Here is a 72,089-nt window from a genome sequence, read left to right on the forward strand (position 1 = left end):
TCATGTTCCAGGTTAATGTGATACTAACTTTGTCACGACCCGGATTTCCCACCCTCGAGAGTCGTGATGGCACCTACTGGTGAAAGATAGGCAAGCCAAATTATTCTAATTACTTAACCTTTTCCAGTTTTAAACCGTTATCAGTGATGAGTAGATATCATACAAATAGCAAAAATAATTAGGCGGAAGACAAAATTTGATAATTTGTCTTAATACAAACTGCGGAAGTCTAAATACAACTCTACCCAAAATTTGGTATCACAAGTTCACAGACGGTCTAAGAATACTACATACAAAGTCTGAAAGATAAAAGATACATTGTTTCTGAAATAAGTAAAGGAAGTAGGATAAAGGAAAGATAGAAGGTGACGCCAAGGCCCACGGACGCCTGCAGGACTACCTCGGGTCGCATGTTGGACTGAAGGCAGTAACCTCACTACGGTCCAAAAGCTCTGGTACCAGTATCTGCACACAGTCCAGAGTGTAGTATCAGCACAACCGACCTCATGTGTTGGTAAGTGCCTAGCCTAACCTCGGTGAAGTAGTGACGAGGCTAGGACCAGACTACCAAATAAACTTGTGCAGTTAAATCATATACATCAGAAAAATAAAAGCAGATAATTACACTTAAAGATGGGAGGGGGAAAATATGCTTCGGGGAATAACAGATAACAACAGAATATCAAGAGGAATATAAGGAAACCAAAATCCAATTACTAACAAGGATAAGGAAAACAAATGCAGAATTCACTTTCATTTCACATCTTGTTGCAGGCGTGCAACTCGATCCCATTTCATATATCTCGTTGCAGGCGTGCAACTCACTCCCATTTCATATATCTCGTTGCAGGCGTGCAACCCGATCCCATTTCATATATCTCGTTGCAGGCGTGCAACCCGCTCCCATTTCATATATCTCGTTGCAGTCGTGCAACCCACTCCCATTTCATATATCTTGTTGCAGGCGTGCAACCCGCTCCCATTTTATATATTTTCGTGGCGGCGTGCCACCCGATCCCAGTTACAAATCAATAACAATCACAAAAGAATCCCGGCAAGGGAACAATAATATTTCAACAACATCCCCGCAAGGAAACAATAATATCAAAACAAACATCCCGGCAAGGGAACAATATTATGACAATAACATCCCGTCAAGGGAACAATAATGATAATAATATGTGAAGTGCAATAAACCACAACGGAGTCATAACAATTATAATACAAGACTCACAGGCATGCTTAACACCGACGTATAGATACTCGTCACCATGCATATACGTCGTACTCCACAATTAACATGTAGTAAATAAGACATGACTCTTAATCCCTCGAGCTAAGGTTAGACCAAACACTTACCTCGATGCCACGAACACAATTCAAGTCTCAATTATCGCTTTACCTCTTGATTCCACCACGAATTCGCTCGTATCTAGCCACAAGTTACTTAATTACGTCAATAAATGCTAAATGAATCAATTCTAATGCATAAAAATAAGTTTTCCAAAGTTTTATCCAAAAAGTCAAAAATCGCCCCCGGACCCACATGGTCAAAACCCGAAGAACTAAAACCCGATTACCCATTCCTCCACAAACCCAAATATATAATTTTTTTTAAATCGGACCTCAAATCAAGGTCCAAATCCCCAATTTTTTGAAAACCCTAGGTTCTACCCAAAACACCCAATTTCCCTTATGAAAATCATTGATTTTGAGTTGAAATCATATGAAAAGATGTTAAAGATTGAAGAAAACTAGTTAGAAATCACTTACAATCGATTAGAAAGAGAAGTTGCCCTTGAAAAATCACCCTAGAGAGTTTATGTTTTGAGAAGATGTGAAAAATGGTTGAAAATGCATCTAAGTGTGAATTTACAGGTCTCTGATATCGCAATTGCGACTTGCGAACCCTTCAGAAACTGGGACTTTCGCATTTGCGAAACAAATGTCGCATTTGCGACCCAATCATCTTTCCGGTCATCTTCGCATTTGCGAGAGACCATTCGCAAATGCAAAATCGCATTTTCAAGAAGACAGTCGCATTTGCGACTAAGGCTGCCCTGGTCCATTCTTCGCATTTGCGAGGATTTGTCGCATTTGCGAGCTTGCATTTGCGAGTCAGGCTTCGCATTTGCGAAGCCTGCAGACCTGACCATACCAGCTGAAAACCTGCAATGTTCCCAAGTCCAATTCTATTCCGTGGCCTATCCGAAACTCACCCGAGCCCTCGGGGCTCCAAACCAAACATGCATACCAACCTAAAAACATCATACGGATTTGCTCGTACATTCAAATCATGAAAATAACATCAACAATTATGAATTTAGCATCAAAATCATGAAATTACTTAAGAACTTCAAATTTTTCAAATTTCTCAAATAAGGTCCGATTCACGTCATTTCAAGTCCGTTTCTTACCAATTTTCACAGGCTCGATTCAAATCATATATAAGACCTGTACTGTGCTTCGGAACCAAAATACGGGCCCGATACCAATGGTTTCAAAAATATTTCACTTTCAAAAACTCATAAATATTCCAGAAAAAAAAATTCTTTAAAAATTCATTTCTCGAGCTTAAGACCTCGGAATTCGATTCCGGGCATACGCCCAAGTCCCATATATTTCTACGGACCCTCCGGGACCGTCAAATCACGGGTCTGGGTGCGTTTACCTAAAATATTGACCGAAGTCAACTTAAATTCATTTTAAAGTCAAAATTTATTATTTTTCACAGATTTTCACATATTGACTTTCCAGCTACGTGCCCGGACTGCGCACACAAATTGAGGTGATACAGAAAGTGGTTTTTAAGGCCTCAGAATGCAGAATTTATTTTTAAAATAAGTGATGAATGCAGATGTTAGATGCAGATGACAAGTGAACCGGGTTCGTAGCAGATCAAGAGAGAATGATGATCAAACGTGGAATATCAGAATATTCACATAAGTTGAATTCCTCAGAAAGTCCTGCCCATACACTAAAAGAAATATGTAAATCGAAGGGGTTTATGGTCAAAAAGGATTTTGTAACTAAGAGAATACTTGCGTGGAAAGAGAAGGTTAAAGAGTTGGAAACAAATAAGGAAACTGAATCAAAATGGGAGAGGTTCTTCTTAAACAAAATATTCTAGATTTGGAGCATTAATTAAAGAAGATTTTCGGCCAACTTTGCAACTAAAAAAGGAGACTTTTTGCCGCATCAAGACTACTACTATTAAGAGAAATCACATAGAATTATTTCTGACACTAGCAATCACAGCAAAAAGATACTTATGGAGCTCAAGCTGATCAACTAAAGAACCAGTTCCCAAAAGACAAAATTGTTAAAGTTCTTTAGTTGTTAGATTAAGTCAAGTATTCAAAATTATAACCAATTTGCTTTGAGAAGTGTAATAGTAGGTTAGTGCAAAAACTTTGATTTTGTAAGCTTCTTGAATTGATTATAGGACTTAGGGTACTTGAGTTAGCCCCACTGGTTATAGAGTTGTAACCTAAAACTGCTCTTTGAATTTTAGTAGAGTTTTCAGAAAACTCCTACTAGGTAGATCGTAGTTTTTACTCACTTGAGTTAGAGATATTCCACGTAAAATTCTCTATGTTGGTTAAATTTTCGCAATCATTTCAGTTTTTATCTGTTTTCATAGTTTAAAGAATCAGGTTCTTTAAAATCACAAAATTCGGGTAAGACATAATTCACTCCCCTCCCCTTCTTATGTCGAGTGTATCCTAAAATAGCAGATTTATTATTTGGATTTGATTCCAATAGCTTTATTTGACGATATTGAGTTATTTTTTACTAGATTTGAGTCATTTTGAGTTGGATTTAAAGAAAAGGTGATTGTTGATTGATTAAAGATTATTGGGTAGGGGTAAGCCTCTCGTCTATCCTTGAACGAGAAAATTTTCTCCATAGACGATCTATTTGCTACTTATTGCTTGATTTAGGAGCTACATATATGCGAGGTGACAAGCGTATATGTGTAGGTAGACTTTAACTACCTCCAGTGGTATTTGACGTGCATTATGCTTGGTCTGGATTATGTGAAAGTATTATCATGTTTCAATTGATTATAAGACTACATGATGATTCATAATTATGATTTAGAAGCATGCTTAAAGTTATGACTTGTTGAATTGGGCATAAGAATTAGTTAGTTTTCCATGTTGAAATTTATTATTAATCCGTAGGCACTTGCCTTATTTGCTTCATGATTTGGTGGCTATATGGCTTAGTTTACTTATGTTAAATAATATGATTATATTTATGCATGTTGAAATAACTTATTGAGTCGTTGTAATAAGCTGAATTATATGATTATCCATAGCCATCTTTTAGTCATATGAGCTTTTATTCGTATTTTTTCATTGTTATGTCTGGTGCTTCTTTATTATACTTATTTCATAATATATGCATGAGCGAAGAGTTGGTTATTGCGGAAAATTGAGGATTTTGGCACTACGGATATTGGTTATTGAATAATAATCATTGATTGTAAATTAATCAACGCGTGGATATGGATTTATCCCTCCGGAGTCAGGCAATTACTCATGTTACTTTGGACCCAGTAAGCATAGGCGTCCGAATTTTTTGTGCTTGGTTTGGACATGTGGCTTGTGTCAGGCACAACAATTTGGTGCTATGAAATATAGAGACACGATCTTGAGCATGCATATAAATAACTTTGACTCATGCAGTAGTCTTGTATAAATATTTTTGACATGTATCATGTCTTGATGTGAGGATTGAGGTGTTAATATCTTATTTGATCTCCTTTATCGGTAAAGCATGGCTAAATTCCGTATGAACTGTGTTTTGAGCTTTAATACTCATCTCATGATGCCATGCCTTATTTTGTATCGTATTTATGTTCTCACCTTATTATTGTATTTTTAATAAGTATCGATGTCGATCCCTCGCTACTACTTCTTCGATCCTAGACTTGATACTTATTGAGTACTGTGATTTTGTACTCATACCACACTTTCACACATTTTTGTGCAGGTTTTGAGATGTTTTACTTGATCCGATCCATAGCACATGTTGTCCCCTCCTTACTTGTCTATTTATGTCTATCTTTTCCCCTTTTCAGATAGATTTTGTTGTTTAGGTTATACTATTTACTCTTATTAGATGCTCGTGATAATGTGACATTGTGTTTAGAGCGTTGTTAGACAATTGTGGTCGTGTTTAGACCCTATCTTAGGTATTTGTATTATGATATTGGTTGTTGAAACTTATTCTGTTTATATACATATCATAACTCCGTTAAAGACTCAATAATCTACTTTTATTATTTTTGATTGAATATAGCTTGCCTAGCGAGCGAGTGAGCTAGGCGCAATGACGACCTTTAATGTGAATTTGGGTCGTGACAGTATTATGGAATTTCACAAGTTCAACTTTTATAACTCAAAATTCCAGAATAGTAATCCTAGAGTTCGAAGCTTAAGAACAAACTATTCTTCTATTTGCTCTTCCTCTTTTTGCTTATTGTGCGCTTGTTCTAGCTACTACTTCCATGAAGCAACAAATATAATACTAATCTAATACTAAAGCTTTTGTCGGTGAAAATGTAAACAGAGAAAGAAACCATAGCAACTATTGAGGACAGCAGGAAAAAGAAAAAGAGAAAGGGATTTAGAAAGCTAACTATGATTTGGAACTGATACCAATTATGCAAGAAACTGAAAAACTAACACCTGGGTTGAAACACATGATTCCCCTTCAATAGCTAAAATGAGAACCATAAAATTTTCAAAACATACCAAAAAATCCAATCAGCTCACATCGTCATTACTGAAGTAGCTAAGTAACGCCTAATTACCAAGGATGAAAATCCAACGGCAAAGAGGAACCGCGTAATTTAAAAGAGAATAGCTTGAGAAAAATTTGAACTTCTTCACAGTAAGAATTGATCTGCATTTTCACATCCGCGGGGTTTTGAACTCCAGCATATCATGTAGAGTCTCACTAGTAAGAATTTCCCACTCCAACACAACGTGTTTAAGGGTATCTTTGTCCAAGTTTTATTTTAGCATTAAAATGTGCCAATTTTTCAACTACTTGCAAATGTTGGCTATTTTTTAAATTACAGGTTCAAAGAGTGTTCAACCCCCGCTATTATTACAAAAAGTTTTTCAACCTCCCGCGCCCATTGCCATTGCCATCCCTACATACTCCTCCAATGTGTTGGAGTTAGCCATGTAAAAAGCAGCGTAACTATGGACATTACTTAGATTCAATACTATGTAGCATCAAAGTCGTTCATAGCAAAATTCACAACATTGCAAGCTATTTTCCAGTTGCTTCACACATACTAGGCAGAAATATTAAATGTAGACATCTGCCACTGTATTGCTCTTGCTTCTTAGGGATTTAATTTCAACATTGTATACCAACACTCAGATACACAGAATTGTTACAACATGGATACGGGATTCATATGACAGAAAGTTTTCGTGCAAGAGGAAAATTTACAGGTGGTCTGTAGATGCTGAAAGTTGTAAAAGGATGGTAAACCTTGGAAGATGAATATGCTCTTCTTTGTTTTCCTTCTCTTTATTGTCGAACAATCCTTGATCTTTCCTGCCCTTTTCTGTCTATCAGGACCCTGCTTCATTCCAACGTACTGTGTATCTCACAAACCAGCTCACTGGCCTCAAGAGAATGAAATGAAGGCTTTTTTTGCTGCAAAGACTAAGAAGAAAAATATGGTAACAGAAGAGTGGATGCTCATTCTTAATGACTAACATTCTAGAACTTTCTTAATTTGTTCCCAATTTCTGTCATTTTCAACATCTCAACAGGCAGCCACCATTAAGTGTATGTGTATGTGTATATGCATGTGTAAGAGACAGCAGGAATGGGAGGGAAGAGATTTTCTTTTCAAAGAGGAAAGTGGAGAGAGTAGGATCTACGTGGCTAGCGGAATAAGGGCAATATACCCCACTGGTGCAGGAAGCCTTCTCCAGTTGTTACTTCTAGCACCAGCAGCACAAGAACTGCCAACATAGCTGCTCTTCCGTTCCACGTTTCTGCACTTTTTGTCCAACCCCATTCCCAGACTGTTACAGGAGGTGGTAGCTCCCTGCGCTGTGAATCATATGCTGCCAATAGCTCTTCCACGCTGCCAAGAGGAACCAATGACTGCAAATAAACACCAACAGCTTAAATTAGATTCAGTTTAGCCACTGATCTTTGAAAGCACTGAACTTTTAGTTCAAACTCTTATCCACATAAAAATGAAACAAGGGAGGAAAGTTTTCCCTTTATTTCAATCACATATTGCAGTTACAGCATAAAAGCCAGGTGCCCATGGATTTGCTGCAGTTATGCAATGAAAGGCTTGGAAACATGCAAATTGACTAGGAAGGTGGTGGAAGTGTTACAGAACCTTGAACACAGCTGAACACTCACCTCTGTCCCAACAAGTCAATGGAATGTGTTAGTTGATCAATGTCCTACGGCTGAGTAAGATGTTCAAATCCTTCACTTGGTACATAGAAGTGTAAAAGATCTGGTTGCTGATCTCATAATGAAACCAATGTGCTTGACAAGTAGAGCCTCACTTTGTACCGATCAACTAAGAAGAAATGAAGTCTAGCCATTTGGGAAGTAATACCAATAAATCGCAAGTAAATAAATATTAGCTCAAAATGAGACTAGCAGTCGACCATATAATTCACATTACTTAATATAATTCACAGTCGACCATATTTTAGACTAGCAGAATAATAGAAGTTGTTTTAACTCAAAATGAGAATGAATTGAACTTTGACAAGACTGAAGAAACAGAATTGTCAAATCAGGGACGATCTATGAAATAAAGGACTCAGAAGTGTAGATGCTGCCTGACAAAGCTGGAAAATCAATGATACCTTGGGCAAGAAGAAAAAGTTCTGCCATAACTCAAAATGAGAATGAATTATACTTTGCTCAGACTGAAGATATGGTCTAAATCAGTCTCCTCGAGCCTGGTTTGGTAAGTTCAGCACAGTTATTCAGAAGTTTGGCATGACTCGAAGTGAAGCTGATCACTCCGTGTTTTATCGGCATTCTACTTCAAGTCTCGGTATTTATCTGGCAGTCTATGTTGACAATATTGTTATTACCGGCAATGTCAGGATGGTATTATTAAATTGAAGCAACATCTCTTTCAACACTTTCAGAATAAGGATCTGGGCAAATTAAAGTATTTTTTGGGTATTGAGGTCACTCAGTCTAGCTCAAGTATTGTGATCTCACAACGGAAGTAAGCCTTAGACATTCTTGAGGAGACAAGAATGACAGATTGTAGACCTGTTGACACTCCGATGGATCCGAATTCTAAACTTCTGCCAAGACAGGGTGAGCCGCTTACTGGTTGATAAATTAAATTATCTTACATTGACTAGACCTGGCATTTCCTTTCATGTGAGTGTTGTAAGTCAGTTTTTGGATTCTCCCTGTGATAGTCATTGGAATGTAGTCGTCCGCATTCTTCGGTATATAAAATCGGCTCCAGGAAAAGGGTTATTGTTTGAGGATCGAGGCCATGAGCAGATTGTTGGATACTCAGATCCTGATTGGGCAGGATCACCTTCTGATGTTCTACGGATATTGTGTTTTAGTAGGAGGCAATTTGGTGTCTTGGAAAAGCAAGAAACAGAATGTAATTGCTCGGTCTAGCGCAGAAGCAGAATATCGAGCAATGGCTACGACAATATGTGAGCTAGTTTAGATCAAACAATTGCTCAAGGAGTTGAAATTTGGTGAAATAAGCCAGATGGAACTTGTGTGCGATAATCAAGATGCCCTTCATATTGCATCAAATCCAGTGTTCCATGAGAGAACTAAACACATTGAGATTGACTGTCACTTCGTCAGAGAAAAGATACTCTCAGGAGATATTGCTACAAAGTTTATGAAGTTGAATGATTAGATTGCAGATATTTTCACCAAGCCTTTCACTAGTCCTCGTATTAGTTATATATGTAATAAGCTCGGTATATATGATTTGTATGCACCGGCTTGAGGGGAGAGTGTTAGTTACTCCCTCGGTTTCAATTTAGATGAGGTAGTTTGACTTGGCACAGAGTTTAAGAAAAGAAAAGAAGACTTTTGAAACTTCTGGTCTTAAAAGCTTAAGGGGTAAAAACTTTGTGGGTCCGTGACATTTCTGTGGTTATAAAAGCTTCTCATTAAGTTGAATTATTTTCAAGTGTAAAAATGTGTCATTCTTTTAGGAACAGACTAATAAGAAAAGTGTATCATCTAAATTGAAACAGAGGGAGTAATTATTATGTAAATAAGCATAGTCCTACATGGAATAGGAGTAGTGTAGGTATTGTGTATTGTTATAAATAGGGGAACATGGAATAGTAGTGTAGGTATTGTGTATTGTTATAAATACGGGTACTTGAATTATAGTTAGAGTACATCAATAATAGAATATTTTCCGTATATTATTTCTCACGAACACTAGGTGATCTCTTCCGATCTGCCTAAGCATTAGTGGACAAAGTTACCTGGTAACTAAGTTGGTGGGAAGTAGCAAGTACCCGGTGAAATAGTCAAGGTGCATGCAAGCTGAATCGGACACCATATCAAAAAATAGAAAAGCAATGATGTCAAAAATATACATCATAAGGGGGAAATAAAGTGTGAAACCACCATTGCTCCTACCCAAAAGAAAAGCTACACCCAAAAAAAAAAAACTACACTGAAGTACAAATTCTCAGAAAATATTTAATGAATAAAACATATGTAGCTTATCCAAAAGAGGACAATAACTGGTAAGAGCAGCAGAAAATAAGAAATCATTTTTCCCTTCATGTCTTTTAGCTCAAGTAGAAAGAAACGGCAAAGTGGGAAATGTATGGCAGAGTAAAAAATTGTGGATTTGCTGCGAGACTGGGATGGACCTTTTCACATTCCATCAGACTAAGTTACACTGCTTAGTGTCTATGTCGTTGATAGATGATCAGATGTTTGGAAGAGCCCTTCCTTCACTTTAGATAAAGAATTGGACCAATAAACAATAGGGCGCAAGTAGCTTCAAATCAACAAGGGTGAAATCAGGGGCTAATCTACCTTTCCCCTTTTATTATTAAAAGTTATATAATAATATAATTTTGATAAAGGGCGGCTTCTCCTATGTCGTGTCAAATTCACATCGGGCTTCCATATTTCAGCCCACTGGCTCCATCTACAATAACAGAAATTGATAGCATCCAAGGAAGCCAATCAACACTCGAAACCAAAGACCAGTCCTTGGAACTCCTAGAAGACTAATGACAAGGTCACAAACAAGAAAACATCAAGAGAAGCTCCAAGGCTTTGAAGTGAAGATCAAGAAATGCCTAGTAATGGGGAAAGAGTTGAAGGATTTAGAGGGATTTCACAAGCATTCAACAAATTTAATGTCCAACTTGTGGAGTTAGAAGAGAGGAAGACAAGAAACAACACTTAACAGCTCGGAGAAGCCCCCTTTACAAGTTGCACGGCTAGCCTAGTTGATGCTGGATCATCAGCATGACAAACATACCTAGTTGATGCTGGACCATCAGCAAGACAAACATTATCTTATTTGGATGTTTTTATACTTGGTTTTATTTATTACACTTAATTAATAAGTGGCACATGCAGTTTATTTTAAATTTTGTTGGCTGATTTCACTAGTTTAGGCATGTGGGCCAAATTCAGAAGGGCCTAGGCTTGTCCTATGTTATAAGTAGCCTCTAAAACGTGAAGAGCAGATTATGAAGTTTTTGAATGACTAAAGGTGTTCCCTTTGATGAGACTTAAGAAACCCTAATGGTTCCTGAAAAACTCTATAGATTATCCATTCAAGTGAGTGATTATCCCTGAGGTAATCTGGTTTCCTTCTTGTTTCTTGATATCTTAGGTTCTTAATTGGTAATTTATTGGAGTCGTCGTGTTTTTATACACTTCATTGCCATTAATTTCTCAATTTAAGGTCAAGATCCCTTTTCTTGATGTTTCTTGCTAGATCTTGAAATATCTCGGAATTTGATTTCGTGTTTCTTGTGTACTTTATTCATTGTTCTCTGGGTCTTGTGTTTCTTCCTTTGGTTCTTTATCTTGATTTCTTCTTGTTCTTTATTTCATTCACTGTTCCTGTTCTTGTTCAAGTATTGGATTCCATCTTGGTTTAGGAATTGAGTTTTATAAAATTAAAAAAATAAAAAAATAAAAAAATAATCCGTGCGGTACCAGAAACCTTAATAATTTCTTAATCACAGCTTTGGAGTTAAAAAGCACCTGACGAGCTTCAAGATTTGAGACTGCCATTGCTCCAACATATGGAAGACTTTCAATCACTGCATCTGCCAAATCTGAGATGAAAGTGGGTTCAACACCTAGGGCAGGAACACGTGCCCAATTCTGTATTCCAGACTCCAACGCTAGCTCCTTGTATTCAACATCAATTTCCTCTAATGTCTCAATATGCTCACTTACAAAACTGTGATAGCATTTAAAATTAGAAAACACAAGCAATTAACATGAAAATCAAGAGACTAAGCATCATCAATTATACTGCCTAAAAAGCCAACTTTGCTTACCTTATTGGCACGGCAAGAATACTCTTAACCCCTTTCTTCCCAAGCTCAATTATTGTCTCATCAGTATATGGTTTCAGCCATTCAACAGGTCCAACCCTACTCTGCATCAGAGCAAAATAACTTCATGGAATGGCCAACTAAACGGTATATACAAAACTCAATCATGGCAGTCTAAGTGGGGGGAAAAAAGGTGCATCTCGATATACAGAATCACAGTAAAGCATATCAGTCAGGAAGCCATGTATTTGAAATGCCACCAGTGAAGATTTTCTTTGTGTTCCTCCAAGAAGATAACTTATCAGTGGCAGATAGGATGAACATTACTTGACCACGGACTCCATCGCCAAGCAAGTAGGAGAAACAATGTTATAAAAGCTATATGTTATGTGCTAGCAAATGAGCATATGAGCCTCACCTATCTGTCTAATCTAATAGTGTATCACTTGACAATAGCATCATAAACAAGCACCATCTTACCCTTTAAAAGGTATTAATCAAGTAATAAGAGAAGCACCAAATAATCTTTTTTTTCCAATGGGGACAGATAACACCACATATATTAGAGCCCCTCCAAGTTCACAAAACTGACATCAATGAAAGGCTACAGTACCTTTCATACATAGAGGTGTTATGCTTATAACATGAAAGTGTTCAGTACTCGTGTCTCACGCTCCATATTAGCTAACAATATTTGTAATGCAATTATTCTGATTATTAAACTTGCTTTTTACCTTGTCAGCAACTAGTAAGTTCATGTGGTACATTGTAATACTTCACTAGATAGCAATTAGTCCCCTCACCTATTGTTGAAAAGCGTGGACAAAAGAAAAAAAGCTCTTTCACCTTCCTAACAATAGTTATGCACGTACCACCTTTTCAAAGTAAGCTGGAGTGCTTTAATATGTTAGCCTCGAGTTTACCATATAATTTAGCTGTCTTATGAACTTTCAATATTGAAGAGTGCAATGAAGAAATATTTGCAAACCGTGCTTGTAATGCAGTGATACATTATCACTTCCGTTTTTTGAAAAGCAAATAGGGTTGGGGAACTGGTACATGGGAATCTTGCTCATAGAAAACACCACATTCAAGTAGTGGGGGAGAGGGATGGAATAGCTGTCTTTAATTGTGCACCAACTGAACTCAGAGCTTTCTTATACATGATTGAATAATGAGCCCAAAAACAAAATGTGCAATCAACTAGAGTCTTCATTTCAAGAATGATTTAATGCATAAACATAGACAATGTTGCCTATGCAAGTAAGTTTTAATATTATTAATCATAAAATTTAAGTATGCTAATAGATCTGCAAACGTACCTGATAGGCCAAAGTATATGCGTTATGTACCCTTCTCTTCTCAAGTTCTTCCATTATTAAGTCCACACATTCCTCCATTTCAGCCTTATATGGATCACCTGCTTCCTCTACATATGCAAGTGGTACCCCATGAGCACTGAAGAATATCATCACCTGTGTATATGAAGCTAGTTAATAAGGAAGGAAAGAAGTAAGCATAGAGGGATATCATACTACTTTAGAAGACCCTGCTTTTATTTTATTATAAGATATCAGACATTATTTCATAAATAAGACATGTCGGGAAGCAGGAACAGAATGCCGCCAAATCTAGAGAAATATTTGGTCTAGAGTGCCACCATTTTTCTTTTTGTTTTTTATCCTTAATCTCTTCAACCGCACAGAGATTTTTCCATGACACTTTTTTTCTGCCATAACCAACTCTATATAGCTTCAAGAGAAGATCTCCAAGCAAAAGACTTCAGGGACAATGATACACTAAATCAAGAGTATCACAGTATCATGGCAAAAATCTGTAAACATTTATTACAGAAGAAAGCAAAACTGGTAAGGCAGCCAGATGTAGTTATAAACAAAACACTTTGCAAGAATTTTTCGATTTTTAAGTTATCAAAGCAAAAATACAAATACACAAATACTTTGCTGCCTCGCGTATAAGGAAAGATGGGGACTGTTTAAGGAAAATGAACACTCTTTTCGCGAGGTAACTATAGCATGAGCCAGTGAAAAATAGAGATGATACTACCTCCCCAGGACGTTCAAAACTTTTCAGCTCTTTTTCCATCAAATCTGCCATCGCTTTGATATATCCTTCCCGTTGATACCATGAGGGTATTACTGTGTGTTGCATGTTAACAAGATACTCATCCTCCCTAAAGAAAATACTCATTGCTACATATATTATTATGACAATTGCAAATGGAATGTATTCCCCGAGCGAGAATATAGGTATGTTTATTACCGAAATATACTCTCTAAAAGGCGAAGGCTTGAACCACTCGTAGATATTGAAAACTGTGGATAAAGAGGGAGCACAACAAGCTTTGTGATTCCATCCCTTTTAATCTGCAAAAAGAACAGAAAAGGGAAAAGGATAAAAAACCAATAGCTCAACTTCAATTCTATCCTAGGTATCTCTATTGTGCTTCAAGGAAAAACTGGAAATAAAGAAAAATTATAACATAGCTTCATCATTTTAAAAAGGGGTACCCATACATCTTGAAGAAATCAGGAAAAAATTTCGAATTTGGATAAAGGATCGATATAGGACTTCGTAAGACAAAGATATCATTAATCCACAATTATGGCTGTCCAACGGGACGGGCCATCCCGTCCCGTCCCGCGTCCAGTCCTGTCCTGTTCCGCTTCAAGTTAAATGGGATGGGCCAATGTTAAATGGGACACGGGACGGCCATTTCGTCCCGTTTGTCCCGTCCCGTTTCGTCCCGTCCTGTCCCGCATCCCGCGTCCCATCCCGTCCTGCCGGATTTTTTTTTTTAAAACTAGCCGTTGGGCAACGGCTTAAATTGCAAAAATAGTCGTTGCCAACGGTCCAAACAGCCCCTACCCCCTCCACCCCCCCTCTACCCCCTCCCCCCCTCCCCCAACTTTTAATATAACCCCTAAGTTTATTAAATTACACTTTGGCCCTATTTTCTACTATAAATACCCCCCATTCTTCTTCATTTTTTCCCACAAAAAATCAATCTTCTCTCTCAAATCTCTTACATTCTAATATTCTATCTATATTTTATATTATTCTCTCAAATTTGTTACTATCAAGTATCAACTATCAACTATCAAGTATCAAGTGATAACTTTCAAGTTTCAACTTTCAAGTATTTGGGCAAATTTTTTGGAGCAACTTTCAAGCTTCAAATTAATTCGTCAAGTATTTGGAGCAATATTTTGGGCAATTTCTTCAAGTTTCAATATTTAATCACGGTGTACTTGTTCCATCTCCTAATTTTAATATATAATTTTTGCGTATCATTTTAGTGCTTAATTTTTGTGTTTACTTTACATGTTATATTTTCGTATTTCATTTGTGTGTTTAATAATTGTGTTAGCTTTTTTAATTTAATTTCGTATTTAAATTATGGCACCTAAAAATGTATTTGGTATTTTTAATAAAAGCAGTAAAAAAATAGTAAAGGTGAAAGTAGTAGTAATCCTAATCCTAACCCTTCTCCTAGACCTAGAATTAGAAAGCATATTGATGAAATGACTCATGTTTCATGTTGATGAAACTTCATTTTCCCAACCCCCCACATTTTATGATGTTCATGTCGGAGAACAATTAGATCATGAAACTTTACAAAGACAATTTGGCAATGATATTTTTTTTGAGGATGAAGAAAATGAGGATGAAGAAAATGAGGAAGAAGAATTAGATGAAACACCCACTAGTCCCGCAACACAAGCTCCAACTCAGAGTCAATCTCAATCTGGAGCTTTACCCCCTGTAAGGGGTAAGCCTAAGGCTGAACGTCCCAAAACATCACTTGTATGGAAATTTTTTAAACATGATAAAGTCAATCATCGTGCTATATGTAAAAAATGTAAGCAAGTATTTGCACACACAACAAGTGGTGGGAGGGGGGGTTTAAGTAGACACTTAATAAGGGATCATAAATCTTTACGGATACAAGCTAACATAGAAGCCGGAAAAATTATAGATCGTACAATCAGTACTGACACTCCTAGTGGATCTGGTTCTAATCAAATTCAACAACAACTTGACCCTACTTCTGGTCATGTTTTACGCAAATATAACAAAGATAGAGATCGTGAGAACTTAGCAAAAATGGTGGTTGTGTGTGGCTTACCTTTTACTTTCCCTTCTCACCCTGCTTTTGTACAACATGCTTGTGGCTATATTTTTCGTGCTCATAAACAAAGTAGAATTCGTGAATTTGCTCAACAATGTGCTAGTGCTAACCTTCCATTTAGAAAAGTTCCAAAAGATGTTTGTACTAGGTGGAATTCTACTTATGAAATGCTTAAAGTTGCTTATGATTATCGGGTGCCTATCCAAAAGGTATTTAATATGCATAATGCTCACCATGTTGATTAAATTGTTGATTCTGATTGGGATGAGATCAGAGATCTTACTAAATTTTTAGAAAAATCTTATTATGCTACAAAACAATTTTCTGGTATATATTATCCTACTGTTACACAAATATTACGGTATATTTGTGGAATTTCTGTTGTATTTGGTAAGTATAAAACAAATCCAACTTATGCACCGGCCATTAAAGAAATGATTTTAAAATTTAAAAAGTATTTTTTCCCTATTCCCGAAGTTTATTTAATTTCTACTCTACTTAACTCATCTTTAAAACTAAGAGGTGCAGAGGAACTTGTTCGTAAAATTTATGAGAATTTAGAAATTCAAGAAAATGAACAACCATCTCTCGAAAACTGCCAAGCTAGCATATATTCTTATGCTAGATCAATGTTTGATAAATATAAATCTATGGATACAACTGGTTGTGAAACTGCTCCTTCTACTTCTAAGTCTAGAGCAGAAGTTTTATGGAGAGATATGGATGATATAACAGGTTTTGATTCCTCTATTGATGATGAACTTGATTCTTATCTTAATCAAGGATTGGAAAATATTAAAGACGAAGAAGGCAAGGAACAACTTTTGTCATGGTGGAGGGAGCGTGGCAAGGCTTTTCCAACACTTTCAATTATGGCCCGAGATATCCTGGATATTCAAGCATCATCAGTAGCATCGGAGAGTGCTTTTAGCGCGGCAAGATTTCAAATTGGAGATCATAGACATTCATTAGCAGAGGACAGTCTAGAGATTTCCGTATTATTCAGAGATTGGATTAATTCAGAAAGAAGAAATCTTGGTTTTGAAAAATTAACCACTAGGGAAGAAGAAGAATACAATGAGATACTAACCACTGGGAGCGATGACGGCATGGAGCTCATGGAACATCAATCAACATTGCCAATTCCAGCAGAATGTCCGAGAGATATTATTGATAAGTTACAAAAAAGCTATATAGGAGCTTACAAATATTAGTATGATAGTTTGTAATTGGCTACTAAGAGGCCTAGTTCAAACAGAACCCTTCCTACAAGGTGGCTGCGTAGATTAGGTGCTCTTCAAAAGAATTATATTTGTATTTGAGATTTGAAAGTTCTATTAATAAAATAAAAGGCTCCAAGCGTTGAATTTTATTTATGAATTGTCTTAGTTACTTAATAGTTAACACTTTGAAATTATATTAAATAAATTATAACTCTATTATAAATTTATAATTACTAGAATATTTCATTACAAGTCTTTTGTTTTAATATTTTATAGTTCTTTGCTTAGTTTTCTAATTTTCATTTTAACATAGTAACATTTAAGTTTATTAAATAAGTCAAAAATCTAGCCGTTGCAAACTTTAAAAACATAGTAATTTACAAAAAACTAGACGTTTTTTTAAAAAAAAATACACTTAAGGCCCACGAACCCGTCCTGTTCCGTCCCGTCCCATCCCATTTGTTAGCGGGACGGGATGGGACAGAACGTTTCGTCCCGTTTGTCCCGTCCCGTTTCGTCCCGTCCCGCCATCATCCCGCTTAAATGTCGTCCCGTCCCGTCCCGTTGCACAGCCATAATCCACATTGATTTTATTCATGGACAACTTCTTAAACCAGTCTCAGTACTGATATTTCAGAAACAACTGCCTTACTTTCCTTTTACACCTGAAACCACTGCCTTCAATTCCTATATAGTTCTTCTGCCATAGCAAATCAGCAAGATTTAAGACCCTCAACATTCATATCATCCTTCTACGTGCTTTAGTTATTAATTCTTTTCATTAGGGTAAAGAAAAGATAGCAGAATATTCTCCATCGAGTCAATTACTGCGACGAGGTTGTTGAAGATGGACTTAACCCCACTAGTCACAATCTACGAGAGAGAAAGACATATGAGAAGCAATTCAGTTGAATGCTTCTGAGGATATTTTGCACTAATTCTAGAAAAAATTTGACTTCCCTAATTTGCCTTTCCAGTCCCATGGACCACACACCAACCAATGATCAAATTAGCAGAGGAAAACAGGAGCTTTCTTCCGGTCAGAGGTTTTATTAGCACAATGATTTTGTTCAGCTAAAAGTATTAACTTCCCCTTATCCCCCGAGAACAGCCTTTGACTCTACCTACAAACCCAAGATGGATAAATCTTGGGCAAAATTGACAAAGTAAGGATGCCCTATGCTTGGCCATTACATAGTTTCTATTAATGAGAGTCAAAAACAAATGTATAACCATAATTAATCAGGGAAAGTGCTTCACAAACATCATGAAGCTTGATGATGAAGCAATAAAGACCATTGCTTCAAAAACGAACAGATGAAATCACGGATTAGGGCTCTGAGAACAAATTACCTATTATGAGGACAAGAAAGATGGATCAAAAACTAGTGTATACAGAGAAGATATTGTAAAAGATTTCTCCTGTTGCATAATCTTCAAAGGAATTTCAGTTTTGCTTCTAGATAATCTACAGTTCATTTGTCTGACACTTAAACTAGTAAAGTACTCTAGTTTCTGTCTGCGACCTGCCAACATAAACTTATGAACTACAGGCAAGTTTTCTTTTCTGTTTCTCTCATTTCAAGAGATTTTCCCAAGGTCCCAGTATATAGTATCTGTTAAAATGCTTTATTGGATGCATTTAACTTGATTTGATCTGCCTTATAACTCAATATTTCAAGGACCTGCAACCTCATTGTCACCTTTTGTCTGTGTGAGCCAGCAACCTATATTCATCTACAAAGTCTTCCAGTAGCAGACAATCACTAAAGGGAATTCCTGGGACGTGACTTGACAACCTACTGGTTTAATGTTTCAAAGATCATACTTAAGTATTGAGACAACATTTTCCAATCATAGAGCCAGTTATATGTCAATCATAGTTTTACTTTTATTTTTCAATTTTTAATAAATAAGAAACCATCTCATTGATGACCACCAAGATAGTGCCAAAAGTTGCAGTGTTTTTTTACAATGAATATCAAGAAAATCTAATAAACTAACTATACAAAATAGAATATTTAGTTAAATCAAATATATAACTAAATAAAAGAGAGCTCCTGATCTTGACATTGGTTTTGTAGCTTCTTCGAGATTATGATATTCCCTCTCCCAATCATCAAATATTAAACACATGGCTGCTAGCTCCCCAACATCTTTCTCTGTCTACCCAACATTGTTCAACCTTCACGTTGCTAGGTTTCCAGCTCTCAGCCACTGTGGGCAAGCTGTTAACCAGACAATAGACAAAGTGCCATAATTCAGTTGCAAACTCACAATAAAGGATCAGAGTATTAGTCTCTTCCCCGCCCTTCTTTCACATGCAACCCCAGCTTAACATTACACGTCCCCGGTTTCTCAAATTATGTGCTATGAGGATGGCATCCCAATGCTGCACTCTATGCAAATGAAACTATGGTTTTGGAGTCCAGTCATCCAAATACCCTTTTGAATAAGTTCTGCTGCTAAACTGTCAACTGGTACATATATTATGATCTCACTGAGAAGCTTGTCTCCCCCGGAGATCACACGGCTATAAATGATGTGAAGAAGGTGCTCCAATTCTTCCCACTCCCAATCCTAGGTAGGTTTCCAAAAGATATGTCCAAAGATGTTTTGCATGTATTCTTGCTACGTAAATCCTCACTGGTGCCTCCTCCTTCATCACTATCAATTAATAAGCAAGGAAACATATCCTTTAAACAGCAGAGAAGGCCTAAAATGCCCCGAAACTTTGGGATTTGGTACAATATTACCTTTCGTCCACCTATCGGGCTAAAAATGCTCCCGACGTTAACCTTTCGGCTCAAGTTTGCCTTTATTTCTAACGGTCTCCTTATACTCAGGGGTATCTTTAGCCCGATAGATAGATGGAGGGTAATACTGTACCAAATTCCATAGTCAGGGGCATTTTAGGCCCTTCTTCGTTTTATATATGACCACATTATTTGGCATTTGCTTGAAATTTGTCTTCTTTATATTTTGTGGGCCTCTCTTGTATAATGCAACAATATCCAATATTCATGTGAAATCGTTGTAGAAGAATTAGAGGAAAACATTACCGACTGTAAATCTTCATGAGCTTTTAGTTGGTAAATATGGAATTGCATTGAGAGTTTTTTTTTCTTGGCAGTAATACGTAATTCTTCTAGCAGAAAACCAATCTCAATTATTGCTTCCCCTTCCCCATAATTAATGTTTATTAATAGGTATTTTAACATTAAGGTATTAATGTCACACTGCTTGGAATTCTTGTATTCAACAAAATCTTAGAGGCTTAGCCACAAGGCTCCCACAGCTTCTCCACTAAGCTTGGTGAAAAACTCATGACGTTATATTCCATCATGTAATTTAAAATTCTCGTTACTAGATAATTCTATTAACAAATTATCTTGCATGAATCAAAGTCATATTGTTGAGCTCAAGTCCTGCAAATATTATCTTCCCAAGCAAAACCCTTAAAATGTGAATGATCCACTGATGCTAATTTGTTTCTAAGCTTTTGTAGAATTTTTGTGAAGTGTAGATTTTGATATAAAAAAAGTGACTGTGCACCTCTCTTTGGCCAAGAAATTTACTCTTTTTTTAAAATCTTTTTTTGGCTTTTTTTTATTTGTTCATTCTACAAAGTCTATAAATATTTAATGTTTTGATACTTTTTTGTTTCCATCCTTTACATATTCCATGTAAATCAAAGGAAGGTAGAAACTCTTTACCTCCCCCACGTTAGATTACTCCTCCGGTTAAATGCTTAAAATGATTATGTAGCTGATGTGTGGCTAAAATGCTATACCTTATACCATTATTTACATTAAATGATTACGTTTTGTATGTAATCTTGATGATGCATGTAACATTTGAGCTTAGTTGAGTTTATTTTATGTGTAGGAATATTTGGACATGAAATATAGAGAAGACTGCGCGAAGTGGCACCAAAACAATGAAGTAGAGCAAGATATGGAGCTGGTGCCTTACACGTCGCAAGGCCTAGTGAAATTGGCACCTTACACGGCGCTAGCCGAGGAAAGTTCAGTGCCTTACATGGAGCAAGGCGAGAACTTGGCGCCTCGGATGCCGCGAGGCACAGTCTGGCGCAGAAAGTGCGCCGCCTCCTATAGCGTCTCACAACAATACCCCTTTGTCCGGGAAAAGTTGGTCTCCTTGTTAGTTTTGGGCTGGGACACTTCGACCCTAACGTATAAATACTCCCTACGCTGGTTGTTGAGTGGGTGAGACATTATTGAAGAGAGAAAAGACCGCTGGAACATATGCAAGCAACGGATCACACTAATTCTTCCTCCAATTCTTTCTCATTTATAGATTAATGCTTTCAATTATTAATATTGTTAGCATGACTATGAATAGCTAATTTCTATGTAGAGTTTCATTGAACCTATTGAAAGATGAATTCTCGTTACATGTTAATATAATTTTGCCTTTGAATTTATCTACGTATTCAACTACGTGCTTATTTTAGTTAATTGAAGAGCTCTGAATTAACGGTCTATTTAGTGTGTATTGCTTGAGAAAGTATGTATATTTAAGTTGTTGAACAACGTTACTTCCAAGGTATATGAGAGAACAATACGGAGGATTCAAAAGCGGTATTAGAGATAACGAATCTTTGACGTGATCATAGTGAGTGCAAGCTAGCGTAATTAAAAAGAATATGACTAGTACATTATTGTAGTTTTTCGAGAGAGAATTACGATAAGTCGAGTGCTCACGATCAGTAGAGAATACTTAGGTAAAATTATAGGAACACAGCGGGAAGGATTCCAATAATTGGGGAAATTATAACTCTAGGATTTTCCAATCTTGTCTCCGACCTTTAGTATCTTTAGTTGATAATTTTACTGCTTTAATATTTGTTAGTTAATTAGTTAGAAATAAAAATCTTAATCTTTATGAATCAAAAGATTGTTCGAACCTGTCTTCTTAGCTAAACCTTGTTCTCTGCGGAATTCGACTTCAAACTCTTACAACGAATTATATTTGCAACGACCGTTTAGTCCTTTTTATAAAGCATAGTTGGTCAGCAGCGTTAAGCTCTTTCTTCTTTCATCAATGATTTAAAATATTTTTGGAATTTATTAAATTTTTTTGTTCATATTAATTTCCTCCCATTGATCTCTTCATTTTCTTTAATTTGCATGTGGTGATAGACATGGAGTAACGTAAATAACATGGACAAATGCAAGTAAACTCATCAGTACAAGGGATTAACAACCCACTAGAACCAAAGAGGAAAAACTTTTATGGAGGATAAGCATATAAAAGTATTGTCTCACTTCTCCTCCTAATTAGTTCTCTTAAGTGTATTTTTTTAATCATTTTATTACGATGTTAATTGAATTTTTTGCAACTATAGTTAAATAAATATTGATTTATTTCATGTATATTTAGTTGAAATTTTGTAAATTTTACAAAATACGGAGAAGGGCCTAAAACGCCCCTGGACTATAAAATTTGGTATACTATTGCCCTCCATCTACCTATCGCGCTAAAAATACCCCCGACTATAAGTGGACCGTTAAAAATAAGGGCAAACTTGAGCCGAAAGGTTCACGACGGGGGCATTTTTAGCCCGATAAGTGGACGGAGTGTAATATTATACCAAATCTCATAGTTCAGGAGCATTTTAGGCCCTTCTCCGTTAAAACAAACTTTCGCCCACTTTCAAAAACTTATAATTTTCATTCTCAACCATGAAAATATGTGTATCGTGAGAAGTCATTTACTCTATCATGATTCCAATCGATTAAGAAAACCCATAGTCATTTTGCACCTGTCATCTCTTTAACTTCTTTTGTTTTGAAGCAATTGACATATTCGGGAGTAAAGACATGTAAAAGATCTTGGAAAGGGTGATTTTATTATTTTGCAACACTTTACTAACTCCTACATATTACTCTCCACCTATTAAAGTCCAAACAAAATTAGCATTTTCCACGAGACATAGATTAACGCGCATGAAGTTAACCTACAATTCTCAAAAGTTGTTTACTTTGCAACAACAAACAGGATAAAAAGAAATAAATTGTCCTTAGGTTGATTCCTTTTTCGTAGTCTAATTAGATAGGGACTAAAAGGCCCTGTTTGTTTCTACTTAATGGAGGTCTAAATCTAATCATTCAAATCTCAATCCATTTCTTCCCTTCTACAACCACGTAATTGCTCTTAATAAAGCTAAATCATTCCGATCTTGTACTGTTGTACATAGTTTTAAAATCATTAAGACTTTGCGTACTTATAGAGTCATGTAAAGGTTTTTTAACTACAGTTATCCATTACAACCACCACCACCAACCACTTCTATGGTCAGCCACCAACGCACAACCACTATTGCCAACTACTTGTACCATCGGCGCCTTCACCCCCGAGCTACATCGCACAACAACCACCACAATTGCCGGTCATCACCACCAACCACGCTACCACTAGCCACAGCACTACCAACTACCTCCACCACCATCCACCCAACCTTCACTGCCAACTACCATGACCAAACACATCCACCATCAACCACCAACAACAACCACCTCCATCGCAAGATACCACGACCAACCACTTCCATCATCAACTGGCCTTTGAACAACCACTACCACAATCACTTCTAAGATTAGCCACCACTGCAAAAATACCATCACTGACCACATGTATCACTAGCCACCTTCATCCCCAAGCTACACTGCTCAACTACCAACAACAACCACCCATCGTGTGTCATTACCACCAATCACATTTACCACTAACCACTGCACCGCCAACTACCTCCACTACCATCCACCCAACCTCCATGGCTAGCTAGTAGCTACCACGACCAACCACCTCCACCATCAGCCACCTTACCACCACGACCAACCACCTCCACCGCCAACTACCACAGCCAACCACCTCCACCGCTAGCTACCACAATAAACCACCTCCACTGCTAGCCTTCCCCACCAATCACTTATACCACATCACCAGCTGCCAGCCTCTACTGCCAACCACCACTAGCAACTACGATATGATCGCTGCAAAAACACCACTGCTAGTCACCTGCACCAATGACAACCACCACTAGCCACCACCTCAAAATTGACATCGTTGAAGGCCACCACAACTAGGGGTGTTCATAAAAACCCGAAAAACCGAACTAAACCAAACTGACCAAAAAAACCGATACTTTTTGGTTTGGTTTGGTTTTGGTTTTGAATGTTAAAAAACAATCAAATTTGGTTTGGTTTTAGTTTTAATCACAAAATAACCGAAAAAACCGAACCAAACCGACTATAGGAGTAGCTATTTCAAATTTATTATTACACCTATATATATGTATATTTTTATACAAAGTTTCAAAAAATTTATGGTGAATGTTAATCGTTTGCACTTTTAGTACAGTTCTTTACCTTTACATTATAGTTTGATTGGTAATTTTCTTTTGTTAAGTGTAAGAATCCATTTCATGTTAAAAAAAATATATTTTTAATTGAGTCCTTAAATTATTCATCACTATTTGATTCAATTATCATCAATATATCTTAATAAATAATAGATTTTTCAAAGGGCAATTGATTTGATAGTGTTACATTGAAAATGTGATCGCCGGAATATGTGTTTGGTAGTGTATGTCTTATATTTAAGAAAAAACCGACAAATAACCGAAAAAACCGAAAAACCGACAAAACCCGACATAAACCGAATCGAGAAAAAACCGACTTAATTGGTTTGGTTTGGTTCTAATATTTGAAAAACCGACTTACTTGGTTGGATTTCTTTTTAGGGAAAAACCGATCCAAACCGAACCACGAACACCCCTAACCACAACTAACAATTAGAGTGTGATTTATCAAACAATAGTTTCTACAACACCATATCAATCATAAGTTTCTCTAATATTTTGTTGATATAACATTTAACTATGATTATTGTTTTTAAATTCTCTATTAATTAATTTTTGAATAAAGATAATATATGCACACATTCAGATGCCGGAAAAAAAAAACAATCATAATTATACAGTATCCAGATTAGACACAATTTGTAAATAATCAATATGTAACTAGATTCACATTATCTTTATCTTAACAAAAGCAAATGGGTCTAAGTAGCTTCCTCACTCGGCTTAGCTTCAACTCGGGACTGTTACACAGCAAGATAGAGAGATAAGGCTAACTCGTCTAATCCCTTCTCGAAAGATAAAAGCCTCTTCTCCCAGCCATATTACTCCCTCCACCATCCCTTTCCACTTCTGTGCCACTCCCACTTCTCAGTACTACATATGCTCCGGTCAAAAATTTTGTTTTAGATTTCTTTTTATACTTAATCATGAATGCATGCCTGGCTAATACCAGCTTATTAGTTAGCTGTTAAATTATTATTTCTTCGATATAGCTGTAGTAAATTTGATCACTATCACAGTCTAGCCCAAATTATGTGATATGATTCTGCAGTAGTGTAATCCAGTCTGAACCTGGCTCGTACTAACTGCTTCAAACCATAAAACACATAAACAACTACAAAAGGAAAAGGAAAAGTTTACAAAAGAAAATCAAAGAAACAATACCAGCTCAATGGCTTCCTCCGTGAATGGATGCCAGTAGCGCATACCAACATACACCTTTGCAGGCACATTCCTTTCCCACAGTGCTTTTCTCAAGGCTTCAGCCTAAAAATAAAAATATTATTAAACAGGCAGAATTGAATAGAGGAGCGACAGAAAATAATGCACAAAAACATTGTAATGCTCATATACAAATCCACCACAGTAAACAGCAGCAAACAGTAAAAGAGATCTCTCGGTAGAAAATAAGAGGTACAAATCATACTAAAAATAGCCTTAGCAAGTGTTTCCACCATAAATCACTGGAATTCAGCATGGTCCAAAAAATTTCACCACTATGGTAAAACGCTCTCACTTAACAAAGAAAATCTAGAGATCCACTACCATAACCACACGTAAAATACCATTCATTCTTCTTTTAGCCGTCGTTGGACCAACATTTCTTCTTCACTTATTCTTAGTTCTTAGAAACTTACTCATTAATCAGCAATCATGAATAATTATCAAACCATATAAATTCATGCCTGAGCATCAGTTATCCGTCGAAGAGGAGAGCCACCACCAATTGAAGCATAACCTTCTTTGCTCTTAGGTGCTCTAGCAACAGATATGAATTGCGCAAGCGGCCTTTGCAAAAACCGAAACAGCCTTGGCAATCGAATAATATCCTATTCAAACCAAACAATCCAAGTTAAAACCCATCAAACAAAAGAGTGAAACACAATAGCGTCCAAGAAACCGACATATAACTTACAGGATCAGCAAAAAGATTGAATAAAAATGGCTGCACATCTTCAAGAGACTCAGGGCCACCAAGATTAAGCAACAAAACACCAATTTTTCCGTCACAAACAACATTAACAGGATCTGTGGACACTTGTTGGGGCCTAGAAGTGACCAATGCTGAAGGCATCATAGATGGTTTCAAGGAGCATCTAGCAGCTACTAGTGAACAATTTTTGGGTACCCTTAAACAAGAAGCTGCGAAGGGTACACTGCTTTGACCATCCACTTGATGGAATGGTGAATAGGATGTGCAATTCGCCGGCGACGCGGATATTTCACGGCAGAAAATCACCGGCTGCGCCATTGCTGACTTGACTGCAAAGGGGAAGACTGATCTGGGATAATGCTTTTTGTGGGGACTAAAATGAGGAGAGAAAAAATTTGACAAATCAGTAAGTGATGACTTTGATATTTTGGTCAGTGAATTTGTTGGGAAATTATTGTGGAAAAGCTTTTTGGCGTGTAGTTGGTCTCCTCCACAAGTTCCGGATAATAACGGCACAGCAAATGGACGTATAAGCCCCGTTTGTATTGGGTACTTTTAAGCCATAATAGCCTTTAAGCCATTTTGTAGCGTTTGGATAAAATAAAAAAATATTTTTAAGCACTTGTTTTTAAGCTAAAATGACAAAAACAAACCAAAAGTCAAAAGTTAGAATTCCTAACTTATGACTTAAAAGCTATTTTGGCTTAAAAATCACTTAAAACAAGTTCATTCAAACGGGCTCTAAGTCCCCTTTTAGCTTGTTTTGGTGTTCGGCAAGTTCAAAAGAGTTCTTTTAAGCCAAAACAAGCTTCATATTCGATTAAATATTTTATTTTCCTATCCCTTAATAATTTTTATAATTCCAAAATTAACCTTCAAAATAAAAGCTCCTTTCTTCTCTGTTCTCCGTCCTTGCTGTGTCATTCCTCCATCACGCATCTGCCTTCCCTATGTGTAATGACCCGACCGGTTATTTTATGTATTTGAGTCCTGTTTCCCCTTTTGAAGTTTTATGACTTGAGTGGATGATTGGTTTCGTTTCGGGGAGGTTTTGCAATAATTTGGAACAATTGGTTCCTAGTTTAGAAACTTAAGTTAAAAAGGTTTGACTTTTGTGAAAACGCTCTCGGAACGGTATTTTGATGGTTCTAATAGGTTCATATGATGATTTTGGACTTAGACGTATGCTCGAAATTGGATTCGGGGGTTCCTAGGTTGATTTGGCTTGTTTTGCCTAAAGTTGGCAATTTCAAGGTTTAGAAATGTCCAAGTTTGACAGTAGGTTGACTTCATAGCTATCGGGTTCAGATTTTGGTTCAGGACTTCAAATAAGTCTGTTTATCATTTGGAACTTTTCTACAAAGCTTGGCGTCATTCCGAGTTGGTTAGATAGGAATCGGACGCTTGGTTGTGATTTTGGCAATCATTGAATTTCATTGTGAATCCTATGTGTTTTGATGTCTGATTCGTGGTTTCGAATATTATTTTGGTGTTTCATTCGTATGATATTTTAGACTTGTGTGGATGTTGGTGCTAGGCAGATATTGCAGGTCTCGCAAATGCGAGATCTTATTCGCATTTGCGAGGTGGGATGGGGGCTGAGATGTTCGCATTTGTGATTGGGGGACCTTGGCGAGGGTGATCTCTTTTGCAATCACAGGATCGTTTTTGCGAAGGAGCCTGACTTCGCAAATGCAAAGTCAGGGTCACATTTGCAACATTTTCACGGATCCACAGGCGTCGCATTTGCGATGGTTCTTCCGCATTTGTAGGGGTTCGCAAATGCGAACCCCAGGTTGCATTTGCGACTTCTGCACCTAAACAAAAGTTTGAAATTTCGGGACTTAGTCTCATTTATCACATTCTTTAGCCCTAGACTCGGTGGGAGGCGATTCTAGGAGGAGATTTTCATATAAAGTCTTTGGGCAAGTGATCTTGACTCAATTTTGATTATATAACATGATTATTTATGAGATTTAACATCTAATCCATGTAATTTGAAAAGTAATTTTGGAGATTTCTGACTATGTTTTGAAAAATAAAAATTTGAGATTTGAGAGTCCAATTGGACTCGAATTTGAAAACCAAACGCACATATGGACTCGTGGGTTTATGAGTAGTCTAGATCTACCCTTCGACTCGGATTTTGACTGGGTGGACCAAGGATTAACTTTTGAAGAATTGTGTAAAGACCTTAACTATAGTAATCGAAATTTGTTCGATATTATTAATTCATATTTTGCTAGATTTGAGTCGTGCGGAGGTGAATTTTACGAAAAAAGCTATTTTTGAGTGTTGAATTGGCATAATTGAGGTAAGTATCTTGCTTAACTTTGTGTGCGGGAGTTACCCCTTAGGATTTGGTCTAATTGCATTAAATGTACTATGTAAAAAAACATGTACATGAGGTGATGAGTGTGACACTGGCTTATGTGTGGTAATGACTGGATTAGACTTGTAGATATTAATATGCCTTGAATTAAAGTTGTTGTTATATGGAATACATTTCATTGTTGAGTTACTCCCCGTTTCCTTGTATTGTTGTTGAAATTATTCTATTCATTATTGTAGAGCCATGTGCTGTGTATTATTGTGATATTGGTATTGTTGTTTGGGAAATGTTGTAGCATATGAGCACTTGTTGTGCGAGTTAATTTGTTGTGTTGTGATGAGATGTGCATACAACTACATAAAGGTGGTGAGAATTGATGCGGAAGCGGTGAGATAAGGGGGCTTATGTGCCTATTGCTAGTAAGAGAAAATACTTTATTGTGAGGCACACGCGGCGAGATAGGGGGTTTGTGCGTGTGAAGCTATTTCGGAAAAATATTTTTTTTAAATGTGAAGCTCACACGGCATCATAATGGTGACTTGTGATTTGTGATTATGAGGTGTGGTACCTCGGGTGATTCTTGTTGTAAATCTTGTGTTGGAACGACTTGATGATTCGATCTGCCATTGTTTTCCTTTATTTATTTCACTTGTATTTTAACTGAGTTTTGGTTAATTTGTTGTGTTATCACATGTTTACACTTTGTTGCCATTTATTGATTTTACTTTGCGTTGTTAGCTTTATATTTATATTCTGTACATGTTTTATGTCTAGTTAGTGTCTTGACTTGAACCTCATCACAACGTTAGTCTTGATTCTTACCGGGTACCATTTGTGGTATACTCATACTTCTGCATATTTTTGTGCAGCTTCAGGTATCTCGGATCATGCCAGACGATAAAGAGTTGAGATGAGCTAGAGTTGCAAAGACTTCAAGGTATACCTATTGTTCCCGCTCGTAGGCCTCGTAGTCACCTTCTGTTATTTTCCTATTACTGTTATTTGTATTCCAAAACAATAATGTATTTGAGATTTCTAGTGTACACTCAGTAAAGCTTATGACTTGGTACTACCGCTTTTAGGATTTATGTGACTTTCGTATTTCCTTTTCGGTTATGTTATAGCATTAATCAGTTCTTATTTAAGTAATTAAGTTGTTTTATTATGTTGATCTTGCCTTGTGATAGGCTTACCTAATCCTAGGAACTAGGTTCCATCACGATCCTAAAAGTGGGATTTTGGGGTCGTGACAAGTTAGTATCAAAGCTCTAGGTTCATAGGTTCGACGAGTCATAAACAAGTTTAGTAGAGTCTTGCGGATAGGTATGGAGACGTCTGTACTTACCTTCGAGAGGCTATGGAACTATTAGAAAATTCTACTTCTTTCATTCCTTATCGTGTGGATTTATTGATTTCGGAATTTGAATCTTTGTCTTTCTATTCTTTCACATATACTGAGGACACGAGCTTCAGTTACTGATGATGCTGCCCCCGTATCGGTATTGCTAGAGGTCTGGGCAGAGGCTGAGGTAGAGGCGAAGCACGTGCTATAGCTAGAGCGCCGTGCTAAGGCCGTGATTGAGAAGCCACTAGTGGCTCCAGTTGGGGAGCAAGCACTCGAAGCGCCTATTGCTACCCCTAGACTTCAGGAGACTTTAGTGCATTTTCTAAGCATGTTCGGTACCTTGGCTCAGGAGGGATTGATCCCAGTTGCACTAGCTACTTCTCAGGCTGGGGGAGGAGATCAGACTCTAACCGCCTGTGCTGCAAAGCAGTGATAACTAGGGATTATAGTTCATTTTATACTCCTTTTTACTTGAGTTTTGATTAAAAATGTATACAAATTAGTCCCAAAGGATTACATGTTGTACTTGTTTGCAAGGTTTGGTAAAAAAGGTGACAATTAGTCAAAACCAGCTCAAAAAAGAGTGAAACATGCACAAATACCAAGAACAAGTCAAAGCACAGCTACAACGGACCCACCGCGGCCGCAATCCATTTAGTGCGGTCCGCGGTGAGGAGATTCAGAGAGGTGCTGATTTTAGAGGATCAAGCACTGCGGACACAACCCATTTTGTTCGGACCTCAGTCCTCTTCACGGCCGCAATCCATTTTGTGCGGTCCGTGGAGAGGAGGATTCAAAGAGTTGGTAATTCGGACGAATGAAGCCAGTGCGGTCCGCGGAGCATTTTATGCGGACTGCAATGAAGCCGCCGCGATTGCGGTGCATTTTGTTCGACCCGCGGTGGCCAGATTCAGAGAATGATTAATCAAGCCAAGAAGCCTCATCGCGATCCGCAATGCATTTTATGCAAACCGTAGTACCTCGTCAGGGGTATTTTTGTCCAAAAAATTCGGGTTAGTATAAATACTTTCTTTTCATATTTTTAGGGTATCTTTTGTAATCTGTTAGAGACCAGAGCACATGAACGGTGTTTTATGTCCATTTTGAGTAATTTGTAGCTAGATTAACACTGAATCTTCTTTATCTTAGTTTGTAATTAAATCATATTGGTTATTCTTCATCTATTTCTCTGTTTTTTTTTCATTATTATGAGTAGCTAGACCCATTATCTAGGATTGTGGCTCAACCCTAGTGTGGGTATTTGATGGGTCTTTTGATTTAAGGCTTAGATGTTTATGGGTAGTTGATATTTGGACTGATTTGTGTTTTCCATGTTGAATTAGTGGTTGCAAACATTAATTTGTGCCTATTTGACTTGGGCTCTTCTTGAGAAAGAGAGCTTGAGTCTAGGAAAATCAGACCAACAAGGAATTGGTAGTGTAATCAAGAGATTGATATCCCCAATTAAAGGGTTAAACCTAGAGATAGTCAATACCCGACTTGAGCCTATATTGCTTGCACAATTTTGACACCCAATTGGTCTTGAGAAAGTCAATTAGGGCAAAGTCATTCAAGCTATCGAGAGGTATAGAGTGAGTAACTCCGTGCATTGGCTATATCACAATCTCCAACATAACGTCTTTGCCTTAAGCTTTAGATCCCTTCAAGTATTCACCTAGGAGAAAGTCATTTCCCTAGTTCCTCTTTAACTATTTAGAAAACCTTACAATCAATCATTCTTAGTTTAATTTAGCTTATCATTAGCATAAATATTAGAAGTAACAACCAACCAGAAGATGATTGGAAGAGTAATTAAGAGCACTACACATTTCTAGTTTAGATAGGGATCCAATTCCCAATTCTAGCTCCCTGTGGATTCGATCTCGACCATCTCGGGTAAAATCTGCTTCAACCGCTCTCGCACTTTGTAGTGGTGTAGGGTTGGCTCTGATCATTTTTTGGCGTCGTTGCCAGGGAGCTAACAGTTTTGGCTATCTATCTAAATAGTTTTGTGTATTGTTCTTCTTTCCTTCTGCGTTACTAATTTGTGTGTGTCACAAATTCAGGTACAAAATGGCAGCAAACAATGCACCTCTTGGAGATCTTCCGCCGGGGGAGGAGGCAGATGACAATATTGACGATGAGGTTCCTATTATACCTCAAGGTCAAAGGAGAGGCCGCCAGGCTAATGATAATGTTCCAGACCCTTCCCCCTCCAAGAGTGGCTCCTCGTGCTTCCCAACCAAGGATATGCTAGTGCAATTGTCCCACCCCGAATTCGGGCCGGCGATTTTCAAATTACAAATGTGATGCTGACATTGTTGGAGCAGCGAGGGTATTTCACGAGTGCTCCCAATCAGAATGCTTACAAACATCTCAAGGGTTTCGTGAATACTTGTTGGGGGAGCAAGAAAACTAATGTGTCAGAAGATGCATTTCGGTTGAGATTATTCCCTTTCTCACTTAGAGGGAAGGCATTGGATTAGCTTGAACGACTTCCCAACCATTCCATCACTATTTGGGATGAGTTGGAGGATAAATTAATTGCAAAGTTTTTCTCGCCGGGGCACATGGAAACATTAAGGGATGAGATCTTAGCTTTCAAGTAGGAGCCCACCGAACCATTACATGAGATATGGGAGAGATACCGAACCATGGTAAAAGAATGTCCCAACAATGATATGACTGAGGCAATGATACAATAAACGTTCTACCGGGGCATTAACACAACAAATCAGTGCATAATAAACCAACTTGCTAGGGGTAATTTCATGAAGCTGTCTTATGATGAGGCTTGTGACATTCTTGATGAGATGGCTGACACGTCCTCCGCTTGGCAAAGTAGAACCAATGTGCCACAAGGTGACACCACGGTCAATCACTTGCACAAAGAGCTTCATGATCATGGGCAGGCAATAGTAGAGCTGACAATAACAATGAACCATCTAGCAAAGGCACAGTTACAACATGTTCAAAATTCACGCCAAGTAAATGCTATGGAGGGTGTCAACATGCTAGTGAACAAAAGAAGACAAAGAGGTCAACAGAACCAAGGGAGTTCGGATCAATATGACAATGATAGTGGTGGATTCCAAGATGATGGTTATGAGGGACAAAATGAAGAAGTGCAATATGTGAACAATTATCAGGGCCAAAGGGGCAATTCTTCCAACCAACAACAATGGAGACCCCAAGACAATTGGGGCAATCAACAACAACAAGGGAATAGTAATTGGGGGAACAACAACCAAAATTCCAACTGGGGCAATAAGAACAATAATCAGAACAATCAAGGTAATTGGAATGGCAACAACAACAATTGGGGTTGTAACAATAATCAGGGTGGTTGGAACAATGAAAATCAAGAAAATCGGGGGCAAGGCTTTCAAAGTCCCCCAATGTATCAAAAACCGAACAATCCACCCTCATTTCCATACCAAGGTCCTAGTTCTTCCAACAATGAAATGGGGAGAATTGAAATGGTGTTTGAACAGATGATGAAAAAGAATGCGGACTCTGATGCTCAATTGGCTTCCCACAATACTTCAATCAGAAACTTGAAGGTTCAATTAGGCCAAATCTCATAATCCTTGAATACTCGCCCTAAGGGGGCTCTACCAAGTGATACGGTTGTAAACCCGAAGGGTGGGAACAATTCTGGGCATGTAATGGCGGTAACTACAAGAAGTGGACGAGGCGGTGATGTGAATGCCTCCAAACAAAAAGAAATTTTGAGTGATGAAGTTGAGTTGCAAGAAGATGAGATTTCTTTGGTGGTTGAAAATGTGATTGATGAGAACATGAATGAGGAAGTGAGGATTGATATCCAAGATTCCGAGGTGGAAACTCAGAATGACGTGAACCCGTCTAAGGAACACGTAATAGACATGCCGGAAATGGTTGTGCCTAAAGCCAAGGTTCCTTTGCCAAGGCCACCTCCACCTTATCCTCAAAAGCTCGCGAAGCAGAAAAATGAGAATCAGTTTAAGAAGTTTATTGACATGATGAAGAGCTTATCCATTAATGTGCCTTTGGTGGAGGCTCTAGAGCAAATACCGGGTTATGCTAAATTCATGAACGACTTGGTGACAAAGAAAAGATCCATGGATTGTGAAACTATCAAGATGACCCACCAAGTTAGTGCAATAGTGCACTCAATGGCCCCGAAGCTAGAAGATCCTGGTGCTTTCACCATTCCTTGCACCATTGAGAGTGCTGTTACATCTTGCGTTTTTCGTACATTTAAATTTCGTCTTCAGTTAATTGACGTAGACTCGGGGGTGAGATCATCTTGACGTTAATATATTTACTCTATTTATAACAAGCGATAAATAAGTGTTATGAAAGATAAAGGGATACACAGATTAAAGGAAATGAGTTACGTTGAAAGTGGTCAATTTGGAATAAAATATGGGTCGAGCAAAAATGCCCGATAATTATAAACTAATACCATGAAAGGTACCATATGACCACGGTAGTATAATACATAAAGTATGTATGAAGTATTTTAAAAATAAATAGAATTTTAAGTAATTTGTTATAATTTTTAAATTATGTGGGTAATTGGTTAATTATCGGGTAACGGGACATTACCCGGTTAACTAATAAGTGGATTAAAAATTAATTAAATAACTCACCCCTACTCCCCATGTGGCAGTATGCCACATCCAAGCATATGACTCATAGTCATATATGCTTGTAACGTGTAAAGTTATTTTATGACTCATAAAAATGAGTCACTTAAAAGACTTGTTTTAACGTCTAACATGTAATGACTTGAATTTCAAAGAGTCACTTTGAATGAGTCAATTTTCTGATTCTTGACAATGAATCAAAGGAATTCAAAAAACATTTCCTTCCAAAACTTGAAAGAACCAGAAACATTTTCCTTTCAAATTCTCAAAGAAACCAAATTTGCTTCATTTCGTATCTTTGGGCTTGAAACCAAGAGTTGAGGTTTGAAACCAAAAAGCTGTTATTTAGCCAAGAACTATTAAAACAGAATACTTTTCGTCCAAAAAGAAAATTTCAAGAACCAAGCCAAATTTTGTTCCTCAAGTTCAAAAACGTAGAATCTTAAATCTGATTTTTTTAGGTCTAAGTTCAATCCACGAAGGTTTCCAACGGGATAATTATACAGAGTTGTTCCTACTCCAGGTATGTTAAGGCTAATATTTTCCTTCATTTTTGCATGATATCGTAACTACACAAGTTTGATAACGATGCATAAAGAAAAATTCATATCCCGAAATTTACGTATATTTTGCTAGTTTCGCAAATTACATATATTTTCCTAGTTTTGTAAGTTACCATATTCTTCTTATCGGGACTGCATATTCAGTTGAGTATTTCCTTCTTCTGGTCAAAAGAGCAGAGAGTTCGCATATATACAGTATTAAAAGTATTTTCATTACCTTCGAGAAGGCCTCTATTGGGCAACCTCTGATCAGATGGTAAGTTATATACCGAGCCTGCTGTGGCCGAGCGCCTATGAGCGAGCCCAGTTGGTCGAGATACAGAGCCTAGTATGGCCGAGCGCTTATGAGCGAGCCTACTATGGCAGAGCAGATATATATGTATACCGAGCCTTATAGGGTCGGACAGCTATTTTACTCACTATATTAAGAGAGTTGAGTCATTATCAGCAGATGAGCATATCTTCATATTTTCTTGACTCCTAGTTGTTTTCAGTTATTATATTATCAGTTCAGTTTCAGCTTCAGTATATTGCCTTACATACTCGGTACATTATTTCATACTGACGTCCCTTTCTGGGGGTGCTGCATTTCATGTATGTAGGTTCAGACAGACAGACGGGTAGACCTCCTCAGTAGGTGTTGCCCGAGTTCAGCTTTAATGGTAAGCTCCCCTTATGTCGAAGTTGCCGGTTCTAGCAGTGTGGTATATATCTGGTGTATATAGGTCGATAGGTTATGGGTAGGTCGGGGCCCTGTTCCGATCACAGTACATCTATCATTAGAGGCTTGTAGACATATCCTATCGGTTAGTGCAGTATGTTGGGCTTGTAGGCCCTGTACGTATATTTTGTTGGCTTTTTAGTTGTAGTAATTATGACGGCCTTGCCTGCCCAGCTTTATGTTGATGTTTAGTCAGCGTTAGTCTCTATTCATTTTTATATTTTGAATCGCACATTATCTTGCAATGTGGCCCATGGCTAAAATATGACATTACATGTTCAGAGTCTCTTAGTCGCTAGTGGTATGCAAGGATAGGTGAGGCACTGGATGCCGGTCTCGCCCCTAGGCTTGGGGCGTGACAAAAGTGGTATCAGAGTTGTTCTGCCCTAGGGAGTCTACAAGCCGTGTCTAGTAGGGTCTTGATTATAGATGTGTGGCGCACCACATTATATAAGCAGGGGACTACAAGGCATTTAGGAGTTGGTTACCCTTCTTTTAAATCTAAATCGTGTTGTAGAACTGAGTTATAGGAAATTTGAGTTAAACTTATGTGTTGGCATTTGCATGCACAAATGACGGTAACTAGAAAGACTACAGCTAGCCAGAGGAGAGAAATAACTGTAGGTGAGGGGACCAGCATATATAAGTATGTCCAAATATTTTATTATTTTTCCATAATTTTTAAAGGTTTTTAAATCAATTTAATTCCCTCTTATCCATAAAAACCCAATAATTATTTTCAAAATTATTATTTTTGGTGATTCATTTACTGTATTTTTATATTTATGTTAAAATATAGCTTTTGTAATTTTTTGCATATTTTTACAAATTTATTTGTATTTTTAAGCTAAATTACATATAATTACAACATTAGCCTTTTTAAGATTTAATTGTGTTTTATATTCATAAAATTAAGTCCTGTATTTTTAAATTGTTAATTATATGTTATAAATCATTTTAGTACTTTCAATTTGTTTTCAGAAATGTATTTACTATTTTTTATAAATTAAAAAGTGAAAAGTGGCTATTTAAATTTTAGCCCAAATTGGCCTTCAATTTGACCCCAAATTAAACCCAATTTCCCCCGGCCCAATTTCAATTTAAACCCGACCCCTAACCCAATTTAACCAGCCCAACCCGGATTCCCCACCTAACCATTTTAATCCTGGCCGTTGATCATTCAAATCAACGGCCACTGTTACCCTTACCTAAAATAAACCTAAACGACCCCTTTCCCTAATTCATTATTCACCAAACGCCGCCCTTGAATCCCTTCCCTCTCAATTCTCTCTGCAACCTCTCATGAACCCTAGCCTCCGCCATCTAATTTCACCTTAATCTACCTCAACCCCTGCTTAATCCATGGCATCTCATGGCCATTTGAGATGTGTATCGGACTCCTATGGCTCCTGGGTATTTGTTTCCGTGATTTCATGGCCAGATCTCAAAGAGATCTGGTCCAGTCCTTGCTCAACCTTTATCTCTGGTCTTTCTCCGGCCAGCAATAGTTGTTCAAGTCAGATCCTTGACTTTTTTGGTTAGATCGGTAACTTTCAAAGCTTTTCTCACCTTTTTTGGGTTCTCTGAAACCCTAAGCTTTAAGGTCTTTTGGTTTTCTTTCAGATCTATTTTAGATCTATGTTTACTACAAACTTCTTAAGTGTTTTTCTCAAAGGTTCTCTGATTTTCTTTCAAAGTGACTCTTCATTTTTCAACGATTAGGGTTTTCCTTTAAGTTTTTCAAAAGTGCTCTTCTCTGATTTTAATGTTGTTTGTGATTTTGCTATGTTTAAAACGATTTGCTCATGTTGTTCTTCTATCTATTTCAGCATGCTAAAAACCCTAGTTCCCTTTTGGTCTTATCCGAGTTCTAAAATTGTTTACTTAAATGTGTGCTTATTTTAAGTTCTTCGTCTATGACTCTCTTCTTCTTGTTTGACTTATCTGATTTGAGTTCTTATCACCTCTTAAACTCGACTACTGTTGAAGCCCTAATTTCTTAGAAGTTTTGTCTCACTTGTTACTGTGAGACCTTTACTTGTTTCTGACTCTCTTTACCTGTTACTATGTTCTTCTTCACTGTTGATTCTATGCGGCAACTTGACCTACTTGGCTACTGTGCTTCGAACATTTTCTTGCTACTGAACCCTAGCTTACCCCTATTGCTACTGTATGTTTGTGGTTCTTCTTTTTGTCAACATGTTTAACTCTGCATGCTTGTTCGTCCCTTGTTATTTATATGGTGAAGTACAGAATCATGTTTCTTTCTTGATTGATTTTGATTTCCTCGATCTTCCGACTAATTGTAAAAGGTTTTCTTACAAACCCTAATTTTTACTCATCTGTTTAAAATTAATTGATTCTTTTCCTTTACTGTGATGTTTTACCTTGATGAATCCCTTCCCAAAACTAAGCACTTCGTACTTAGACTTGATTATTTACTTCATACTTTTACTTCCCCTTATATGGCAAGAATCAATCTGTTTCAAACTGATTTCTTTCCTTAATTAAAGGGAATCACTTGTGTTAAGATTGATTGTGATTATTTCCATGTTTGTGTTTAAGAGTTTACCTCTTCTTCACTCGTTTTCAAAACTATAAATACTCACCCCTTCTTCTCTCAAAAACACAAACAATTGGAGTTCAAGAACACACGCTTACACTTAGAACTTTCTCTCTTTTCTCTACTACTACTTGTGCTACTGCTTTGTCTAGCCGGCTGAAAGCCAAGGCTAGACTGTGGAATTTTGCTTACTTTTCCTTTCTGCACTTTGCTTCTCTACTGGTATGTCCTAGTTAATTTTCAAGCATCAACAACAACGTATTTCTTTAATTGTTCCAACTTCTCTCATTCTTGTCTACTTCTGCTCATGTCTGCAGTCAAGTTACATTACTAGCATGCTGAAATATGTTCCCTTCCCCTTTTAAATTAATGCTCTCCTATGTGTATAAATCCCAAACCCCATATCCCCTCTATGTGTTTGTGTTCCTTTGGTTGGTTTATAGTCATGCCAGTATCACCTATTGATGTGCATGACCAAACCAGACCCCTGCTGAGTCATGTGCTTACAAACAAGGTATTCCCAAAACCCCTTGACCCCTTTTATGACTATTAATTCTGTGTTTTGATCATTACCCCAACTGATTTTAAACACTTCTGCTACTGATTACCTTCAAAAATGGACTTACCAGTCCAGTTTTAAACAAACTCTTTTTTTAAAAACTGTATGTTCTGCACTTCCACTATATTCTTAGAACCTAGGTTTTGCCCCTCTTGTGTGAGCCTTGCCTTGGGACCCTTGAGCTCCCTCTGAACTTTGACACATAAGGGCTGGCCCTTCCACACTGCACTCATTTCTGTCTGGTTATGCAAACCTGGGTGTAAGCACTGCTTGGGGTCCCTTAAGGCCCTTAGGGAACTTTGACACACCCAGGTCTGAGAAAGGCTTTGAACAACATTGGCATTTGAGGTAGTTTATTCCATAGCTTAGAGAGGAAGTCAAGAATCAGGCTTCATATGGTTGTAACTTCTTATTTTTTGCACTTTTCTGATGTAATTCAGTCATTTTGGTCTGTAATAATTTGTAACAAATATATTGGTTGGCTAGTGAAAAGGGATGGGGTGATTATGCATGCTTTAGCTATTAGAAGGGTAGATAACATGGATATAGGATCTATTTAATAAATTTTGCATTTTTTACTTCCACACTTAGACACCATGCCTATAGGGTCTAAAATGGCTATAATCAGACATTATGCCTACAAGGTTAAAATTAGCTTTGAAATTAGATGTCATGCCTATAAGATCAAAATTGATTTTTTTATAGAAATCATGCCTATAGGAATTTCGCTATGATCAAATGAAACCTGCCTACTCCATTTCATCTTCAATTAGATATCATGCCTCTAGGACTAAAATCAGCTTTTAATACTTAGATGTCATGTCTGTAAGAATTAAAATCAGTTATAATAGAGATCATGCCTATAGGATCTAAAACCAGTTTAGCTAAAATCAGTTCTGAATCAATTTAAATAACTTACTCATTTAAATTAAATACGGTTAGAAAGCATGTCTATAGGATCCAGATCGCTTGTTTCAAATTGTTTACTGTTTTTACTACACCCCTAATCAGTAATAGATATCATGCTCACTACTGCGCCTAGGCAGGCCTTAAGTAATAATGATAAAACTGAACTCGCCTTGTTTAATTAGCACTGCTACGACCAGCAGGCAGGCCTGATTCGGATTTCTTATCTGAGTTATGTAATAAATTGGTCTGCTTCAACAATCAAAACGCCCTGCCTTAGTACTTTAAATTCTGACCCCAACTGTGTTTAAGTTATGCTATTTATATGCATTGTTTGCGGAGGTATATATGAGCCTCTTAATTGTTTATGTGTTTCCCCTTTAAATGCAGTCCTACATGTTTTTGTTTGTCGCCTTAGTCTTTTACCTTTAAAACCTAAGAGTCAGCCTAAAATCCTCCCTCTTATAGGAATAGTAGTCCTAAATTCCTCCGGAACTGGTAGGAATGGGACGAGTAATAGCATGCAATAGAGGTCGAGACCAATCCACGCTTTAATACCTTAACGGGGTGGGAAAGGTAGATGTGGATATGATGACTGGTGCGCTAATACCACGTGTATCTCCTCTTCTGAGGAGTGTCATACCGGGTATCACATTGATGTGATCCATATTATAAACAAACCTAGGACCCCCCTCCTTTTATATTCTCAAGTATTTGTAAAATTGTAACTCCTTTTTAAAATTCGCCTTTTAATTATTGTTTTCAAACTCTTATGTGTTTAAACTTAAATCCCCTTCTATTTGAGCCTATACTTGTCTATTTGCTAATTGTACAAATTCACAAAACTATCTGGCTGGGAACCACACTAGTGGATCCTGAGGGGTGCCTAACACCTTCCCCTTAGGATAATTTCAAGCCCTTACCCTATCTTTGGTTATCAAACCAAACTTAGAAATGAGCCCTATAGATGTCCTAATGCATCTTAAATCATTAGGTGGCGACTCTTCAAAAAATGCAAACCATGTTCCCAAAAGGAATGAGTTGCCTTATATCCAAAAATGTCATAAACAAGATTTTCCGATGTGAAGAGGGAAAAAAGGGGGCGCGATAGATGTTTGCATGCATAGATGACGGTAACTAGGAAGACTATGGCTAGCCAGAGGAGAGAAATAACAGTAGGTGAGGGGACTAGCAGGGTAACCCCAGCAGATGGGGCTCAATCGGAGTCACAGGGAGAGACCCCTACCTAGCGATTACCAGCTCCTCCACCACCTGATGAGATTCCTAGGGAGACCGCACATCCAGTTCCCCCTCCGCTTCCATCAAATCAGGATTTGAGGAGTGCAATGCATTTGTTGGCATAGTTGGTAGCTACCCAGCAACAGGCTAGGGCATCCGCTAGTGTAGGACCTTCTGAGGGATCTAGGAGTTCAAGGGTCCGAGAGTTTATTGCTTTGAATCCCCCAGAGTTCACGAGGACAGATCAGAGGGAAGACCCGCAGGATTTCATAGATCAGCTTCATAGGATCTTTCGGGTTATACATGCCATGGAGAAAGAGGCAGTTGAGTTAGCAGTTTTTCGACTCCAAGATATAGCCATCCTTTGGTATGAGGGATGGGAAAGGTCTAGGGGACGTGATGCACCTCCTGCTATTTGGGAGAATTTTTCAGATGTCTTTCTTGACCAGTACCGCGAGAGATCCGACAGGCCTGACTCGATCAGTTTCTAGCCCTCAAGCAGGGCAATATGAGTGTTCGAGAGTATAGTCTCCGTTTTGACTCATTGGCCAGATATGCACCATCCATAGTTGCTACTTTGCGGGATAGAATCCATAGGTTTATAGCAAGGTTGGCCCCAGAGTTGACCGAGGTGTATGCCACCGCTGCATTATAGGATAGTATGGATATCTCACGGATTCAGGCATTTGCCCAAAATATAGAGAGGGGTAGGCATCGACAACAGAGTACGAAGAGGACTAAGTTAGGGAAACGTAAGAGGATGAGATTTGCTAGGTCTTATGAGCAGTCTCAGGGTAGTTATAGGCCCCAGTACTTCGAACGACCACCTAGACCAATGCCACCTCAGCTACAGGGTTATAGGTATGACCGATATACTCAGTCAGGACTAGGTGAGAGCTCCCAGGCACCAAGTTTGCAGCAATAACGAGGTTCGAGACAAATAGGGCCGTTTCCGCCGCGATGTGACATCTACGGTCGAGGACACTTGGGCCAATGCCGAGCCGGTTCCGATGCTTGTTATACATGTAGACGTCCAGGGCATATGATGCGAGATTGCCCAAATAGAGATTCTGGGGGTATGGCGCAACCAGCGAATTCAGTGATAGGATCAGCTGTGTCCGTGCATCCTTCAAGGCACGAGTCTCAGTCTTCGGCTGGTAGAGGTCGAGGCAAGGGTAGAGGGTCCAGTTCAGGTGGTAACCAGATTCATATCTATGCGCTAGCAGGTCGACAGGACCAAGAGTCCTCACCAGACGTTGTGACAGGTATGTTGACTATTTGTTCTCACGATGTTTATGCTTTGATAGACCCAGGATCTACTTTATCATGTATTACCCCATTTGTCGCGAGGAAATTTGGTATAGTGCCTGAAACACAAAGTGATCCTTTTGCGATATCTACATCGGTTAGAGAATCGATTATTTCTAGATGCGTTTACCGAGGTTGAACGGTATCAGTTTGTGGTCGTCAGACCTCAACCGACCTAGTTAAACTAGAGATGTTGGATTTCGATGCTATCATGGGCATGGATTGGTTGGTAACTTGTTATGCCACAGTTGATTGTTGAGCAAAGACAACTAGATTTCATTTTTCGGGTGAGCCAATCCTTGAATGGGTAGGTAATACAAAGACACCCAGAGGCAGGTTTATTTCTTATCTGAAGGCGAGGAAAATGATCGCAAGAGGGTATATTTATCATATTGTGCGAGTTAAAGATGCGAATGCTGAGATACCTACACTTCAGTCTATTCCAGTAGTCAAAGAGTACGCGGATGTATTTCCAGATGAACTTCTAGGTATTCCTCCAGAGCGAGATATTGATTTTGGCATCGATTTGCTTCCAGGAACGCAACCAATATCCATCCCTCCGTATAGAATGGCACCTGCCGAATTGAAGGAGTTGAAGGAGCAGTTAAAAGATTTGTTGGAGAAAGGATTCATCAGGCCCAGTACTTCACCTTGGGGTGCACCAGTACTGTTTGTGCGGAAGAAAGACGGCTCGCTAAGGATGTGTATTGATTATAGGCAACTAAACAAGGTAACTATTAAGAATAAGTATCCCCTTCCAAGGATAGATGACTTGTTTGATCAATTGTAGAGAGCTAGATGCTTTTCAAAGATAGATTTGAGGTTGGGGTACCACCAAGTCAGAGTTCGGGAGAAAGATATTCCCAAGACAGCCTTCAGGACCCGATATAGACACTTTGAGTTCCTTGTTATGTCATTCGGGTTGACAAATGCACCTGCCATATTTATGGACTTGATGAATAGCTTATTCCGGCCATATTTGGATCTATTCGTGATAGTCTTTATTGATATATTCTGGTTTATTCACGTTCAGAGGATGAGCATATGGATCACCTGCGAGCGGTATTCCAAACCCTCTGTGATAATAAATTATATGCTAAGTTTTCGAAATGTGAGTTCTGGTTGAACTCCGTAGCATTCTTGGGGCACATTGTATCCGACGGAGGTATAAAGGTAGACACTCAAAAGATTGAGGCTGTAAAATCCTGGCCTAGACCTACCACTCCAATAGAGATTTGCAGCTTTCTAGGCTTAGCAGGATATTACCGCAGGTTCGTAGAGGGGTTTTCTTCTCTTTCAGCACCATTAACAAAGCTGACGTAGAAAGCGACTAAGTTTTAGTGGACAGAGGCCTGTGAGTAGAGTTTCCAAGAGCTTAAGAATAGGTTGACCTCAGCACTAGTTCTAGCACTTCCAGAGGTCCAAATGGTTATGCCATGTATTGCGATGCCTCAGGTGTCGGGTTAGGATGTGCCCTGATGCAACATGGGAAAGTAATTGCATATGCTTCAAGGCAGTTAAGGAAGCATGAGCGGAATTATCCGACCCACGACCTCGAGTTATCTGCGGTTGTCCATGCACTTAAGATATGGTGACATTATTTATATGGTGTGCATGTTGATATATTCACAGATAATAAGAGCCTACAATATATCTTCAAGCAAAAAGAGTTGAATTTGCGACAGAGGCGGTGGCTTGAGTTATTAAAAGACTACGATGTTAACATTCTCTACCATCCAGGGAAAGCTAATGTTGTAGCAGATGCCTTAAGTCATCAATCTATGGGTAGCTTAGCACATGTAGAAGCCGATAAAAGACAATTAAAAAGAGAGATTCATCAATTGGCTTGTTTGGGGGTTTGGTTAGTAGACTCTGGCAATGGAGAAGTTGTACTCCAAAATACTGCAAAATCATCTCTCATAGCTGAAGTAAAGAAGAGGCAGTACGAGGATCCAGAGTTAGTCAAGTTGAGAGAGCGGGTTTCACAACAGAAGAAACCGTTGTTAGAACTTAAAGGAGATGGGTTTCTCAGATACAGGGGTCGTTTGTGTGTTCCAGATGTAGCAGGGCTACAATGCAGGATTATGTTAGAGGCACATTATTCATGGTATTCTATTCACCCTGGGTCGACAAAGATGTATCATGATATTAAGGATGTGTATTGGTGGAACGATATGAAGAAGAACATTGCTAAGTATGTCGCTCAATGCCCTAGTTGCCATCAGGTGAAAATAGAGCACCAGAAGCCTGGAGGGCTAATGCAGACTATAGAGATCCCGACATGGAAATGGGAGGCGATAAACATGGACTTTATCACGGGTTTACCTCGTTCCCATCATGAGTTTGATTCCATATGGTTGATAGTCGACAATCTCACGAAATCAGCTCATTTCCTACCGGTTAGATCTACATATACAACAGAGGATTATGCAAAATTATATATTAAGGAGATAATGTGACTACACGGAGTACCCGTATCTATTATATCTGACCGTGGGGCCCAGTTTACAGCACATTTTTGGAGGTCATTTCAGAAAGGTCTAGGAACTCAGGTGAATCTCAGCACAACTTTTCATATACAAATGGATGGACAAGCCGAGCGCACGATTCAGACGCTCGAGGATATGTTGAGAGCATGTGTGCTGGATTTTAAAAGAAGTTGGGATGAACATTTACCTCTTATCAAGTTTTCATATAATAACAGTTACCATTCCAGTATCCGGATGGTTCCGTACGAGGCTTTGTATGGGCGCAGGTGCAGATCTCCCATAAGGTGGTTCGATGTTGGAGAATCTGGGTTACATGGGCCAGACCTGGTTTAGCAGGCCATAGAAAAAAGTAAAGCTTATCCGGGAGCGACTATTGACAACTCAGAGTCGTCAGAAGTCATATTCTGACGTGCGACAACGAAATTTAGAATTCGGGGTTAATGACTGGGTATTCTTAAAGGTGTCACCTATGAAAGGTGTGATGAGGTTTGGCAAGAAAGGCAAGCTTAGCCCACGGTATATTGGACCTTATAGGATCATTCGGAGAGTGGGACAAGTAGCTTATGAGTTAGAATTGCCCTCGGAATTTGAGTCTGTTCATCCGGTTTTTCACGTATCTATGTTACGGAAGTGCATTGGCGATCCTACCCAAGTAGTGCCCATGGATGATGTACAGATTACAGAGAACTTATCATACGAGAAAGTTCCGATTGCCATCCTAGACCGACAAATCTGCACGTTGCGAAATAAGGAGGTAGCCTTCGTGAAAGACTTTGGAGAAACAACAATGTAGAAGAATGACTTGGGAGGCCGAGGAAAACATGAAGTCTAGATATCCCTACCTATTTCCTCCTCTAGAGAAGGGTTCGACTGAGACGTCATAATCATAAGGTACGTGTATAAATTCTTGTGTTGGTTACTATCGTTGGTCATGTGAGGCCATTGTCGTTATTGATAATTGTGGTCCGGTATGGCGTTGGATTATTAAGCTTCTACAGGGAGAGTTGGTAGTAGTGTTGTTATAGAGGCAACCCTGCCAAAGTTATATGGATCACGGGGAGTTGAATATTCGAGGATGAATGTTTCTAAGGGGGAAGGATGTTACATCTCGCGTTTTTCGTACGTTAAAATTTTGTCTTCAGTTAATTGACGTAGACTCGGGGGTGAGATCATCTTGACGTAAATATATTTATGTTATTTATAACAAGCGATAAATAAGTATTATGAAGGATAAAGGGATACACAGATTAAAGGAAACGAGTTACGTTGAAAGTGGTCAAATTGGAATAAAATACGGGTCGAGCGATAATATCTGATAATTATAAATTATTACCATGCAAGGTACCATATGACCACGGTAGTATAATACATAAAGTATATATGAAGTATTTTAAAAATAAATAGAATTTTAAGTAATGTGTTATAATTCTTAAATTATGCGGGTAATTGGTTTATTATCGGGTAACGAGACATTACCCGGTTAACTAATAAGTGGATAAAAAAATTAATTAAATAACTCATCCCTACTCCTCATGTGGCAGTATGCCACATCCAAGCATATGACTCATAGTCATATATGTTTGTAACGTGTAAAGTTATTTTATGACTCATAAAAATGAGTCACTTAAAAGACTTGTTTTAACGTCTAACATGTAATGACTTGAATTTCAAAGAGTCACTTTGAATGAGTCTATTTTCTGATTCTTGACAATGAATCAAAGGAATTCAAAAAACATTTCCTTCCAAAACTTGAAAGAACCAGAAACATTTTCCTTTCAAATTCTCAAAGAAACCAAATTTGCTTCATTTCGTATCTTTGGGCTTGAAACCAAGAGTTGAGGTTTGAAACCAAAAAGCTGTTATTTAGCCAAGAACTATTAAAACAGAATACTTTTCGTCCAAAAAGAAAATTTCAAGAACCAAGCCAAATTTTGTTCCTCAAGTTCAAAAACGTAGAATCTTAAATCTGATTTTTTTAGGTCTAAGTTCAATCCACGAAGGTTTCCAACGGGATAATTATACAGAGTTGTTCCTACTCCAGGTATGTTAAGGCTAATATTTTCCTTCATTTTTGCATGATATCGTAACTACACAAGTTTGATAACGAGGCATAAAGAAAAATTCATATCCCGAAATTTACGTATATTTTGCTAGTTTCGCAAATTACATATATTTTCCTAGTTTTGTAAGTTACCATATTCTTCTTATCGGGACTGCATATTCAGTTGAGTATTTTCTTCTTCCGTTCAAAAGAGCAGAGATTTCGTATATATACAGTATTAAAAGTATTTTCATTATCATCGAGCTATAATCGATGGGCAGGCCTCTATTGGACAACCTCTTATTAGATGGTAAGTTATATACCAAGCCTGCTGTGGCCGAGCACTTATGAGCGAGCCTAGTTGGTCGAGATACAAAGCCTAGTATAGCCGAGCGCTTATGAGCGAGCCTACTACAACAGAGCAGATATATATGTATACCGAGCCTTATAGGGCCGGATAGCTATTTTACTCGCTATATTGAGAGAGTTGAGTCAATATTAGCAGATGAGCATATCTTCATATTTTCTTGACTCCCAGTTGTTTTTAGTTATTGTATTATCTATTCAGTTTCAGCTTCAGTATATTACCTTACATACTCGATACATTATTTCGTACTGATGTCCCTTTATGGGGGTACTGCATTTCATGCGTGCAGGTTCAGATAGACAGACTGGTAGACCTCCTCAGTAGGTGTTTCTCAAGTTCAGCTTTATCGGTAAGCTCCCTTTCTATCAAAGTTGTCGGGTCTAGCAGTGTGGTGTATATAGGTAGATATGTTATGGGTAGGTCAGGGCCCTGTTCTGATCACAGTACATCTATCATTAGAGGCTTGTAGACATATCCAGTCGGTTAGTGCAGTATGTTGGGCTTGTAGGCCCTATACGTATATATTGTTGGCTTGTTAGTTGTAGTAATTATGACGGCCTTGCCGGCCCAACTTTATGTTGAAGTTTAGTCAGCGTTAGTCTCTATTCAGTTTTATATTTTGCATCGCACATTATCTTACAATGTGGCCCATGGCCAAAATATGACATTACATGTTCAGAGTCTCTTAGTCGCCAGTGGTATGCAAGGATAGGTGAGGCACTGGGTGCCGGTCTCGCCCCTAGGCTTGGGGCGTGACAAGTGCGGACTTTGCAAAAGCTCTATGTGATTTGGGGGTAAGTATCAAGTTGATGCCCTACTCAGTTTTCAAGATGTTGGGTATTGGGTAATCGAGGCCGACTTCCATGAGATTGCAAATGGCGGATAGAACTATGAAAAGACCATTGGGTATTATTGATGATGTTCTTGTCCGGGTGGACAAATTTATCTTGCCAACTGATTTTGTGATCTTGGATTGTGAGATAGATTATGAGGTTCCAATCATATTGGGAGGACCTTTCCTTGCTACTGGGAAGGCTTTAGTTGATGTGGAAGTAGGGGAACTCACCTTCCGGGTGGGTAATGAGAAAGTGTTCTTTCATGTGTGCAAGTCAATGAAGTAGCCCAATAGTTCTGATTGTGCTCTTTTGTGGACCTTGTTATGGCTGTGATAGTTGATTATACTAGTGCAATGATCAATGTGGAGGACCATCTAGAGGCAGTATTGTTGAGTCTTGATGTAAATGAGGATGAAGGCCGAGAGGAGTGTGTGAATGCTTTGCATGGAATAGGCTCTTACTCTTATGAGCCTAGGAAACACTCTTTGGATCTTGAGAATCGAAAGATTCCACCAACAAAACCTTCAATCGAGGAGCCTCTGGTGTTGGGTTGAAGCCACTGCCTCCACACCTCAGGTATAAATTCTTAGGCCCTAGTTCAACTTTGCCAGTTATTCTTTCCTTTTGTCTTACTAACATGCAAGTTGATGCCACATTGGCGGTGCTTCAAAAGCGGAAGAAGGCAATTGGATGGACCTTAGCTGATATTTGAGGGATAAACCCCGCATTTTGTATGCACAAGATTATTCTGGAAGATGATGCAAAGCCCTCCTTGGAACATCAAAGGAGGTTGAATGAGGCAATGCAAGAAGTTGTGAAAAGTGATCAAGTGGTTGGATGCCGGGGTTGTGTACCCCATCTCTGATAGCTCTTGGACTTCACCGGTGCAATGTGTACCGAAGAAGGGTGGTATGACCGTGGTTGCCAATTCACAGAATGAGTTGATTCCAACAAGGACTGTCACCTGGTGGAGGGTGTGCATGGATTACCGCAAGTTGAATACAGTGGCCCGCAAGGATCACTTTCCATTTCCTTTTCTTGATCAGATGTTAAACCGACTTGCTGGGCGTGCCTTCTACTATTTCTTAGATGGGTATTCTAGGTACAATCAAATCTTAGTTGCTCCGGAAGATCAGAAGAAGACCACCTTCGCTTGTCCATATGGCACATTTGCCTTTTCTAGGATGCCTTTTGGGTTGTGTAATGCACCAGCTACATTTCAGCAGTGTATGATGGCTATTTTCACCGATATGGTGGAAAATATTTTGGAGGTGTTCATGGACGACTTTAGTGTTGTGGATGACTCGTTTGATGAATGTTTGAAAAATCTTGATAGAGTGTTGGCCCGTTATGAAGAAACCAATCTTATTCTTAATTGGAAGAAATGCCACTTCATTGTTGAGGAGGGCGTAGTTCTTAGGCATAAAATTTCAAAGCATGGTATAGAGGTGGACAAAGCAAAAATTGATGTGATTTCAAGGCTCCCTCCCCCTACTTCTGTCAAGGGAGTTAGAAGTTTTCTTGGGCATGCGGGGTTCTACCGGAGATTTATCAAAGACTTTTCGAAGGTAGTGAATCCCTTGTGTAAGTTATTGGAAAAAGTTGCCAAGTTCATATTCAATGAGGGATGTATGAAAGCTTTTGATCTTCTCAAGCACAAGTTGACCACCACTCCTATTATTACCGCACCCAATTAGAGCTTGCCTTTCGAGCTTATGTGTGATGCGAGTGATGTTGCGGTTGGGGCGGTCTTGGGTCAAAGAGTGAACAAAATGTTTCATCCGGTGTACTATGAGAGCAAGACAATGAATGATGCTCAAGTGAACTACACAAGGACTGAGAAAGAGCTTTTGGCTATTGTGTTCGCAATGGAGAAATTTCGGCCGTATCTTATAGGTGCAAAGGTCATAGTTCATACCGATCATGCCGCACTCCGGTACTTGACGACAAAGAAGGATTCCAAAGCTAGGCTGATGCGATGGGTCTTGTTACTTCAAGAGTTTGATTTGGAGATTATGGACCGGAAAGGTAGTGAAAACCAAGTGGCGGACCACTTGTCCCGCTTGGAATAGAAGGGGAGGCCTCGTGATGGCCTAGAGATCAATGATTCATTTCCTGATAAGCAACTCCTTTTGGTATCGGTGAATGGTATGCCATGGTTTGCGGACGTTGCTAATTTTCTTGTGACTGGTATAATCCTGTGTGAGATCTCTTCTAACCAAAGGAAGAAGCTCAAACAGTATAGTTTGGACTTCTATTGGGATGAGCCGTACTTGTTGAAGATCTGTAAGGATGGTGTTATCCAAAGGTGTGTCTCGAAGGAGGAGCAATTGAGTATCTTAGAGGCTTGTCATTCCTCTCCCTATGGTGGTCATGATGGTGGGGTGAGGACCCTTTGAATGTTCTTAGTTGTGGGTTTTTTTGGCCAACTTTATACAAAGATGCAAGTGAACTTGTGAAAAGGTGCAACGGATATCAAAGAGCGGGTGAAATTTCGAAGAAAGATGAGATGCCTCTCAATACCATTCTTGAAGTTGATATTTTTGATGTATGGGGCATTGATTTTATGGGCCCGTTTGTTAGCTCGTGTGGGAACACATACATTCTTGTGGCGGTTGACTATGTTTCAAAGTGGGTTGAAGTCGTGGCTTTACCCAACAATGAGGCCCGGAGTGTTATTGCGTTTCTCAAGAAGAGCATTTTTACTAGGTTTGGCACTCCTCATGCAATCATAAGTGATGGGGGGTCTCATTTTTGTAATAGAGCTTTTGACACTTTGCTTGCAAAGTATGGTATCAATCATAAAGTTTCTACTCCTTATCATCCTCAGGCGAGTGGCCAAGTTGAAGTCTCAAACAGGAAATCAAGAGTATATTGTCAAAGACGGTCAATGCAAATAGGACCGATTGGTCAAAGAAGTTGGATGATGCACTATGGGCTTATAGGATTGCTTACAAGACTCTGATTGGTATGTCTCCGTATTGGTTGGTGTTTGGGAAAGCTTGCCATCTACCGGTTGAGTTAGAGCACAAGGCCATGTGGTCTTTGAGGAAGCTGAATCTTGAATGGGATGTGGCAGCAAATCTTTGTATGGAACAACTTAATAAACTTGATGAATTCCAATTCCTTGCCTACTCCAGTTCGTCCTTGTATAACAACAAGATGAAGTACCTTCATGATAAGTATGCTCGTGGTAAGGAGTTCAAAGTGGGTGATTCGGCTCTCTTGTTCAATTCTCGGTTACGTCTGTTTCCGGGAAAGCTTAAGTCGAAATGGAGTGACCTTTTGAAGTGGTGTTTGTGACTCTGTTTGGTGCACTTGACTTGAAAAACAAAAATGGAGAGGTTTTCAGAGTTAATGGGCACAAGGTCAAGCACTACCTGGGATAAATTGATGATAGCCACGTGATGGCACTGCTCCATCTAAAGTGATTTGATGGTAACCTGCATCATGCCGAGACATTAAATCGGGCGCTTCTTGGGAGGCAACCCATGTGTCTTTCTTTTTGTTTTTCTTTGATTTTATTTTTAGTATATGATTTGCTTTTGGACTAACTGGTTGTGGGATGTGTGTAGGATTGTTTTGATGCAGTGCAGGACCAAAGTGGGAAAAATGTGCACTCTCTGAAGTTTGCACTGCGGCCACAAAGGACTTAATGCGGGCGTAACATTTCAATGCGGTCCGTAAAGTTGTTTGGTAAAGAATGGGGGTTCTCTGAAGTTTGCCACCACGGCCGCAATGCAATTTATGCGGTCCGCGGTGGACCACTACGACCGCAAAACATTTCTTGCAGTCCGCAGTGGATTTCTCCCCAGTACTTCATGTTTCTGAGTACCGCGGACCGCGGTGCCATTTTGTGCGGTCCATGGTGGGTAGGTATAGTGGGTCCTAGGGTCATTTTCTATAAATAGGACCTCAGGGCTCCATTTACCCTTTTCGCTCTTTGCTCACTCAATAGTAAAAAAATCATTGTTCATCAAACCTAGCTGTGCAAATTCAATCTCTAATCTTCATTCATCTTTACTGCATCTCATAACTGGTACTTTTAATTTTTCCCTAGTTTTTTAACTTTGTTATTTTCTTTTAATTAGTTAGTTTTTCTTCTTTTTCTTTCCTGTTCTTTAAATTGTAGCGTAGGTTTGCTTAATAACGCTTAGGTTAGGGTTAGTTAGTGAAGAATGTGGATTAAACACCTAGTGGATCAATAATATGTGATTTTAGGCTAAAAATGAGACGAAAAATTGAAACCCTAGGTTGGTATTATTGCTTGTGTCTTACCGCGCTCCGTGGTGCTTCTCCACGGTCCACAATGCCATTTTGTGCGGACCGTGGTGGTGAAACTTCAGCAAGTTGAAAATTGAGGACCGCGGCCGCAGTAGATTTTCTGTGATCCACGGTGTCTTAAAGCGGACCACGGTACCATTTTGTGTGGTCTACGGTGGCCTTTATCAGAGAGTGGGTAGTCTGACCCCCACCTCAATGCATACCGTGGTGCCATTTTGTGTGGTCCGCGGTGGTCCCTTTGCGGCCGCACTGCATTTTATGCGGTCCACAGTCTGCTATCTGCAACTATTTTCTTCTGTTTCCTGCAATTATGGCATTCATTGATTCTTCTGATACTAAGAAGTTTCAACTGAATTCCACTTGCAGAAAATGGTTAAATTACGAGGCGGTGGTGGAAAACAAAAGGGAAAAGGAGATTCCTCCCGGGGTAGGGGACAAGGCATGGTCAGATTGATCTCACAAGTTCGGCAGGCAATCAAAGATACCAGAAAGTCAATAAGGGCTGTAGATAGAGCTTCTTCCTATTCGGGAAGTGAGTATGTGCCCTCCCGGACGACTCCGAGTCAGTGCCGGAGTATGTTCCTGACTGGCCGAAAAGGCAAAGATTGAGAGATAAACCTCTGGGCACTCCTACTGCTCTAGTTTCAGTGGCAATTTCTCCTGAGTCATATAAGGGCTTAGCTGAGAGCGGTGATGATGTTTCTTCTACCTCACCTACAGCTTCAACACCCGGTGAGGATCCCATATGAGAATAAAAAGGAGGGGGTGAGCCCCAAGTAGGAGGGGTGGCTAGAACCAGAAAACCGGAAGCTTGGCAATATAGGTTTGTCAGTGAAGTGGCATACCATAAGTTCAGAGAATGGTGGCCCAAGAGGAAGTTAATACTCTAACGGAGATTCATAGACAAGGACCTTCTACCTCATAACCCAAATGTGCAAAGGCAATTCAGAGAGAGGCCGGGCTGGGATTATTTCATAGGCAATGCTGAGGATGTAAATGAGCACTTGGTGAAGGAGTTTTAGACTAATGTTGCCCACATCAAAAAGGGCACTACAATGACTAAGGTGCGAAATTTGAAAGTAAAGTTTGATGGAAAAACAATCAATGACTACCTGGGCTTCCCGGAGGAGGATGAGACTTTATTCTTAGAAAAAATAGCATTGGGGGAGGATGCCCGTCCTGGTTAGTAGAGTACTTGGCAATCCCAGGTACCACCCTAGCATGGTTGACAGCGGGGGTCAAAATTTTAAGGAGAACCCTGAACTTCGAGGCGAAAGGGTGGGAGACATTTGTGTGCAGTAGGCTAGACCCCACCACTCACGAGAACTCTCTTTCTATCTCCCGGGCTATATTGGCGACGTCTGTCATGGTGGGGTACCCAATCAACATCGGGAATGTTATGTCCAGGGTGATTACACGAGTGGTGAATGATAGTGATAGATCCTACCCCTTCCCAAATTTCCTTACTATGTACTTTGAGGATCAGGATGTAGACAAAAGGAGATTTGATGTGAAGGTAAAAGCAAAGGCACCTTTTTCCTGGTACAGCCTACAGGGTGATGACAATCCCCAAGGCAAAGCTCCTAAAGGCAAACCCACTACTTCTAATGGCCAGTCTGAAGAGCCAGTAGTAGTAATAGCTCTGACTCAGCCTCCTTCAGCTACCCCAGATATGGCCCTAGGACCCTCTACTGCCACTGCCCCAGATATCCCCTCATCTTCAGCCTACCCATTGACTGCCTACCGTTTAAGCCAGACCCTTGCCAGTATCAACAACTGGATGCAGGCAACCACTTCTAAGCTGTCTATACTTTCGAGCTCGGGGGAGGCCTAGTCCGTACCCCCACAGCCACAGGTCCCAACCTCAGTGGAGGAGACTCTCAAGGAGCTTCTGGACAACCAGAAGAAGCTCTTGGAGAACCAAAATTGATATTGGATGCTGTAGATTCTCATGGAAAGGCATTGAAGGAGCTTGGAAAGGAGACGAAGAAGCTGAGAAAGACTCGAGCATCAAAAGAGTCTGTGAAGGATTTGAGGGGCAAAATGGAGAAATTAAAGGCTGCTGATCACCTGTCCTTGGGGATGTTATTACATGACCCGGTTCCAGCAGCCCAGCCTGAGCTGGAGCAGGAGACAGAGAGGCCAGCAAAGAGGAAGAGGGTGATCCCCCAAGTTGATAATGCAGTGATAGAGCTAGAGGACCCGTAGGGAGGTTCCTCTAGCCAACCTCAGGACCCAGTACAGGCCTAGGACCCAGTGGATACACAGGTTACAAGGATCCAGTCATAGGTACCTGAGCAATCCGAGGACCCAGGGACCACGCTCATGATCCCATGCAGATAGAGGGCTAATAGGGAGTTTCTCTTTACTCTCTATCTTTTATTGATATTATTTTGGTTAGTTAGCATTGAGGAAAATGCTAGCTCTCGATTGAGGGAGTAGCCCTATTTTGATGACATTGGATTGTATATATGACACTACTTTCTTTTTATTATGCTTTCTTTTTACTTTTGGTATGTACATAATTTAACCATTTTAGTTCACTTTTCGTACTTTGCAACTTTGGTCTGTATATAAAGTTACTTTTTGATGTATATATTCATTCCCCCTTTGTATATTCGTCTAAACCCCCTTTTGTACATATTCATTCTACTTTCTGTATTTTTCCTTCATAGCTTCTTATTTCATTTTGATAGCTTCTTATTTTGAGTTTTTGTGAGCAGTAAGCCTTTGGTTTTCCTAATGCCACGGTTCTTTCTAAAGGTGGAATTTGTGTGAACCGGGTGGCACTTCCCGATGATGGATGGCATGAAAACCTTCTTAAGGGTTTGAGTCTGTTTTCTTTTTGCTTTTTGTGTAAATATTAGCTAATGAGTAATGGTGCCTCAAGCAAAGCTTCACTTGGGCCTAACACATTTGCCTTTGATCCTATAGTCAAAGACAAATTGTTGTGTATAGGATGGTGAAACTTGTGACCTTGTGACTCTTATGTTGGCTAATAATCATCAAATGGTTTTTCGGGATCATTGTGTTGCTCAAATCTTAGCTAAGGTTGTTATGGTCCCCCGACTCTATCTCTTTAGCAATCCTATATCTTGTCTGGTGAGAATTTGAATTGCAGGTCCAAGTCCTAAGCCATTAGTCTAGAACTTACCCTGAATATTTGTCTAGGTGAAATTCTAAGTGTAGTTTGACTTGAGAAGTGATTATAGGATCTCCTTGATCCGAATGATATCTTGAAAACTTCCATTAGCCTACCAATGATAATATCCCTAGTCAACCCTTTTGAGCTATAGCCCTTTTTCTTTCAAAAAAACCATGATACAAGCCTTTACCCGTTCTAAAAAGACCTCTCTTGGCACCCTATCTTTCCTTAGCACAAGGCAAAAGCATAAGTTTGGAGGGAGAGACGAGGGATGCAACAAAATGGTAAAAGGTACAAAACAAAGAATAGAAAAGGCAATGAAAAAGGAAAAAAAATCAAAAAGTCAATAAGAATGAACAATCTAGAAGAAATGAAGGGATTCAATAAAAGAAAAGAGATAAAAGGTGTGGAATGTTTAGAAAGGAGAAAAAAAAGGTTTGAAAAGAACAAGAAAGAGTGACAATGTGTCTCTCTAACCCCTAAAAAAGTAAGTAAATGACTCAAAAAATCAAGAGAATGTTTGCCAAAATGAAGCAAATGAAGTGCTTAAGAGAAGATGGAACCTACCTAAACCAAATATTTCCTACCATGAACCAAAAGCCTTTACTATATCTCCACAAAAGCCTTATATGATTTTGAGTTGAATGAAGCTTACATTAGTGGTGACTCACATAAGGGGCAAGCTTATGGTACTTAAAGCCGGACTTGTGACCTATCTTTGAGAGAGATGAGTGTGTTTTCCATAATCCTTGTTCTGAGTGCTACAACCTAAAAGTGAGATTTGCTTAGGGAGAGTTGAGGAGTATGAGTTTGGGTTCCACAATGACCAAAGTAGTAGAAAGAGTTTCCTTGATGGGTTGAGTCAACTCTTGAAGCTCTTGTGTCGCACTAAATCCATGGTGCTTAGAATGTCGAATGTTGTTAATGATTCATTTGAATTGAGGGCAATTGTTAGTCCCAATTGATGCTAGATGAGGTCACTTTAGGTTAGCTGAATTTTCTTGGATTTACTCTTAAGGAGGTGGGTCTTATTTTGTTTTTTTGAGGACAAGCAAAGCTTAAGTTTGGGGGAGTTGATAACTAGGGATTATAGTTTATTTTACACTCCTTTTTACTTGAGTTTTGATTAAAAATGTATACAAATTAGTCCCAAAGGCTTACATGTTGTACTTGTTGCAAGGTTTGGTCAAAAAGGTGATAATTAGTCAAAACCAGCTCAAAAAGAAGTGAAACATACACAAGTATTAAGAACAAGTCAAAGCACAGTTACAACAGACCCACCGCGGCCGCAATCCATTTAGTGCGGTCTGCGGTGAGGAGATTCAGAGAGGTTTTGATTTTGGAGGATCAAGCACTGCGACCACAACCCATTTTGTGCATACCGCAGTACCCTCTTCGCGGCCGCAATCCATTTTGTGCAGTCCACGGAGAGGAGGATTCAGAGAGTTGGTAATTCGGACAAATGAAGTCAGTGCGGTCCGCGGAGCATTTTATGCGGATCGCAGTACCTAGTCAGGGGTATTTTTGTTCAGAAAATTTGGCCTAGTATAAATACTTTCTTTTCACATTTTAGGGTATCTTTTGTAATTTGTTAGAGACCAAAGCAAATGAACGGCGTTTTATGTCCATTTTAAGTAATTTGTAGCTAGATTAACACTGAATCTTCTTTATCTTAGTTTGTAATTAAATCATATGGGTTATTCTTCATTTATTTCTCTGTTTTTTCCATTATTTATGAGTAGCTAGACCCATTAGCTAGGGTTGTGGCTCAACCCTAGTATGGGTATTTGATGGTTCTTTTGATTTAAGGCTTAGATGTTTATGGGTAGTTGATATTTGGACTGATTTGTGTTTTCCATGTTGAATTAGTAGTTGCAAACACTAATTTGTGCCTATTTGACTTGGGCTCTTCTTGAGAAAGAGAGCTTGAGTCTAGGAAAATTAGTCCAACAAAGAATTGGGGTATAATCAAGAGATTGATAGCCTCAATTAAAGGGTTAAACCTAGAGATAGTAATACCCGACTTGAGCCTATATTGCTTGCACAATTTTGACACCCAATTGGTCTTGAGGAAGTCAATTAGGGCAAAGTCACCCAAGCTACCGAGAGGTATAAAGTGAGTAATTCTGTGCATTGGCTATATCACAATCTCCAACATAACGTGTTTTCCTTAGGCTTTAGATCCCGTCAAGTATTCACCTAGGAGAAAGTCACTTCCCTAGTGCCTCTTTAACTATTTAGAAAACCTTACAATCAATCATTCTTAGTTTAATTTAGCTTATCATTAGCATAAATATTAGAAGTAAAAACCAACCAAAAGATGATTGGAAGAGTAATTAAGAGCACTACGCATTTCTAGTTTAGATAGGAATCCAATTCCCAATTCTAGCTCCCTGTGGATTCTATCCCATCCATCCCGGGTAAAAGCTGCTTCGACCGCTCTCGTCACTTTGTAGTGGTGTAGGGTTGGCTCTGATCAAGAAGCGGCCCCATGTTGGTCAGTGATCATGCCCAACTATGCCTCCTAATAGGTCTAGCGGTCGTTGCAAATATAATCTGGTTTACAAGTATGGAGTTGAATCCCACAGGAAATTAACCTACTAATCACAACCACTAGTTTCGCAAGAATTCAAGTAATCAACCTTCAGAAATATTGAATAACAATTTGAGTGTTTACTAACTAAGAGCACATTAATTAAAATGCAGTAATTTATAACTAACAGAGCAAATGTTGTAGACAAGATTTGAAAAAGTCTAGGGTTATGATTTCTCCAATTGTCGGAATCACTTACGCTACATTTCCAATAAATTCGCCTAAATATTCTCTACCGATCGTGAGTACTTTGGGTGTCATTGTTCTTTCTCAAGAAACTACCACAATTTACTAGACGTATTCTCTTGAACTATGCTAGCTAGCAATTATTCACCAGTCACTACGATCTCGCCAAGGTTTCGTTATTTCTTATCCCGCATTTAAACCCTCCGTATTTATTTCTCAAATATGTTAGGAGTGATCTTGTTTAACGACTACCTAAATTCATACTCTCTCTTAAGTAGTACATACTAAATAGGCACAATTAATTGAGAGCTCTTCAATCAACAACAACGAAAATATAGTTGAACAAGCAGAGAAAATCAACGACAAATTTATATTGAACGCAATGGAAAATCATCCTTCAATAGGTTCCATCAAACCCTAGATGAGAGAGTTTAGCTACTCATAAATGTATAAACAATCATCATGATGTTCAAAGACATTAAACTACAAAGTAAAGAGAAATGGAGGAAAAACTCGTTTGATTCCTTACTCCATAGTGCTCTATAGCCTTTTTCTTCTCCAAAATAGTGTCCAACCCTTTCTCAACTCGTTTAGGGAGTATTTATATGTTAGGATCTAGGTCCTTGATTCCAAATCCAGGTTGGAGTCTTTTAATTCGAGAACTTTTGACCACCCAGCTATAGACCTCGTGAGGCCAGGCTTATAGCGCGCCAACCTGGCTACATAGTTGGGTACGCCTAGCCTATAGCGCGGTCAAGCTGGCTATGCTTGACTTGTAGCGCGATCAAGCTGGCTATAGAGCTGGCTACGCTTGGCCTGTAGTGCAATCAAGCTAGCTAAGCTTGGCCTGTAGCCAAGCTTGGATACTTTCTATTTTTGTGCTCTTTTCTTGCATTTTCGCCCCCTTTTCGTGCAACTTTTATTCGACTTTTTCTTCCGATGTTCTTACACATAAAACAACATAATTTAGCTCAAAGGTCTCACAATTAACTAGTAAAACAACAAAATATAGGGCGAGTAATGTACTATAAGTATAGGCTTTTAGCCAAACATCATCACCCCACACTTAGATGTTGCTCGTCTTCGAGTCAACCACTAATTCACACTAATCTAGAGCACTTTATTTTCTTTTAGCACATCCGAAGCACACCATACCTATGACTATGGTTGATAGCAACAATTAAATTTCAACATATGCCTTCAACATACACTTTTCTTTACTTTATGCCATACTTCAAAAATTTATTCAACACCAAGACAACATGCTTGTAATAATCCTAGCCTCACAAACCAACTCAATATAACAATGCATTCATGGGTTCAACGCTTAACATCATAGAGAAATCTAATAACAACACTTATCCCTCGCGAAATCATGTGCCCTCATAACAAGAACAAAAGAGTAAGTTGAATCGACACATTTGAATCCAATGCTCAAATATATTTTAAAGACTCATATATATCAAAGAAATTCCTCACTCTTACAAAGACATCACATGCATGCACAAAGTACCATAGGCTTGACCTTTATGTAACCCTCCACTAATATTGGCTCGCTCGATTAGGACTTTTTCATGGTTGTAATTCGGGCTATAGGACGGGTAGAATATATTTTTGAAATAGTGACTAATCCTCCTAAGTACTTTAACACATCACTTATTTCTTTAAACGTAAATTCTTCCATCCCAACTTCGATTTCATAAACGATATCATCCCAAGAGCTTCCCCTTTTTTCATTAAGCACACTTTACTTCACACCTACTAGCAGGGACAATATATAAATTTATTCATCTACATTCTTTTCTTTCTTCTCAACTATGTATTTTTTTTCTTTTGTAATTTTTCTCTTCTTTACCTGCTAGTAGTGTATTCTTTTACAAAACACATGTACCATTTATTTTTTATTAGTTCCACTCAAAAGCCACCCAAATTTCCTCCTTACTTCTTCTAGCGCCTATTTTACAATTAAAGTGCTTTAAGAGGCAAATGGATTAAACTAATGACAATTAAGAACAAAGGGGTATAGGCTTGTAATGTGGTTGCCAAAATAAAAGTCTATAGGCTCAAAAGGGTTGACAAGGGATAATTTTATTTGTGGTAATAATTAAGCTCAAAAAAGATCAAAGAAAGCCTAAAATCACTTTCAAACTAAGCATTACCTAAAATTTCACTTCAACTCACATGCCGAGCAAGTTTTTAACTCAAATGCAATAACATGGACTACACAATTTCTCACCATACATAGAACATGACTAACTAAGGACGGTTCCATTTCGACTCTTAAACAATTATAAGTATTCACGGAGCCACAAATATTAAGCATTAAGCACAAAGTGACACGAGCTAAGAAAATGAGACATAGGGGTCAATAAACATGTTATCTACTCAACAAGGCATCATACGCATTTTCAAACCATAGGGAAGGTAATACACATGCTAGAGCCAAAATATGTTACTATTAAACAAGTCAAAAGATGCTTATCAATCTCAATTTTCCCATCCTTTTTATTCCCTAAATCCTAATCTACTCTAAAGATTAAAAAATTACTATCCAGTTCAACTACATCCCCTATAAAAGAATCGAGGCACAAAAAAAATCACGGGGGATTATTACTACCTAAAAGAATAAAAAGACATATTTTTGAATTTTTCTATTTTTCCAAAAAAATTGTGTTTTATTTGTTAGACTTTATTCCCTCAAGAAAGCTGTCTAGGAGATCCAATCATTTCTATATATATCAATTTTCTATATTTCTTTTTCAAATTAAACTACTAAAAGCCATCCTAAAAACTAAAGACTAAAGTTAGAATATTATACTAAAATGTTTTTTCTATATATCTTCTATGCTAAAACAAAAAAGAAGACGCTAATAAAACAAAAACAAGAAACCATTAGTTTATCTAATATTTACAAGTCACAGAGGATATAGAATCCCCCACCCCATACATAATTCATGCAGTGTTCTCAGTGCATTTATAAAGCAATAAAAACAAGTAAGGTGGTAGGAAAAACTCCCTGATCAGTCATCATCATCTCCCTCATTGTAGAAGGCTCCATCTGCAGCTGTCTATTCTTCATCCTCTACTCCCTCATCACGTCATCCTCAATCTCCTCCTCAGATTGCTCTAGCTCGGTGATCTTGCCCAAACTCACGCCACAATTATAGGTAGTGAGGCGGTCGAAGCAATAATAAAACCCAACGCGAGTCGGGGTCGATTCTTTAAGGAGTTAGAAATGGGATTAGGTATACACCTAGTGTAATTGTATAATGTGTCTCAATTTGTACTTCCAAATACTTGTTTGTTGTTTCTATTTCTACTTAAGGTTATTGATTGCAAATAATAAACTAGAAGACAATATTTTTGATTTTGGTTGATTTTTGAATGATAAAGGATCTAGGGTCGTGACTTCCACCTAAGTGGTTACCTAACAGGTTGTAATCTCTAGGTCAATATAGCAATCACACGCAATTACCCACTCTAGTTTGAGTGATTTTACCAAATTTGGCTTTCTCAAGTCCAAATGGGTATTGCACAAATCAAGTGATATATCAAGCCGGATCTTACTATCTCTAGATTTGACCCTTTAATTGGGGCTATCAATTTCTTGAGTTCATCCCAATTCCTTGTTAGCCAAGTTTTCTTAGACTTAGTCTCTCTTTCTCAAGTAGAGACTAAGTCAAATAGGCATGAATCAATGTTTGCAACCATTAATTCTAGAATTCAAGCATGAACAAGGCTAAATATCACTAACCCAATCACAAACAAGCCCTAAATTAAATACCTATTAAGTACCCACACTAGGATTGGGCCACAACCCTAGCTAGAAATTTAGCTACTCATGAAAACTGAAGAAACACAAGTAGAAATTAAGATATAATGCATAATAATTGATTAGAGAAAGAAAATCTAATGTTTATAAGTTAATCTAGTACACAATTACTCAAAATAGTAAAGAAAACGGTTCAGGTGCTCCTTTGAAAATCGAACTTTACCTAAAAATGACAAAAAGTTCTATTTATACTAAGCTTAAAATATCTGACAAAAATGCCTCTGCGAAGGTTGTGCGGCAGCATAATTCTGGTGCGGTCCGCACAATGAGCTTCTGCGGCCGCACAGTTATCGTGCGGTCTGCATTCTTTAGAACTTGGGCTTGGAACTTCGGGGATTATGCGGTCCGCATAAAAATGGGTGCGGCCGCACAAAAATGATGCGGTCCGCACTCCCTGCTTTTGGACTTGAAACAACTCTCTGATTCTTCAATCCTGCGGAACGCATAATAATGAATGTGGTTACATAATTTCGGTGCGATCCGCATGCCTTTAGATGTCCCAAACACTACTCTCTGAATCTTCCCTCTACGGCCGCGCTAGAATTGTGCAATCCGCACTACTGGCCTTTTTGCCCTGTTTTGGTTCTTGTTCACTTTTGACTCCTTTATGAGTTGATTTTTGACTTCTTTGGCTTGTTTCCCAATATTCCTGCAAGTAAGCACATTTCATTAGTTTCCAGGAATACCTTTAAGCAATTTTTAGCTAAAACGCAAGTAAAAGAGAGCAAATAAGTGGTCAAAATTCCTACTTATCACTCGGCCTCTGAACACTCCGAAGTGTTGACATTCTCGTCCTCAGGGAGTCTCTGGCATCACCAAGCCCAACCAGACATTGGACATGAGCACTAAGAGGAACGCACTCATACAAGTTGGCACTCTCCTCCGGAATAGTCGGCCTCCCTCCAATCAAAAGCCGCAGGTCCATCATCCCATATAAAATGGGCCATAAACTATCATCGTGAGCATTGCACTCAGCACCTGTCAGCAAAGACATATCGCTCTCCTCCTTCGCCCATATGCTGGTGATATGCATTTTTAGAGGGGCGGTGGAATGACTGCATCAAAGTCTCACTCCTCCACTACCTCCTCTATAGCAGATACTATGTCATGTTGCCAAAGAACAACCCATCAACTCTCTTGCTTGTTCTTGCCTGTGATATCTGGTTGTGTATCAATCGGTCCACATTCACCTTTTGGCTAGTCATTAGGAAGTAAAGCATGCAGACCCTTTCACGGCTGATCATCGGCTCATGGTTGCATGGTAGTAGCCGCATGTTGATCAATTTCAACCACACTTGAGCTTCAGGCTTCATTTTCTTCTTTGGAAATTTCCTATAACGTTGGTTCTTCTTGTCACGGACCCAGGCTGCCACAGAATTGACACCACAGAGATTGTGTCTCAGCGCCTGATATGTTGGGCGATCAATGAAAAGTTACCTAGGGGCTCATGGGGAACATCTGGAGCTCCCAAGTAATTGCATATAGCTGATGTAGAAAAGTCAATCAATCGACCACAAATAGACACATACTACTCTGGATCATCCGGATCATATCTGGCATAGAACTCAAGGACAAGGTTCATATTGATATCCCCAGTGTTTCTAAACACGTAGATCAAACCAAGATCATGAATACCCTTCCAAATTGCTTGATGCTTAGATTTTAGATGACGCTCATGAATAGCCGAATCAGGGTGCATATGTTTTGCCCGACAAATCGTGTACCATTCCTTGGCGGACAGGGGTATGCTCTTAATTCCATACTCAATGTCCCGCAGGCTGTGGGTGTGAGGTTGCCATAGCTGCAACTTCTTGCAACCCCTCAACATGACTCAAAATGACCTCCTCTTCTTTCCTCTTTTTCGGTGAAGGTGCGGATGAAGCCTTGCCTTTGGTAGGAGCAGTGGCCTTGCCCTTCCCTTTATTCGTCTATGGTGCATTGGGCTTTGGATGTACCATATTTGTGTCATGCCCTGACCTCTGGGAGCGCAACTGGCACTCAACCGAGTTACCCCAGTCAAGCAAGCATGTACAATGCCTTCTACCCAAACTTACCCATGAATAAAGAGATAATATATTTCATTAATTAGACAATGAGAAGATCAAGTGGACAACACCAATTCATTACCATTAGTTACGTCATTTATAAGTCTCAAAATACATACACTTTCATAGTTTGAAGTAGAACATGTGATGCAAATACAACATTACTAGTTTGATTTTCCAACACCAATACACAAACCCACACTCTGTCTATGGAGCCTCTAGTACTATGATGGTGCCGACAACAAGGCCCTAGCTATACCTCAAAATATAATACATGAGGAACAAAAGATACACGACCCCGAAATGAAGTGGGGCTCACCAAGTCGGCTGGAAAGAGGGTGTACCGCTATCACTGATCAATGCCGCCTGCTGTGGAACCACCTGCATCTATTAAAGATGCAACACCCCCGACAAAAGGGACGCTAGTACATATGGAATAGTATTAGTATGTTAGACTAAACACCCTCTGTTACATCTTGCGTTTGCGTAAGTTAAAGTTTTGTCTTCAGTTAATCGACGTAGACTCGGAGATGAGATTATCTTGAGGTTAACACATTTATACTATTTATAACAAGTGATAAGTAAGTTCATGAAGGATAAAAGGGTGCACGAATTAAAGAAAACAAGTTTTGTTGAAGGTGGCCGATTTGGGATAAAATACGGGTCGAGCAATAATATCCGATAATTATGGACTAGTACCATGCAAGGTATCATATGACCACGGTAGTATGATGTATAAAGTATAATAAAAATAAATAGAATTTTAAGTAATTTGAGATAATTTTTAATTATACGGGTAATTAGTTAATTACTGGGTAACAGGACATTACGTAATTAACTAATAAGTGGGTAAAGATTAATAATTTTCACCCAAAAAAATGTGGCAGCTAGCCACATTTTAAAACCATGACTCTTAATAGATATTAATTAGGTGGCAACTTAAGATACTACTTAAGAGACACCTCACCAATTTGAATATAAGACTTGTAAAGTAATAAGTACACTTTGGAATAAAGAGACCTACAATCAGAATGTTTCAAAAAGTTCTGTTAAACAATTCATATGTGAGCTTTTCACTTTGGCAATGATTAGAAAAGTCCTACAAAAATCCTTCAAAATAGAACGTGCCATTATAAAGTCTTCAACAAAGTTCTGATTCTACATAAGGTTCCAATGAGAATTTTCGATAATCGTAGCAACGTAAAATTTTGCGGGTCTAAAGATACAGTGCAATCTTCTCCAAGAATATTATACGAATTTTTCCCTACTCCAGGTATGTTAAGGCCATCCCTTCTTTCTTTTTGGCATGGTCCAAATTATACAAAAGAAATGAGCAAACGCACAGTTTTCATAAACAACTCTATTCATAGAAATACTAAGGGTCTCTATGTTCTTAATTCCCCATGTGACATATTATTATATCTTCTGTTTATGGGTCTCAAAATAATACGCAGTTGAAAAAGGTTATCTGAAAGGAATATTGAGATTATTACATATTTTTCATGTATTTTATTTATTTATACATGTGCATTGACCCATGACCAGATGGCGTTATATACGCGTATTTATATATATGTATATGGGATATGGAAAAAAGGTTACGACGTTATATACGCACCACCACCTGATCAGTTGGTATATGTTGATGATGCTGCCCACAGTGGCCGAGACAATATGATGGGATGCCCTTAGAGGCTTGATGATATTATGTACACCTATACCTATGCATGACACGACATTTATATGCATGTGTATGACATTATAAATGTTTCAGAATTTACGAAATTATTCAGATTGACAGATGGATTTCCTTATTCCATATTTCATCTATGACTTTTATGTACTGATTTTCATGCCTTACATACTCAGTACATTTTTCGTACTAACGCCCTATTTTATGGGGCCTGCGTTTCATGCCCGCAGGTGCAGGTAGGCAAGCTGACGGTCCCCCTTCTTAGGATCCTTGATCAGCGAGAGTTGGCATGCTCCACTTGATCCGGAGCTGCTTTTGTGTGTGTGTGTGTGTGTATATATATATATATATATATATATATATATATATATATATATATATATATATATATATATATATATATATATGGGTATGACATGGCTCAGTCCCGTCTTTGTACAGTTATGTTTCTATTAGAGGTCTGTGGACAGTATGTCTAGTTGGATAGTATATGGCCTTTCCTGCTTCCAGTTTTGAGGTATATAGTTGTTTATAGTGGCCTTGTCAGCTCGCCCTACGTATGTTGCACGTATATGTACATATGCCTTTTGGGCAGGTTTCCTTCATGTATATCATTCTCGTAATTCAGCAGATGTTATTCAGGTTTATATCTTAGACGCATGCTTATGGGTGTTTGACAAGTAGGACTTGGGCACCCATCGCGGCCCATCGGTTTGGGTCGTGACAAAAGTGGTACCAGAGCAATTCTGTCCTAGGATTGTCTATAGACCGTGTCTAGTAGAGTCTTGTTTATGGGTATATTGTGCACCACACTTATGGATAGGAGGCTACAAGAGATATAGGATGTTATTCTCTCTTTTTATCTTAGATCGTGCGATAAAGAATTCATGTTCCTAACAACATGTTACGTTTTCAGCAATGCCTCTTGTTTACCTTGAAAATGGTAATTACTATTAGATTTGATTTTGTGGTTCTAAAAATACGTGATTTATTTTAATACTAGTTGTTAGACAATAGATGCTAAGTATGAGCTAGAAAAGTAAAGTAAAGAGGCAGTGTGGTTATCCAAACCGAATGGCTGCAAATTGGCATCTCGGGCTGGCCTAAGCTGGGCCTCGAGGTCGAGCTAACGAGCTTGACTGGGGATGATTGATGAAGGACTAACAGTTTCAAGGGCCTCAGTAATGGCTCTCTATGATCAATGATGAATAATAAATGAGAAACAATAAATGAAACACAATAAATATAAGCAATAAATCAAAGGAAAGACAATGGAGAATGTTTAAGTTAGAGAGCAGAGAATGTTCTTGTTCTTGTATTGAATATCATGTGTCTTTACAAAATGACAAGGGTCCCATTTATATAGGAGGGGAATCCCAACATAATACATATGCATTTATTACAAAGATAAACAGCTGGTACAACTATTTAATGTCACGGATGGCTTCCTCATCGTATACATGTACCCCTTCACTCTAGGCCTTGTAGACCCTTCTTCCCCACCGATGGATCCGGTGATTCTTGACTTTTATCAGCAGTACTGTAGACATGTGATTTTTGACCCTCCCCAAGATTTTTTATATTTTAGCATGTAAATATTTAATTTAGGTCCAATATCGCTATTTCAACTAATTTTGACTCTTTTACTTTATTTTATCACAAGAAAATAAAAATTACAAAAAAGTAGTTTCATTAATGTTTTGTAGTCATTTTTAATCTTGAAAAATGCCAAAAAAGATAGTTTATTTTAACGGTCAATCTTACTTTAATAATTATTTTTACTTAAGTAGGGCTAATTAATATTTTTGATAATATTTCTATATGGATAAATTTTTAGTTAATTAAGCTAATTTTAAGCAAAGCTAGTCATAAAGGCCCAAGTTTCTAGCCCATTCCTTGAGCTCAATACCCATAAACCCAAATAATAACCTAGACCTAACCTATAAAAAACACTAGGACCTAAGAGCTGAAAATACACAAAAAAATATAGACCCTAGATCCTAACATAAAATCCCCAGCAGCGTTTTTCATCAGAGACCCCCTACCCCCCGAGCAGTCATCTTCTTCTTCACTCTTAATGCACACACAGATAAAAAAAAAAAAAGAACCCTTCAGCCGCAACTCCAAAAAAACAGCCACCCTCCACTTGAACAAAAGCAACGAACACCTCACAGCACACACCACCCTTCTAACCCAAAGAACCAGTTACCCACAATCATGTAATAACCACCAGAAGTAGAGCATTTTTCTCATTTCCAAAAAAAAAAACAAATTTCCATCTTTATGTATTAACTCAAACTTAATCTTAAGGACATACATTATTCACGATAAAAGTGAGGCGAATTTCCAGTAAAGGAAAAGAGGTGAATGAACAGTAACGAAAAATACAGTGGTTACTGGCTGCTCTTTAGACTGCTCCGGTTCTAATTCGAGGTCATGTTCGTGTTTTGGATCCGGATTTGTTTGGTGGTTTTGGTCTTTGCTAACTGAACCATCATCATCATTGTACAGTCCTTTCTCAGAGTTTTAGTTAATCCAGTTGTGAAGAACTTTGGCTACATAAAGGTTCTATCTATCTCTTGACTTTAATATTCAGACTATTTCAAATTGTTTAATGTTAAAAATTGTTCTTAATTTTTTTTTTGTATTGAGATTGGCGAATTTTTCAGACTTGGTAAAATCTTGGTCACTTTTGGTTTTTTTGCGAATTTGTGAAGAGCTTGCTAATGTTAATATGCAGATAAAATAGAGGATTGCTGACTTGTAAAGCAAAAGAAGTTATAAGATATAAGATAGAAGGATATTTTCTATAAGATAGAAGGATATTTTCATTAACCTTTTTTTATTCCTTTTTTATGGCCAATTGATGCTTTATGTACTGCTACCATTTTTAGTCCTACCATTGATTTTAGAAAGCAATTAATATGATGTTAATTAATCTTCTGGAGTGCCTTGGTTTAAAATAGGTCATTGTGGCTAAATGGATGGAAGCTTCAAACTATCTGAGCTAAAAACGAGTCTATGAAATGCGTGTGTTCAGTTTTTTTCTGGTTTGGTCTTGTAATGTGCAAACGACAATTACATTGTATAAATGGCTATTTTATGATTTCAAATAGCTGCATGACTCGTGAACATTGTAGCTTGCTTTAGGCGCGATTAATAAATAAATTATCACGACTACGGGTACGGTTCCCGTGACGTAGTTGCAATATACAATTTTCAAATCCGGGTGTACATTTCATGTGACCCGATTCTAATCTCCAATAAGGTTAAATAGAACATGTCGTGAATCACGGGTGAATTTAATGTAGTGTGGCTTGCGATGTGTTTTAAATAACCTTGAAATAATTCCTTAAATAAATAAAAGCGGTTTTAAAGTTAAAAACGCACATAGGTTTAAAAGTGTTTTAAAATCAGATAATTAAGCCAATAATAATAGTTGAGCGACCGTGCTAGAACCACAGAATCCGGGAATGTCTAACACCTTCTCCCTGGTTAACAGAATTCCTTATCCGAATTTCTATGTTCGCGGACTATAAAACAGAGTCAAACTTTCCTCGATTCGAGATTTTAAACAGGTGACTTGGGACACCATAAATTATCCCAAGTAGCGACTCTGAATCTTAAACAACAATCACGTTTTGATTGTTACTTAAATTGAAAAAAACTCTCTTATACCCTTCCGGGGTAGTAGAAAAAGGAGGTGTGACAACTCTGGAGACTATGCTGGAGACAAGAACCCAGAACCTCTGGTTCAGGGTTCAGAATTAGAGCTTAGAATATCTGTTATAATTGACTTTATTTATTATCTGATTCTTATATGTTTGAGCCTAATGTGCTAATTGCCGCTTTTTACCGCTTTGATATTGTTTGGACTGTATATAAATTGTTACGAAACCCTCCTCTCTCTGAGTCTTCTAAATCATCTAGGAAGTATGCACTTCATGTGACTTATTTTCTGTTAGAGTCATATCCCAATTTAGAACGAGTTTCGAACAAGTTGCAAGGCTGGTGAAGCTTCTGTATTCCCGGTATGCTGCCCCCCCCAGCTCGAGCTATCCGCTCGGGTAAGCCAGGTCTAGAACAAATAAACCCAGGTTTTTAAACATAGTATAACATAGCCTCATGACGGATCTCTAGTAGGAACGCTTGTTTGCATCACATGAATTTGACTTTGAGGACTCAACACAGGGGTTGGGTCCGTCTAGGACAGGCGTACCCAAAATAATAGACCATCTTGATGCATTCTATGTGCTACATGTTGCATTTCTTCAAGGGTAAAATGGTCATTTGGCGGAACAATGATAGTTGAGGGCAAATGAAAAAAGGAAAAAAATGAGAAAGAAAAGAAGGTGAATTGTGAAAATAAAGCAAGTAGGGCCCAGTTATATTTTTCTTTCACATTTTTTTAAAGAAAAAAGACAAATAAGAAAGCATGAAAAATCCAAAAAGATTTTACACTTTCCCATCATTTTTCCAAAAAAAAAAATCAAAAAAAGAAAATTCAAAAAGAGTTTATATGTTTCATCATTTTTTCAAAACAAAAGACAAAAAATATTTTTTTTCTGAATTAGTTGCTATATTTAATTCTCGCCCGTATCCAATATGCTCGAACTACGCATACCTGATTCTCGTCTTTCGGGGCGGGATACGTAGGCAACCCACATAGGGTCCGGTCTTCCTAGTAAGTTTTAGGTTCTTGGCTTCGTGAGGGCTTAGCCAAATCTTGCATTTTTAGCCACTATTAGCCACATAGGTTAATTTTAGAAAAATAGTCACAATCATGTCTTGCATGTGTCCAACATGAAGGGTTATTGTCTCACATATCGTTCTAGGTCTTTAACTTTATTTGGTCTTAATTTTCTCATACAGGTGTGAACCTACTTACCGGAGTTTGGGCATGACAGGCGCCCTAGCACCATCCAGTCAGGGTCGATCATTCAGGAGCTTGATTAAGGAGATTTTTTTTACTTATTATGTTTTGAGTCTGTTGTTCTTTTTTTATGTCGTCTTTTACCTTCTAGTTTTGTACAGTAATATCGAGTTTTTATTATTGTACTTTCTATTTTGTATTTGAAAAAAGTATGTTATAAATAAAAAATTTAAAAAAAGAAGAAGATATTTTGCGTTTTTATATTTCCGTTAGAATTTTCTTTAGAAATAATACTACTAGAAACTAAAAAAAACAATCCTTTTGAGGTGGTTTTTCCTTAGGAAGTTAACATTTAGAACTCAGACTAAAAATTGCTTTTATACTTCCTTTTGGTACATTAGGACTAAAAATTCAAAAAAAAAAGAGAATTTTCTTTTAGTATCTCTTTAAAAAGTTTTCTTTAAGGTATTAATTCCCAAAATCCAAAAAGATTTTCTTTTGAGGTACTTCTTTGGGAAATTAATGAAAAATGAAAAAAAATCTTATTTTCATTAGAACTTTAGGATATTGTACGTAGAAGGAAAAAAAACATACTTTATCTTTTGTTTATCTTTAAAGTTTCTTCCGTAGGTAATCAAAAACTGAAACCCAAAAATATTTTTTCATTCATTTCTCGTTTCGAAATCTTTCTTCAAGCATATCAAATGAAAATTCAAAATATTTTTCTTTAGTTTATTCTTTAGATTTTCTTCTTAAAAAAAAGAATCAAAAAAAAATATTTTTCTCTTGTAGGGTTTTTTCCTTAATAATTTCCCATAGAGTATTTGTTTCAAAAAGAGAAAAGAAATATATGCTCGTCATGAACTATGCAAAGATCTGATTCATGCGGCGTCATGATACGTAGGCAACCTACATAGGGTTCGATCGAATTGTTTTTTTATTATTTTGTTAAAAGAAAAAGGGAAAAAAAAGAAAAAAAAGATGAATTATGGGATGTGAGAAATGAAAGGAAAGAAAAGAGTGATAATTAGAGGAAAAAATAGAGGAAGGAAAATGAGCAAGCAAGCGCTAGAAAAGCAAAGAAAAGAGAGGATTGAAATGAACAAATTGGGATGATGCCAACTGACCTTCGTACCCTCGAAGTCATTTTAGAACTGATAACTGTGGCTAGGTGCATTGCACATAAAGTGAGATTATCTTATGTTAAATGCCCTAACGCTAACGTGATGACTTCATCTTCATAGCAGAAAGGTGTTTGGTTTGTAGTTCTTAAAGTGG

General features: G+C 38.3%; 1 pseudogene; it reads right to left on the minus strand.

The window, feature by feature from the left end:
- Window positions 1-6,249: 6,249 nt before the first annotated feature.
- On the minus strand, window positions 6,250-26,739 carry LOC142161589 (ferrochelatase-2, chloroplastic-like; annotated as a pseudogene).
- Between the last annotated feature and the right edge of the window lie 45,350 nt (window positions 26,740-72,089).

The sequence above is a fragment of the Nicotiana tabacum genome, chromosome 8 (genome assembly GCF_000715075.1).
Source record: "Nicotiana tabacum cultivar K326 chromosome 8, ASM71507v2, whole genome shotgun sequence".
Classification (NCBI taxonomy): Eukaryota; Viridiplantae; Streptophyta; class Magnoliopsida; order Solanales; family Solanaceae; genus Nicotiana; species Nicotiana tabacum.